We start from the raw sequence: 69,844 nt of genomic DNA on the forward strand, positions 1-69,844 counted from the left end.
TTAATTTGCTTTTTTGTATGGTTTATATTCTTATTAGAATAGTTATTTATAGAATTCTTAAGGCTTGGCACCTTAAAAAAAAATTTTTATAAAGGTTGCGCTAGCTAAAACAAAAGTCACAAGATACTTGGTTGTGGACCAAGATGAAAGAGAATTTAGCAATCTTTATTATATTTATTTTTCTTCAATCCTTAATTAGGGTTTTATGGCCCTTTAGAGGATCTATTCACTCTATATTCTTTACTTTACAAGATTGACTAAATAGCTTCAAAGAGGACTGGATAAATTTATTGATAGTCCTTAAATATAAATATATACGTATGAAAAGATATTATATTTTAGGGAAGGGTAAGTTGCCTGACTTTGTGCTGTAAGTATACTTATTTATTAAACAATATTAATTATGCATGGAATAGGGCGTTAATATAAAGGCAATACTGACTACACTTTAGGGTTAACTTAATACCTATTTTTTTCCCTCTGAAAACTGTGTAAACAAAAAGAAAATCTTAAGTAACGGCATGGTTTCCCTAACCGCTAAAGATTTGCGTATGTACTAAAGAGTACATACAGATATACAAACTAAAAAATTTAGCTATCATGTGGAGCATTTAGAACATTTTTTTTTGTGTTTTAAACTGTTTCTCCTATGCCATTCTCTAGAATATTAGCTTTTTCGATCACATATACTTATAAAGTAATGAAGCTGTTTTCCCATGCAAACATCCTCTATTCGCCAAAGACTTGCAATAACTTTCAGAGCATGTAAACACGACTTTATACAGAGTCATCACTACAACTTAATAACATCTAGGCCAGTCGAAATTTGTTAAAGTTAAAATCTTAATCAACAAAGATAATAGCCCGTGCTTCCCCCTAAGCAAAGCCGAATTTGTGAATTTAAGCTGTCATAAAAACTTATTGAACCAATTTTTTTTTAAATTAAATTCATGCATTGCTTTTAAACAGAAGAGATAAATACAGCGCTTATAATAATGTAGGATCACACTTAACGAAATGGTGTACTTAAACGACTATGCATTTTTGTCATGCTATTGGTAACCTTGAAAGATATTGTATAGGTAAATAGAGTCACAGAAAAAAAAGGTAAACAATCTACTTACCCACATATTGAGTAATAGAAATTACTTAAGATTTACATCTGAACCTAACTAGACATATACAATAAGCAATATCGAGTTTACCTGTACGGTACTCTAAAATTCAAAATAATGTAATGCATTGTATAGTTGCACTTTTATACATAATACATCACCAAAGGCTAATTTAGTTGAAAATTCGTTTATAGCCTTATTAAAGAAATTTTTTTTACGTCAGAGATAAAGAGAAGGAAGGAGATTTAAAAAGCTAATAACTATATGCGCCATAAATACAATAGGGTATCAAGCCCCTTACCGAGTGGAAAGAATATTGCTGATACGTCCATTTACACTGAAACAATGCGAACTATGTAGAGTGCAAAATGAGCATAAAAAATGAGTAGTAGAATTCACATTAGCACAAATCAGGAATACTAATATATGATTTACTTGAATGGAATACTACGTTTTCGAAAAGGAGTAAATACGTTGTTGTTGGAACGATTGAAAATGCTTAACATGTAATTATTCATTAGCAAAAACAAAAAAATGACATAATGTACAAATTTACTGAGCGGACTAGAATTCATTTTAAACGAATCAAATCTTAACGCTCCCAAACTGTACAAGCCATCCGAACGAATAAACTCAATTTATTAAAAGACATTTAAAGATGGTTTACACCAAGTGTATCCTAAAAATACACATCAACACGTAATAATTGTAAGGAGTGTATTAATCTTATGCCAAACAACAAGTTGTAAACTAGAGCGCTGTAACTCTTCAACAACAATTTTGGAGCTAAGCAAATAGGTACACAGCTTTTATTACGCTAACGCCTTATTAAATTGATGAAACAGAACGTCCAGATATTATGTAATATATATAAGTCTTAAGCTGCAAAGAACTTATACATGATGGCAACATAGTAAAAAACAGAGGCCCGCGAAGTTAAAATAATATTATAGTAGAGCTCTACAGGCTCAACAGATTATAATAGTTTTTTTTTGAAAATCAAGTATGACCCTTTTTTTGAAAAATATATTTTCGTAGTAATGAGATGGTTTGAAATATTAGTGGTCTTACATTTAACAAAAACCATAAAAATAAATTTCAAAATCTACAATTACAGCCACTCCAGCAAAGAAAACGACATTTTTGTAGAGTCCAATCAAATAGGTAACATGCCTAACGATATTCAAAAAGAAATACTTAACAGATTGTTGAAGACAAACCCTTAACATATAATGAAGAATACATTTTAAGACTAAAGGTACAACTGGAACATATATATATTTACAAATATGTAAAAAAAACGTAAAAAGAAGAGCCAATAATTAATAGCAGACAAAACACACATATGATACTATGGAAATGCGTGAAAACTTGGGAAAAATGAAAAAACTATAGTCGTAGAAATGGAGCCCAACCGCGAGGAACAAAACGATTTTTTATTTTTCTATTGAGATGACAGAAGAAGAAGAAACCATACCAATATAAAGGAGGTAAAATTTTCAGCTATTACTCAACATACGTCGTCACCGCAATCATGTTACGTTAAAATACATCTTCCGCTTCTTAAGATGGTCCTACGCAATTAGCTTTAGAAAATTCTATAATAGTGCGCAGTACACATGCCAGCGGTAACTTGTTCTCCGAGATGGCTTACCCTGGTTGAATTGGGACCGCGGAAAACTACAACATATGGCTCTCTCGCATTTATTTTGTATTATATGCAGGTGGTTTTTAAATAACATCTAATTTTTTAACGAGTCATTATAATTAGCTTTTTTTAAAGCTTAAAAGCATTAACTATTCTAGAGCTACACCTAAATACAAAGATAGAGTTTTTTCTTATAACCTGGTATTCTTCTGAAATAATCTTCACACTAAAGGATTAGTAATTAGCATCTAAAAATCCCATACTCTGTATTTATGGTCTTCGAACACCTACTAAGTTTTTAATATTTAAAGAGTAAAAGGCTTTTGTATATTGCTGCAACCACTTCAAAATAAACTATTTTTAAGCTGGCAGACACATTAAATTTATAAACTTAACAAAAGATATTAATGTTTATATCATTAATTGGATGAAGTGCGATATTTTAAATTGCATAAGCAGCCCCTAAAATATTAGAATTATTATTGGCCAATTTAAATACACTATATATATTTATTTCGTTAGTTCAAATAAACTTACATAAGCGTACAGCTTAGGTCTACATCTTGCACCTTAAAATAAAGTCATAATGTTAACGCAAGTAATTCAACACTGGTCTAAACTATTTAAATCATAATTATTTTATTCTAAAAGAAAATCTTGATAACTGAGATATTAAGAAATTACTTTTTTTGTATTTTACGTTGGGCTTAAAACACATCTTTACTTTTGCTTTATTAGTAATAAAGGCAGCAAAAACATTAAACCCCAAAGTGCTTATTCTAGTCCTGTTACTTTTTTCTACAAGCAAGCTTAAAGTGAGCAATTTTTTTAACTAACTCTTTAAAAGGATTTGTTAATAATCCTATTGCAGCTTATGTCGCAAACACGAGATGAAATTCCCTCCAGAAAAAATGAAAACTAAAGAAGAAATAAATCGATCACATACCTAGTAAAAAAAACAGGGTTCTAATACCTCTAATAAAATTTGACTTAAGTGAATATCGAGAGGTTAATTAATTCACAACAATCAGCCGTAGTTATAAACCTTCTTATTTTACTTTTCGCTTTAAAAAACTTTGGTTGCATTTATGATAAATTTTTAAAAAAAAGTATATATGGAAGCGAGAGACAGAATTGACTGCTGGATGTACGCTTTTACATCTCATTGTCAGCCGTCAAAACTATAAACTTAATTCGTAAAACTACGAAATTTTACCTACTAGCTACCTGTGAGAGCGAATATTCTAAGAGTTTTACCATGTTCACCATTTAAACTTGTTAAATAATTATAAAATACATAGGTTAATGGCCTTATAATAAAATATAAAAAAACGTGAGTAAGAGGAAGAAACAAACCGAGATAGATAAAATTATTGAGCTTTACGATAGAATTCTATATTAGCATTGCGCCCAATTCAGGACACAACATTAATAATCACTACGAAAGTATATTATAGCAATCACTGTTCTATAATAGTTACAACCTAACAAAATTAAATGAAGAGGCTATTATACCATTAGAATTTAAGGTTTTACTTCTCTAATTTTTACAGCTATTGGTCCAAATGTCAACGATGTCATGTTTTAGGCCATGTACGATATAACTGTACCAGCTCTCCCAAATGCGTTAAAAGGGGGAGAGACCACAAATCCACATCAGGAGAACATATTTATTAGGATATTGATCCTATTATAACTTAACATAATTAAATTTTCAAGGTATGTCGAGAGTAAATAAACCTAACTGAAATTAGATACAAATATGAACTAATGAATTACACCTATGTTCCATTAATATTCACAATATTGTCTTAGATATTATTACAGCTATATTACTAATACTTCATTAATTTTTTATACTACTCTTCCAGTTATTTATTAATGGTATTTCTTGGATCCCCGATTAGGTCAACAAACGCCGAGGTACCAAAGTCTAGAAAAGGTAAATAGCGTGCAATTTAAGAAAATTAGTTTTTTTACCCTCCCTACTACACTAACTCTTTTATGACTATTAGCAAAACTAAAAATTCATCAAGTTGATGTTTTGAAGCGCTCTATCCCATGGAGATTGCATAGCACTGATAAATGGTATTTACCATCTCTAACTTGAGATCATAAAGCATATCACTATTGTCCAGAACCTCCTACCAGAAACGGGTGCACTATTGCCTGCAGGACGTAAACTCTTTTTGTTAGTGTAAAAGAGTATATTTGGGGAGAAAATATTTATTAAGTTTTGAAAAAAATAGTATGAATCTTCTATAGATTCTAAGTGGCATAAGAAAAATGATCTTTAGTTAAATCCAAGAACGCTTTAGGAAATTCCTATAAATAAATAATAAGGATCTGCTATATATTATTAGTATTCGAACAATTATAACTTTAGATTGAAATGCATTAACGCAATGAGTAGTCTAAAAATCTTCTAAAATCCTGCTTTTTGTGAGACTATTCTCACTTAAGACATACAAGCTAAGCAAGAAAGTTAGAAACATATACTTACGTGTGTCGTACAACTAATAAAGTTAAAAGTCAAAGTTAAAAAAGAACAAAGATATTTTTCTTCAGCTTTTTGTTTCTTTTATTTACATGGTGGGCAAAGACCTTTAGCTGTGTGAGCCAGTGTTGTTTTGTATTTAGCCCAAGGGGTCTTAAAGCTAACTAATAGATTAATCAGATATTTTAACAAATCTTATTATCTCTCCTTGGTGTTGGTGACTGTAATTAACTTGAAGAAATGAGAGAGAACAAAAAAAAATCAAACCTTATATTAAAAATATCATTTTATTTTTTACTTTTTTTGCTTATAATATTTAAACATTTAGAGCCTTTTTTTTTTATTTCTAGCCCTTTTTTACATAAACTTATATAGCGTATTAAAATTTTTTTTAGTTACTAATAAGATGTAACCGCATTAGTTTACATGTAATTTCTTTAGAATCATATAATGTTTACTTTACTTTTATCTGCATTGTTTGATACATCTAAAAAATTTAGTTTGAGTTTGTTTTAACTTCACGCTCTTTACTCCCTCGCAGAGTGAAGATTCTAATTAGTCGTTATATTCAGCAAGGCTAATTTTACTTTCTTATTTACATAAAGAAAAGTCACTTGTTACCAATGAAAAATTATTCTTATTGCGGTAAAATATAACTTGTCTATCAGTCTTTCAACCTTTTCTTAAAGGATGAATTCGGGCCCTGGGAGTATATATGGTTTTTAATTTTGAAAACAAAAGCCCTCCTCTTTTAGACACCCCTATAATTGAGTTACTATCCCCAACCCTTCATCTATACTCCATAGATTTTACCGCTCAACATATAATATGGCAATGCGTTAACCTTAGAAAGTTCGAAGAATCCGTTTTATTTTGTTTAACGTGACCAGCAACTGCGGACTTTCCAAAAATAATTACAGTCAAGTAAAAAGATTACTGTGCATTTATTTAACTATTAAAAATATTCTTTATTCGTAAGCTTCAAACAATTATGAAAAGTATGCACTAAGAGGGCTAGAGATTTTAGCATTTTCTTGTAATCAGTTGGCTGGAAATGATTCTGGTTCACCAGAAGATATTATTCAGTTTGAAAGAATCGAAAATATAACTTTCCCTTTTATGGCAAAAATTGTTTATGGACGGGACCGAAAGTCCTCTACGGAAATATTGTAAGGTATGTTTGTAAAATTTAGTGGCATTTACCAGGTTTTAATTAAAGGGATATATTTATCTTCTATATAGAAAAAACTTCATGGACTTCTAGGTAACAAAGCCATAAAATGGAATTTTACTATGTTTCTTGTTGATAAACAGGTTTAGCTATTTTTTCGTATTTTTTTCTTTCGTAGATATTAATATACATTGCTACTAGTTTTCTTTTTGATTGTTAAGAAGAGATATTACTTCCATCAAAAAGTTTTTACTGTATATATTCTGCAAATATGCCAAATATCTGCTTAACAGTTTTATTTAATTACCGGGAATACCTTTTAAACGCACACACGTAAACCCATGGTACCAGATATTGGAAAACTATAAAACGAATTAAATCATCTGAATATTATTTAAACTACATGATTTTTTACTATATTTTTATTATTATAAGTATCTAAACTAATGCATAAGTTATATTTTTTTCCTCCTTAAAATTAAAACGGACAGTTACTATAAACCAAACTTATTTCCAGGTTCTTCAAAACATTATCATTTGCTCCTCAATAGGTCTTGGTAATGAAGAACTGCATTATTAATTAATATCATATTAAAAACTTTCTGAAAAGTACTTTGACCAAGTAGATAAAGTTTACATGAAAATACGTAAATATATAAATCTATTACACTGATTCTATGTAAAAGAAGGTACATCTTATAGAAAATTTTCCACAATAATACAATTTTTAAAGCAAAGTTATTAAGTGGCTTGATAATCGGGGTATATCTTAAAACTATAAAAATGTAAACAACAAAATTTTATTGCGTATATAACCATTAGGACTAAATACCTTGACTAAGTAAGTCACCCTAAGTGTAAGTGACCTAAGTTTTAACAAATGAATATAATTTTTTGCACAACTGCTATCTATAATAGCTTGCAGATGCACAGGTTGAAAAATTTTAGTAAATAGTCTAAAAATTACCTGGAAATAACTACTAGGAAAATAATGCTTCTAATTGGCTCCATTAGTAATTATTCCGGTCCCTGTGCTCCCGTAACTTAAGAGCCAAAAGAAAAGTCAACAGGACAACTTTATAAGGCTTTAAAAAATTAATTCTCCTACAACTTTACGTATAAACCATGGAGAAGAGTGAGTTGTTAAGAGATTTATAAGTTATACTAATAACTGGTGTACTATATTATAAGCCAGAAAGGTAAAAATGCTGAGTTGTGCTCTTCGAAAAGCCGTATGAAATAGCAAGAATAAGGAGTAAACTTTATATCACTCTATGCTCGACTTTAGCGAAGAAAATATAAACCTCTTAAAAATCATTAGTATCGTCTTTTATTTTAAAACTGTCTTGCATAAATGAACAAAAAACAGTTCGACACTTGTATAAGGTCTACATTGACGAATGACGAGGTGTTAATATGGTCCGAAAGGCGAAAGTGCAAAACTGGACCTCAATACTAATTTTGCTATATAAAAAACTATATTATTTAAACTTTGAGGAATAGTTAAAATATTACTAATAGTTCAACTTTGTGGATTTCGATGTTTTATTTTCTTTAAATTTTTTTTATGGGCTCCAAACATAAAAATATATATTTACGTATATATTAGTCATTATCATTTGTCGCAGCGCAACTTTATTCAAAGAAAAGAGTAGTTAAACAAAAAATTTTTTAATTAAATGAAATTTGTCGGCTAATCATTTTATTGTACTCTAACAGGGAGATATTTATTTAAACCCTTACTTAGATCTCGCTTCTCTTTAAAAATAGCTTAATTTCGTTGCCACTAGCTGCATCTATCTCCTTTTAACAAAGTTTGTACTACAGAGTTTATAATAGTAGTAACTTAATTCCTAAACACTAAATTATTTAAACATGTAAAGAGCTAACTTCGTTATATTAATTGAAAACAATTTTAACTTTACCCTTTTGTTTTTCGACCGTTCAATAATTCTCTAATAGCTAAATGTAAGGATTATTGAAAAACTATAATAGGTATTGTGTTGGTAGTAAAAAATATTTATATAACAAAGTAACAAGACGAAGAGTCTAAAAGGTAAGGGGGGGTTATGAAAACTATATAAATTAATAAAATAATAATAAGAGAAGGGGATTGACCCCTTTATTTTTAGTATATATTTATTAAGATTTTAAGTTTCAAAATAACTTCTTTTTACTGCTTGAATGAAATTCTGCTTTGTAGTTTGAAGCCTACTTATCAGGTGTAAAGCCCGTTGTCTATTGTAAAGAAAGATTAAAAGCAGTTATTCGTGTTTAATTAAAACTTACTGTTAAATTATACTTATTTATAAATTATATTATTATTATTAGGACTATTATAATTACTTTTTCATTATAGTTATTATATCACTATTATTAAGGTTAATACTATATGTGTCGCTAGTTGTCGAGTTGTCTTCTACATTTAAAGTACTAATGAGGGTTAATGGTTGTTATCGTCGACGGTAGATCGTTAAGGACCACTCGACACACATTATTAATCGTTTATAGTTAACTCGACAATAAATTCAATATCCCAGTCACAGTTTTAGTGAGCGTGCCAAGTAAACTCGTCGTTGGTAATTATTACAAAAAATAGTTAGTTTGCAAGACTTAGGAAAGATTGTTATTATATAACCTTAAGTTGCTTACTAGTCAATAAATTCTTTTTTGCGTGATCAGAGGAGTCTTTAATTCTTCCGTAAATAATAATGTTATTTAAAATAAATCCTATTTCAAAGCTTTTTCAGTATTCTTAAATTATATTTCACCCCCACAATTTTACACATTTAAACTGTACCAAATATATTCAAAATTATTGATGTAGTCTTGGTTTTCAACTGTTGGATGAAGCTTCAACGTAAAAATTTTTTGTTGTTATAAGTATGCATGCAATATACCTCTTTAGGATAAAAACTTTTTTCTTTCGACTATTAAAACAACCTGAATTATACTTTAATGTCTTTCATCTTTACAAAGCTATATATAGTATTCAATTCGTCTCTATTTAGTAGAGGTCAAATCGTTCCATCTTCCTTTAAATGAAACCTTTCTTTATTAAAATAATTAATAATAGTAGTAGTAAAAACTGATTTACTTTAGAATATTAACCTGACTTTTTATTAATAAAGTTAACCGATAAATTATTGCCAAACTGGACTTTTTGGTGGTTTTTTTCACTCTATAGTTTTTACCAAGATATAGCACTCTTGAGTTAGTGCAACGTGCTTAGTTGTTTATATAGTAGGGAGGTACTTCCACCTATAAACACAGAACTAAAACTTGAATAAGTCCTGCACAAAAGTCTTATTTCGCATTACTTATAACAAGATCGAATAAGCAAGTTCTAAAAATCAGCTGGACCAGAAAAACTCTTAGGTCAAAAACATTCAACAAAGCTAGAGTATTTACAAAGATATCGGCAGACAAATTGCAATAGTAAACAAGGCTTAAATGCATACTGGTCAGCCTACCATATAATTACTGCTTAAAACCACTAAAAAAACAACGCGCCCTGCACAGTTCACAAGTGCAGGTTTGATAACCTTTCGTAGGTAGCACTATTAACAGGAAGTTATAGCAAGTTTCAAAGCAGTCGTTTCCGGTCCGGCACATAACAAAGATGAAGCACCGCCCAAAAATTGACTTTTATCTCCGGCTTTCCTTTTTTAAATGTCTCTACGGGCCATAGTTTTGGGTAGGTTACACAATTCTTGAGCTGCGTCTCTGAAATTAATTTAAGAGTCTCACCAAATTATATGCTATTACTAACTACATCTCCCTAATCTGTATTTACTCATTAATAAAAAAGTAACCACAGCACTCTCTTAGCTTTCCTTTCAAAGTTAGCTAGATTCTACATATTCAAAAAGTGTACAGGCTGTGCTTGTGGCCCTAGAGTTTTGTTTTTGTAGTCTTTTAAAAAGGCTCTTAGCCAGTAAAAAAGAGTTATCTTTTTTATTGGTTACGTTGATACCATTGGCACAAATTATAAGGTTATTAGGCGTCTTGCCCTCCTAAGGTTGATGAGGCTTTAAGGGTATTATTTTCTCTTAGGTGGTTGCTTATTTTTTTTTTTTTGTGGCATCTTTGGCATCTATTCTTGAAAAAGAAAACGAAACTGAAAGGAAAATCATCGTCACCGTCTCAAGGACGAGGAGCTTAGTACAAAGTATCGCCTCAAACAAGATAGTAATAAATAAGTAAAGTATTATATACCCTTAGGGCCACTCTTATTTTACTATTAATTTATCATAATGATCTTTTTCAACGCCAAAAAATTGCTTAAATATTAAGGTATCAACTTTTGGGTTTAGACTCGTTAAATAACCCTCTTATTGCCAATTAACAGCGCAGTAGAGTGTGACGGAAGTCAAAGCAGTTTTTGAACGTTCCTGAATGTTCGTAATGAACCTTAGCGTCTGCCTCAATTTTAGGGTATAAATAGCTTCTACGAAGGACCCGCAAGAGATTTTTCTGGTGTGCGTTGTAGCTTGCGCGAGGTTTGATTCTAGTGTGGTAGTTGATCTAGTGCGTGTTCTTTTGTATATTTAAAGAGCAACACAATAAATCTGTCAACAAATAATTCTTGTTATTTTTGCTAATTTTTATAGGCGCTACAGATAGACATTACGCGAGAAGGATGTGAGTTTTTAAAAAGCAACTGAGTTTAAAAATTCTTTTTTTTACTCAGCACTAAATTACTCAATTAAAGAAAGAAGTTAGGTTCTGGTTTTAACTGAGAAAACGTTGCGCCGCCTAAAAAGGATGACGGAATTATGCGCAGGGATAGAGAAGAATTAATCCAGAGTTTTACTAAAAATTTGAGTGCTTTAAGATCCGAGATAAGTATCAAGCAGGAGGGTATTATCAACACCTTGCAGGACGTAAGGGAATATATTAAACCAATGTTTGCTGGTAGAAACTAAGCTCGGTTTTCAAAGCTCAGCGAGATAGTAAATGAACATTACAAGGATATTACAGTGGCGAAACTTAATGGAAAGCCGTGGGCCCTCACTAAAGAGCTGGTGGACTCGGTGAAGTTGATGACCCCCAGTGTTGGACGAGCTCGTCCTGAAAACTTTGCGGGTTGCTATTTCTTCAACAGTAGTACTTTTCAACTGGTTCCCGCGTCTAGTCAAGGTTTTTCCTTCATGTTCTGCCAGTAGGGTCAATAATTCTTCCTTTTCCGCAATTTAAAAGAGTTAATAGATCTATGAGTTATCATCATCGAAGTCGTCCGCCCTGTTGTGCTAGCATTTGCAACGCTATCTTGACGCGCTTCTCGACTGAGGCCCTAAATGGAAAGATGTTATAAATGTGTCGAGGAACTAAACGCTATAATTAACAAAGAAACGCGTCCCCTTTGTTGACGTCCTTAACCTTTGGATGGCGTGAAGATCTCATGGTGCTCTCGAAAGAAAAAATACTGTTTTTATTGACAAGAATTCTCGCGGAGGTCGCGCATGAACTACATATCAAGGCAGCGACCGAGGGGCTTTACCCTATACTATGCTCCAAGAGCACGCTGCGCAAATGACGGCGGCCATATGTGCCTTGCATGCAACGAATAATTAATTTACTTGTTTATTATGTTTTTATAAATTTATTAATTTTAACTTTTATTTTTTGCTTCGTCCACCCGGCAAGGAACTGCGCAAGCCAAAAAAAAATCCTTTTTTTCTCGTTATTTACTGTTATTATTCAAAATATACGGTCCGCCACCGCAATAATCATAAGTTGTATATATTGATTGCTGTGTCATAGCCGTTAATGACCTTTTAATTTAAAAAATGCATCATAACAATTTACTTGCATTTTGGGGCCTTTTATATCTGTCTACTAAGGATTCCTCTAAACACGTATCATATAGTTTTTAACAATCCATATATGTTTTTTATATCCAACAATATTCTAGTTTACCTTATTAAGAATAAAGAATTTTTTAGAGGCTAGTGCTCCCACTCGTTAATTATTAGTTGTATCTAATTACTTCATAATGATTATTTAGATATATAAAAAGGAAAATGAAAAATGAAAATTTTCAATATAATAAATAAGAATCGAGAAGCTAATGATAAGGCTCCTGTTCGCCCTAAAACTAGCAATATTTTATATTCTAAGGCGATCGCCAATTGGAAACAGGGATTTCAAAAAACTAAAGCACCGTTTATTAACGGTCCTTTACCCTCATGTTCTTCTACTAATGTAAATACCATCTTAAATAAGCATAATGAACCTTTGGGCTATTTCAAGGTAACTATTCATCAGGTAGCTGATTTCTTAAAAATTGAAGACTTCCTTGTTAATGTATGCATTACGGAGCAAGGGCAAAATTTTTCAGAAACTGGTTCCTTAATTTTCCCTTGCAGTAAGAACCCTATATATGTCGACGAGTTCAAAAAGGAGGTCTCGAATTTACCCGAAAATTATGCTGCCAATAATCTATCGACAACCCTTTACAGCTGTAGCTTAAGTTTAACTGAAGTTTCTGGCTATTTGAACATTGCTATATTTTCTCATCGCTCTCTAAAAAGTGTTAATTTCTTAGGTAGATGCAGCCTTTCAGTAACTGAAATCCTGCAACTACTCCTTTCCCTTATTTCAAATGTTGATTATTTAAAAATTATGTTTATGAAACAAACTCTCCCGTATAATTTTCCTTGCATTGTTTGCTGGTTAAGTCTTCTACCTTCTAAAGACAATGTTTCTAAATTTTCTTCTGGTATACCTTACTACCCAGAGAGCGCTATGTTGCGCCCCAAAAAAAGTCTTGGTAAAATTAAAGTTTCAATATCTTTCACGCTTTTTAAGCCTATATTAAAAGGTTTTGTACCGAAATTTTCTTATGCTCAAAATAAAACACATTTTTTAAGTTCTGAAATACCTCAGGTGACAGAAAAAGCTGACCTGTCTTTTAAACACTCTGAAGACTACACACAATCAAACTACCAGATGTCATACAATGATATGCATAAATCAAGACAAAATGAGCTAGCTTATGCCACAGTAACGTCGTCAAATAATCTTAGTGAGTACGAAGAGTCCCTAAGTATATTTGACAAAAAAGTATGGATGGGACTTAGAAGAAACATAAGAAGGTTTAAACTAATAATTAGCAATAAGAATTTGGAAAGAATGTCGGAAAAAATAACTAATTTCCCCTGGTGCCTTGGGGTTATAGTATACTTCTGGTACCTATGCTTAAAAGCCGAAACTTGGGAATTTCCCCTACTTTTAGGAGTTTTACCGCTTTCTATTTTAAAGTTCATGAGTTTCAATAATGTTCATAGGGGGAGCGATATTATTATTAGAAAAAAGGTTGAAGGCGGAAAGGGTGACTTTATAGAGTTTTCCATGTATCCTAAACCACCGGGGTATGATATAATAGTGTGGAAAGAGGATGCGGGTTCCGAGTATACCATAAGAGAAAGATATAAAAGGATCAAAAAGAAAATGTTTATTCTTAATGAGCTATCTCAAAAATTAGGTATCTTTTGTTCTTTTCTGGAAAGGTTATTGAGCTTGTGTTTTTATGAAGACCCCTTAATTTCAAACGTTTATTTTTTCTTTTTCTTTCTCTTATGTCTATTTTCTTCTCTTCTTATAATTATTATTTCTTTTCGACTAATCTTATTTATCATTCTTAGTTCGTTGTGGATTTTTATTCTTTATAAAAAAAGAGGAGTAATAAAAACTAAGTTTAGTAACACTCGTAATTTGTCTTTTCCTAATATTTTAAACCATTCCTTTTCTCAGCTTATTAGTTTCAAAAAAGCAGAACAGGACGACAACTTTAATTTTATCAAAAAATATTTTGAAGAGGAAAAGAAGAATCGCGGAGTTATTAAAAAGATCGCAACTTACGGGAAGGATAATCCTAGTTTAAACGAGTTTGAAATGAAAGGCAAGACAGATTTTGACAAAGGGGAAACAAGTTCTCTTCCAGGAGAGATTTCAACAAATCTAAATGAGGAGAAAATATCGTTCATAGAACATCAAGTATCAACTTTTCATGTTAGCTCCCTATATGAGAAGATACCAGATCTTCCAGAACGAGAGCATAGATTTATTTCAAAATTATCCTTTTACGACAACTTATTTAACAGAAAATAAGATGCTTAAATAATTTTTAAAAGTGTCTTTAAAATGGTATAATATTGTACTGGACGGACAAAGTTTTGTTGTTACAGATATATACAAATTTTTTTACAAAATAGGGACATTGGAGTCATGCAATCGTCAGTACTGTATAGCATTTCTTTAAAATTAAATATGTCCCTTTGCTACCTCTGTTAGTTCATTACTTAATAGTATTTACGTATTGCTTTTATCTAAATTTTTTTTTATATCTCTTGTTTTTTACGTTTTACTCCTAATTCATATTAAGTAAAACGTTAGAGGAATTATTGTTTATACAATAAAACTATTGAGAACTGAAAATTGCAATATGTCTTTTACTCTATGTTTTGCACCAAATTTACACAATTTTGAGAATTTTTTAATAACATTTTGTGTTCTTAGTTTATATTATAGCTCCCCTAATTTTTTATTTATTTTCTACTCTATATAAAAGAAGTATAAAGTTAAAGAGGTAAGAATGGAAAGTCTAGTCCCATATAATGCTTATCCACCATGACGCTACCACCTGTTTAATATTGTCATATCGATCGAGGGCCCTTTTTCTATATAATTTACATTTAAAGATTATTTTATTGTTTAAGTCGGTTATCATTTTAGCTATCCTTCCATAAGAAATTCATTAATATAAAGAGAATTGATCTTTTTCGCTTAAATTTTTAGTAAGTGTTTCTTTAAATTTGTCAAACTTAGAATAAAAAATTTTAAAACTCGATTTTTTATGCTCAATGTCAATTACAATAAATACAATATAACTTTTTTGGAATTTGATGTGTAACCGTCTAGGCCTTAAATTATTATGATATGACTATCACAAATTTATATATAATTAATAAAAAATATTTTAAATGTCCTCTATTTAAATGCAATAGTTTTTGGAAAGATGATGAGTGGTTTTAATAATGAGTGACATGTTAAACACTTTAAGCCCTTTATAATAGTTATTTATTATTACATAGAACTATTGATTAGGGTCTCTACATATAACTCTGTCAAACCAGTAGTCAGTCAGCCCCCAGAATAGAGGTCAACAGCGTCTTTTTACTTTCACTCATTACTAAATCGATATTACTTTAGCTTTCTGTAGCACCTATTCACTTATGCAACGGGTATTATAGTAATTGCAAAATCAGATATCACCCATCCACGTTGTCGCCGGAAGCCTTACAAAATCCCTACGCAGATAGTAGTTACTATACAACCTACAAATGTTTACCTATGTTTTTACAATTTTTAAAAGCAGTTGTTTATAACCCTAATATTAAAGGCTCTCTTAAACTCTCTAAGGTTTTGATCGTTAGAGAAGTGAGTACGGTAACCAAATCTATAACCAAATATCGTAAGCACTTTATTGTATTAGGTCTTAATTGATTGTATTAGCTAAAGTTTTCGGAAGCATTAAGTCGGAGCGGGCTACTAAACAACAACCAAGCAAGTAGCCACGACAGCTGCTTTTTAATCCATCCACGGACGGACATCCTACATATGCTCATATTAGGGATACCGTGCAGTTGGTTGGAAAATAATACAAGTAGAACCACTGAATGTTACTATAAGCTTTTCTCTTACAAGCATTTGTACGATAGTAGCGGGACACAAAGCGCACTTCTAGCTCTTTTAAAGCGTAAACAATGTTAGCAGAAAGCCCATAAACTAACAGGAATCTTATATATGCCAAGGACACACATATCGCTGACCAAATAATTCCTAAAATGGGCGCGATGTTAAGGTTACAAAACTTAAAAAACTACGAACAAAACTAAGAGGACAAGAAGCTCAAAATAAAGACCGAAATTATTAACAGAAAGACGTAGAAGCTCTTCACTGTACAGAATCTAAGACTGGAAGGAGCTTTTCACCGGACACTAAGGCTTCACCGGGGGGGTAGGCGAAAATTTAGGTGCTCGAGGTGATAACATGTGCCCAAACGTAGCAAAGGTTTAACAGCGCCATAAAGTATACTCAAACACCGATCCACACAACCCACTTCATTAATTTCATTATAAGTTAAAATTGGAAGACTGATACTCGGATCTCTCCGACAACGTGCGCCGGTAACCTTAGATGACCGGTACATAACTTCTGACAAGGAAGGTGAGGCAGTACACCTCGTGGTTTGAGTTGGGATGTCTAATAGTAATAAAAATTAACTCTTAAACTTACTGTTGTGACACCATTATATGATCTTTTTAATAAAGCGTTATATACTTATGTTATTGATTATTATATTGATCGCCTAAAAGCTAGAACGCAATAACTTTAATTGGATAAAGCTGGATCCGCCAACCAGCCTTTAAGTAAAAAAAATATTTTCTCTAAGATGGTAACTTTTATATAAAAGTGCTTTAGGTAAACATGCAAAATAGACGTATCTCTTGCTCGTCCATAAAGTAAAAGAGGTTATTCGAACTTTGTTTTCGCCTCCTACCCGTATTAAAATTAAGCCCTATAATAAGACCTCTTTATACACAGTTGACGTCAACTGACTTCTATAGGAGCAACCCGTTTGAAATCTTAAATAATAGAGAAATTATCTTACACTAACGTGAGGGATATAACAAAAATTATAAAAATATAACTCATTCAATTTATAATAATAAAAGTGAAAAAATATTTCTTAAACACCTATTAATAAAAGCGATGTTTTATTTGTTTTTGATTGTTTTTACATCTGATGACTTTTTGTCAGGAAAAACCTTTATGGACCGTATCTATTCTTCCTTACAAAACAGCTACATACCACAAAAATACATGTTTTATTTTGTCCTTTTCTGTGGAAACAAAAGCTCATTTGGTGTTGTACTTGTATCGAGGACAGTTCTATTGCAACAGGCACTACAAAGTCTTTAATACATAATACACAACTTTCCCCATGCAAAGATGGGCGTCCACGTAAGGAGGCTCTAAGAACATTTATTAAGGTATTTAGTCCTAAAAAACCATGAATGCTACAGTGAAAGTTGAAAGAGAAGGGAGGATAGACAGAATGCTAATTATACTGTAAAAAGAGAAGCTAAGTAGCATAAGTGAAAATTTATTTATTACTCACTTTATATATAAACTTTTCTTCTTTGTAAAAAAAAGTTTTCTTCATTATTCCATAATTATTGTTTTGTCTTTCCACTCATTAAGTTATAAGAGAATCACCTTGTCCAACTTAAAAAAACCAAGTCAAAAGAATTGCACAGTTCGCAAATAACTATTGTTTCCTTTATCTTAAGAATCTAACACGTTTTTAAGACCTAAAAGACCTCTAAAAGACCTTGTCATTCGCTTAAAACAACACAGAGGTTAATGTAGAATGTGAATAGCGAATTAGTTGCACCCTACTGTGAGACTGGAGTTGCGGTTAATTTCGACAAGACTCCAATGCTCTGTAGGGCACGAGTTCGATTTCCAGAAGCAGACAAGTTAGTGGAGTTACTAGGATCTAGAGGGCCCAAGAAGAGAAATAAACTCCTGGAACTCTGAGCTCGCTTCGGAGCCAAGCAAGTCCAAGAGGATCCTAGGGTGGATCTGGATCTAGAGGATCTCCGAGAAAGAGATAGGGCCCGACCCTTGAACCTCTGAGCTACCCTAGTTTAGTGATCAAAAAGGGCCCTGAACAACTTACTTATCATAGGATAAGTGTGTAACGTGTACCTTTACAACGGGTTAATCGCACCATCTTTGGGATATCCTCTTTTGGAGTTGCAGTTAATTTCGACAGTTAATTCATTTTAATTTTGTACATATTTTAAGTTAAAATCTAGAATAAATATTAAGTTAAAGTTTGTTAAACCTTTTCAAAGGTATCCTTTTTCTTTTAATAGATAAGATGTTTAAAATCCCCATCAAAGCTTCAAATTTTTTAATATAAAATTGTAGAAGGCTTAATTTGTATTGTAAACATGTTTAAACATCAAGCAAAGCATTAAAGATTAGTGTCCTATACCTAAAGCTATTTAGAGCTACGAAGGCATTTATGAGATAAATAACTGCTTTTTTTGGTGATTAAAGGCCAAGCCGATTGAACGCAATATCTAAGGGGTATATTAATATCCTTGGTTTTTTGTATATCCCTACACATGTAATTTCTAACAAAATTTTGATTAAAAAACTTTTGGGTTGTGGTACCTACCCTACCAAAAAACTTGAAATTTTTGAAGGCTTTTAATTAATCAGGGTCAGAAGAGGTGGCGTAAAAAACTTCTAAAATCTCTTCTACTGCGGAATATTTAACTACACCGCGCTTTTCCTTTTCCTTTCTCACTACAAACATTTTATGATTGAAAAAAAAAAAATAAATAACTTAACTTAAATTGTAAAAACAATACACTGTGCTCTTGCCACTGCTGCAAATTACACTTGACTGCATGTAAGTTAATGTATCACTTTTTAGGTATTGTGAGGAGATTTATTACCTTATGCTCTATCGGTGTCAGCTTTTTCCCGTCTCCGAATTCACATGATCGTTTATCTAAGCATAGGTTTCAACGGTCTTTATTATTGAAAATCGTTATATCTTATAATATTTATAAATTTCATTATTGCAAGTTGACGGGTCTAAGTATAAAAGTCTCGATTTTCAAATAAACCAATAAATGAGGTTTGCTTATTGGTATTTGGTTTCCGTGAGGTCTTCTAATTGCTAACTCTTGCCAATTGCCTGCTCTTTCTGTTAATGTCTTTTCACTTGTCTTCAATGGCTGGCTACTAACTCAACAATTTTGGGACTCATAAAATTTAATTTATATTTTAATCAGTTGACTATAGCTAATGTCATATGCCCACCTTGTTTACCCTAATACTATATTTCAATTACAGGATTATAAGAATTTTTCACAAATTCGGCAGCATTCGTACCTTAATAGCTTCCCTTCATCTTTCAAAGTTACCAAGTCGATTAAACTAATGAAAAAAAGTTGCTTGTTTAAAGAAACGCGTTTTAACGTTACTCCTGTTTCACATGAATCCTCATCGGGGTCGCAAATTTTTAAGACTAATAATTTAACAATTGCTGGTGTTGAACCTTACAGTAATGTCATGGATGACGATAATAGTGACTTGAAATTAACTGATAATTACATCACTATTGGCAGTTACCAAAATAGTAAAAATAATAATGAAAACATAAATAATAGTTATATCGTTGATATTGACTGCTTAAGTAACAAAGATTGTTTTGTTTGCAAGCAAAATCACGTAAGGTCTAAGGTTTTTAGTCCTTTCGTTAGGTTAAAAATAGCTTCAGCTGTTAAAGATTGCGCACCAGCCTATAGCTTACCCAACAAAGTGCCCACTTTTATTAACTCGGTGTCACTGCCTCTGAAAAGAACGAAATCTTTCTCGCCTGGGCAACTTCGGCCGTTTACAAAACTTGAAGCGCAATTCCTTACCCTTCAGGAAAGCCGATGTGTTTCATTACCAACTTCTTCCCCCTCTTTAGGCTGCCGTCATCTTTTTCGTAGAGGAATAGACAAACCTTTTTTAAAACCTCTTTTATTTAGATCCTATCAGCAAGGTCGCTTCTTTGTTAACGAGTTTATACTAACAAGAGGAAAAATAAAAAACACTTTTGACGCTGCTCTCTTATTTCCTGAAATAAGCTTCAAGGAGGGTAATATTGGTTCTGCCAAGAATAAAAGGGTAATATCATCACCAGATATAGTTATTTTTAAACCGAATGTATATTCCTCACGCGAGAAGTTTTATTTGAGTTTGACTCAACCCTTTTCTAAAGTTTTTAGCTGCAAAAAACTTTTTAAAAAACCTTTTATTCCAAAAAAAAACATGAAAAGATCAAATAGTGCGGACTACCAAATGCTTTATTCAACGAATATGGACAATTTGCAGTTTTATTCTAAACCTAAAAGTCCTACCAAACTTAAAAACTATCTAAGTCCTCTTTGTTTCTCTTGGAACTATTGTCTTTCTTCTGAGAAAAAAGGTCTTTCTAAGGCACTCAACTCTTGTAATTTCTGCTCTTTACCGCGTAGTCGCAAAGTTCAAATGAGCTTGACCCGCACGAAAGGTACATAGCATTCAGCTCACTGATTATTTTATACATTTTTTTATGGTTAAAATTTGGTGATATATACAGGTAGATCACAATATAAAGAGTCGTTATCAAATAAAAATTCTATAAATGGGCTCATGCATGAAGTATTGATACTTAAAGACATGATAACTCACTCACAAGAGTCTCTAGAACTTCTTCTCTGTGATCGCCAAAGGTCCCCCCCCACTTTCTCACTCACCGTGGACCCTATAGTAATTTTTTGAAAGTCGCAACTGGTCCAACAGCGCATTTTAACCAAACTGCTTTTATAAATTAATAGGCTGACCTCAAAAATCAAGTTTTAGAGTTAAGTCGGGATGTGAAAAGATTGCAACGTAGAGTCAGTAAAATTTATAAAATATTATGTAAAAGGAGCATAGAACACGTTCCTCTCGGGTGTACAGGCCGGTGGCCTTCGTCAAATAAGGAGACTAATTCTCTCTTCTTGGCATCGAATACCGTTTTTCATCCAGGTATGTGGTTTAAGACAAGAGTATATGCGATATTATAATTCTGCCTTTAATTAGGGGCCCTTCAGGAAACCGGTCAAAAAAATATTCACCGAAGTGACAATTTTGAGTCCGCTAATCAAGATAAGAGGACAACAGCTTCATTTTCGCAGAACAATGCAGCAGGCTCCGGTGAGTATATAGAGCCCTCCTTGCTGGAGTCACCTCCGTTAGCACAGTATTACCTACCGTCGGTCACGGAAAACCCAATTACATATCTGTCCTCACCGTTGTCTCATACTCCCAATCCTTTGTCACCCCTTCATGTACTGTCTCAGCCTGCTCCTTCCCTTACAGCTTCTGGAGGTCAAACTTTACTTCAGGGAGCCGAGCAAGTTGACGGCTTTGGGCAGGATGTGAACCAGAATCTCGGAGTTTCTAGCGACGTACACTCTCTTAATGCGCCCGTTGAACCTCCTTGGCGTTTGCAACCCCCACACTATTATTCAAATAGACCATATTTTCTTTCTACAGGCAGCAGTCAACCCCCCCCCCCCGCTCTATATTTCCCCAATAATACGCATGTCACGTTGCCTTTGCAGTACCAATACGTTTATCTACCGAATGGTCAAGTTATTATACAGGCCTTACCAATTTACGGCCCACAGGCTCCGTACTTAGCTCCCCTATACCCGTCTGCTGACTCTCAACCTCTTGTATACTTTTACAAGCCTCCCCCACCAACGCAAGTAGGTGACTTTGGTGCCACTAGTCAGCACGCACAGTTTCAAAGCGAGCCGTACCCCTCACATTTAAGTAAAAGCGAAACATCGGTGTCTCTGCAGTCTCTCTCTACAAATCAGTTTAATAACGCTTCTGAAGGTATTCAATTAACGCAGCAGCTTTCTTCCGCCCAACCTACTGATCTTCAGGCAGATGATAAGCATTTCTTTAAGGAAGCTTCACAGGAGCCAGGCAAGCATCAAACCGACCCTCATCACAAGCCACTACAGCAACCTCCTGAGCAGTCTTCGCCTCATCGATCTTGTGAAGAATCTTCTCTTCCTGAAATAGATTTATTACTACCAAAAAAACAAGAGCAAGCGACACAAGAACAAGGACTAACCCCCGTGCAACCATCACATTCGGATATTTCTCTTTTAACTAGTGAACAAGAACAGCCTCAGTCTCCAGATTATATTGAAGGATCACCCCTTCCTGCACCACTAGTTAAGGTACAGTTTAACCTAGAAAAGCAGCAAGAAATCCTGCAAGGTTCTCGTTCACAAAGACAACAGCCTCATATCATTAATCAGCAACCCTGCTCTCTGTCTCAAGAATCTTCTCTTCAATTGTTTTCTTCAATGCAGGGAGCTACGGATCCTGTTCAGCACTCACAAAATTTATTATCCCATCCACCTCCTTTACACCAATCCCAAACGCAGCAATCCTTCCCCCACCCTCATAGACAACCTGCTCATTCTCAGCCGCAGTCATCCAGAGAGTCTAATGCAGCGACCCTGCAACAACCCCACCCAGCTCTCGTACCCCCACAACTGAAGGCTCAGCAGCCACCCGTAAAGGGTTCCACTCCAGCGTTACAGACACAAAGTTCTGTACTATTTCAGCAGGAACAAACCCCAGCACAAATGCCATTGCACTCAACTGCGCAACAACAAATGCCCACGTCAGCTGCCTCCCAACTGCCACAGGGACATTTAGATAAACAGCTCAAAGTTCAAAAGTCGGCTGCGCGCCCACACCCTTTAGCACAGCAGCAGCCAATTCCATCTCCTTTGCCTGCGCAAGTCTGTTTTAATACCACCTTACAAGTTCAGCCACCGCAGCAAGCAGCAGCTCAGCCACTACCTCGTCAACAGCAAACTTCCAGTCAACTGTTGCTTCCCTCTCACCAGTTGCAAGCACAAACTCAGTTTGCAGTATCCACTCAGCTGACACCGTCTTTAGAATTAGAAACAACTCATTTAGAGCAGTCTTCCAAGGCTTCTTCGCCTTCTCCGCAAGTCCAAACTCCTTTGACCCCCTATTCTCAGACAACTTTAAACCATTTAATACTTCAACCTCCACCATTTGCGACGCCTCTCCCTTCTCAATTGTCACAGCCGTCTGCGGAAATAACCTCGAAGCCACAACAACTTTATAATTTTTCGCAGTCGCAGCAACAGTTAAATCCTTCTCACTTACCAACAGCACCGACTCAAGCTGTTTCTCAGGTTCAACGCGTTTCTGCTCAGCCACCTCAAAGCCCCCATCAGAAAGTTCAACATTCTTCCCAACCCGAACAAACCACTTCACCATTTTCTATGAATCTTCCTTATCAAACTCAGTGGAATTATCAGCCTTCACTCTCGCAAACTCAGCCGCCGCCGGCCTCTCAAGCATCAAATCTCAGACCAGTTCTAGCGCCGAGCTCTGAGATCCCGCGATCTCACCTCGTTTTACAGCCTCAGCTACTGTGTCCCCCGCAGCAGCCATCACCTCTACAGCACAATCGCACGAGTCGAGAGCCTCTAACATCGATGCCTCTAACTTCCATACACGGGGAAGCCTCTCAAGTGCCACAGAATTCTCAACTATTAACGTCTCAGCTTCTTCTTAAGCAGCATGTGCGTTCATCTACCACTCCTTCACAACAGCCGTTTGATTCCTCTCAGCCCCAAGTGCCACCAACTTTTCCCTTGTTGCCTCAGCAAGACGCACATTCAAGTCAGCAACAACCCTCTGTCCTTCCTTCGCGGGAATCCTTTATAACTTCTCCGTTGGACGAGTGTGCATCGGCGCCTTCTCACATGCTAAGGATAGAAAGCCAAGAGCAAGAATTTCAAACCTCAAATCCTCCTATACCACCGCTTTTGCCTTTATTTACTGGGACTTCACAGGGGCAACAACAGCCATTCAAACCACCAAATTCTTCTATAATTAATACAATGTATGCCAATAACTTTCAACCGCAGTCCTCTATACTTCCTTCTCTAGATCAAGGTTATACCCAATACTCTTACCCTCAACTACAACCTCCTTTGAGGTCACCTGTTCAAGCCCCTTCAGAGTATCACCTTCAGTCTACGTTACCAACACCTTCCTCTGCTTTTTTTAATCAAAACCAGCAGCGAGATGTCCACCAAGTTCCCCACAGTGAGTCACAGTGGCAACTTACAAAAGAGGGCCTACCAAATATTTCGAAACTATTGCCGCAGACAGCTAAAAAACCTTATTTTGAGGACACGAAGTCTGATGTGTCTTCAACCTATTGTATCGAGAAAGTGACTGATCCCTTATCAAAAGATTTTTCTAAATTATCCTCTGCAGTTACGACATATAAGCTAAGTATGCCATGTGGTTCGGACCAGACTCCCCAACCACAAGTGCCATCTTGCACCTTAAGCGAATCAACTTCACAACATGACCCACACTTTTCAAGTTTTATATCCGCTAACAGCAATGTCCAAGCACAAGGAAACTTAAAAACTGAGTCAAAAGAAGAAATTTCTTCTATGGACCCTTTGTATTATCCCAAAGTACGAGAAAAGAGTTTTCCTTTACTGGAGTGCGATAATAAACAGAAGCTTAGGACCTTTTCCTCTGTAGCCCAGCCATTTTTTGTCAACTATTTAAAAGCTTTTTTTGATCGGGATTTCTTTATACAACAAAAAGAAACAAGCCTGCAACAATTGTCTTTAGTTTCAGCGTTACGGTCAACTATTACTAGCACTTTAAAGAAGGTTTCCCCTTCTGAAGTCTTAACGGGTATGTCAGGTAAAACTAATGGATTGCTTACGGATCCATCACCTTTACATATCTCCTCATTTTTATCTCCCTCGTTTATCGATAAGAACCAAGTGCCCCATGCTAACCGTTTTTTACCTCTTGCAAGAAGCTACTCTTTTGCTACAATACCATCATGGTATGAAAAACTTACTTATGCTCGGGCCTGTACATCAATGCCCCCTGACTTGAATTTACCCTCAAAAATTAAATCTTCTAATACAAATATATTACAAGTTGACAACGAAGTAGATGGCGGTAGGACTCTTCCCGCGGAAGACATTATTGTAAGTACGTTATCTTCTGAATCATCTCTCCCTACATTGCCCTTATCCGACCTCCCACCGGCTTTAGCGCCAGACGGTCCGTTGATTGTGACAAATGTAGGCCACTCACCTGAAACAAAACTCCCCTCTAGCTCTGGTTCACTTGTCTAGGATGAAATTAGCAAATTAAAGATGGTACTCCAAAAGTTGTACATCGAATAAGAAAATAAGTATTTTTCATGGTAAATCATTCTTTCCACAGTAAATCACGGATTAGTAGCATAATTTAAGCGGCCAAATCCTTTAGGAGTATACTCAAACACAGCAGGAGGCGTTTTAGCAAAACATTTTTGTATAAAACAAGTTTTGCTAGCTTTAATTGGGGATTACATTAAATCGAGATAGACCATGAGTTAGCAAGTAAAGTGAGTAAAAGTCGTAGAGTTCTCTGGAAGCTTAACTTAAAGTACAAATACCGTTAATAAAACCGATACAATTAAACTTTAATTAGAAATTGCTAAATGTTTTGAGTCCTTTTTAACTGCTGCACAAGCACAGCACCTTTTTTGCGCACAGTCACTTCAGTTTATGCACCTTACATCTACTATTGACAAGCTCTGGTGACTTTATTTATTTAACAATTGGGCTCTAGAACTTATATTAGGAAGCTTCTGTGACGTTTTTGATCTTTCACAACTGTCCTACAAAATTTAAGGGAAATTAAACTTACTTTGAAACCACCGATTAAGGAATCCTTTTCTTCTACGTTTTATAGATGGTACTTAATACTTTTCTATTATTATTACTAATAATTTTTTTGGATTCTCGGTAAGTCGAGCGCAGACAGCTTAGTTTTGATTCGGACGCAAGTAGGCGCCCGTACATCTCCAGGAGAAGTATCCATGAAATTTCTGATTCTCTGGGGGGAGTGGGGGCGCAGTACGTGGTTAGCCGCTGGTCGCCCACCGCATGCCATCCAAGGTCCTGGAGATTTGACTTCTCATGTCGGACGGGTTCAAGTGCTTTTCGACAGCGCACTTCCTCATTTAATACTTCAAGGTAGCTTTAGACTATTTATACCAACAACTCACCGTCGATAGGGTTACTAATCCCTTTAACAATATTTACATTTGGTCGTCACCTTTAAAACAGCTTTTGCGCTTTATCATTGGTATCTATGCCCTTGTTAGGACAAAATGTCTCCCTAGTCTTTCTTTTAAGGGTTGTCCTAATTAATTCTAACATCTTTTTAAATCTAATAACTATTAGTAAGAAACTTTAAAAAGATAATTATAATGAACTAATATTTAAACTTTTATTATAGTATGTTTATAGTTTAATTACACAAATTTTTTTTAAAAAGGGTTAGGGTTATTATATACTACTGTTAATCAGTTGGCAAAATTTAAGCCATTAAAGATATAATAAAGTAAGTTAACCTATAAGAAAGTAGTTTAATAATCAAGGCTAGCCCCAGCCTGGTTTTTATGGTTTAATTATAAAAGTCAAACCATCCTCCTTTTATGTTCTTTAAAATAATTTTTAAGGTCGAAGAATTCTGTTGGTAGTAAGTTAAAAGGCCCAACATTCAAGTCAGCTTATGAAGCCCTAAGTTGACTTGCTGAATTCCTATAAAACTCTTGATAATAAAAAGCTTCCGTTTTCCTGATATTAAAAGAGCAGCCCTTCTGAACCATCTGTCAATTCTAACTTGTAGCTATTTCGGGTTTATGCAACCGAAAGGTCCCATTAGGCGGGCGACTAGTAACAATGTATATGTAGGTCAAAACCGATTTCGTTCAGTTAAAAGATAAAATGTTTATAGTGTAACGCAGTGTTGCGAATCTGCAGTAAGAGGCCTTAATAAATGATAACGCAATCACACTACCAACCGGAACTTGCTTGCAATGCTACGTGACGAAAGCAAAGAAAATTAAATATTTTATGATATCTCATGTTGATAAAATAAATCGCTATATATAAGTTAAATTTAGTGTCCTATAGAGAAATGTACATACGATATTATAATGCCTGTAATTTTCATTAAAATGAACTGTATTATTTTATAAACAGCACCAGTAGGCAAAAGTACGGGAAGAACAACCCGTTCTATCATTTTAGCGAAATTATTAAGACTTTGCCACATAATTTTTAAGAGTTTTCACCGCTCTTTTCCAGCGACAACACTAAATTATATCACTACTTAATAAGATATTTACCCATGCAGCTATGATTGTGTAATAAGTTGTTAAACAAAGTTTAAGGGCAGGGGGTTCGCTAAGTTTGTTAAACCAAGTACAATATCACGCTTTGCAGCATATAAGTCTTATGTCACATAAATAACAAGATATAAAGTATAGTTGTCACACTTGCGACTATTATATTTTTTTAGTGTTAAAAAGTTGGCGGGGAATAAGACTTGCAATTTAGATCTAGTAGACCAAGCTATGTTCTGCTCTATTTTTACAGAGGTAAGTACCTAAACTCTTAACTGTACTTTAAAAAACCGTTATACAAACTTTTGATAAGTTAAATACTATAGTATAACTAATGTTGAGAACTTAAAAATTAACCACAAAAAATTATTATCAGGACTTGCTAAGTTTAGATAACTAACAGCAAGCGACGCTATTGATTGAGAAACAGTTAATTTGTAATTTAAGGTAGTATTACTAAAACAAGGAATTTCATTTACTGGCAAAATCTAGGATACTAAGTAATATAACACCTGAGTTAACTAACTAAACTACTACCTTTTTAAGCAACCTGTTTTTATTTATTATCAGAGGATAAGGTGGTATGTTGAAGTGACATTATAGAGCAATTTTTAAGCAACACTCATAAGTTAGTTTATTGGTAACTACGCTTGCGCGTGCTATCTAAACTGCTAACTTGCGAATTATTCCTCATTTGGCTACTAAAATAGTGCTTACTTCTCATCCAGGATACAATTATAATACAGCTAGAGTACAATTCTTGCACAACTAGTGCACGGTTTTATCAAATAGCATTACAACTATTTACTAAATTTACCTTGGACAGCCTTAAAGTAAAATAAACAATAAATTAATATAGTTGCTAATCTTGAAATCATTTAACAAATAGGTTAGAAATCTGTGTCTTGCCTTTGATATTAACATGCGATGTTATGGTTACATTGTGCCTTGGGCTTTCTCAAATAAGAAAGAATCTTGTGGCTATCGGTTAGCCTTGACAAGACTTGATAAGTTACTAATTTAGGTGAGTTACCTCTGTCATTGGACAGGAAGTGGCCCTCTGACAGTGAAATTGAAAACACCTCAGTTCCTGATTACCTTGTTAGGGATTAGGGGGATCAGAGTTAATAGCGCTCTCTTATTAGCTGTCTTATAAATGGCTCATATGAAATGAAATGAAATAAGATAAAATCAAATAAAATTTCAAAATAAATAAAATTCAAGAAAATGAAAAGTAGCTATTTTAGCTTTTTCTATTTAAATTTAGCCTTTACAGCTCACTTAGCAATCAGTTACATTGACTGAGATCACTGCTAACTGGGCTATTAAGTCATGATTAAACTTTTAGGCTGCAGCTGTGTAGGTAGTTCTATGAATGGTGGCATTAGTCTCTTAATAGGACACTTGAGCCACCCCTTTATAAAGTATCAAATGAATTTGAGTGCTTTACCTTGGAAAATGGAAAAACTATAAATTTAATAAGGTGATGTTACCTAGTACAAATGAATAAACTTCATTGGCATTGATCACAAATGACGTCTCACTAGCTTTAAACTGATTTAGATTAAGTATTGTCTACTAGTATTATGCTAGAGTTTCTTACAAAAAAGTATCATCAGGGAAAGGTTACTATGAGTACTGCACTGACTAGCTGTAAGGACTAAAGAGTGCTTGATTTTCATAAATGATGCAGTAGTGGTAAACTAGTTTTGAATCTATTACTGGATAATAGCTCTAATGAATAATTAACAACTCTAGTTATAGACTCTGTTTAGGCCTCGAAAGGGTTATTTTAGATAATCCATATAACTTTTTATATTTTTGTTTATTTATTAAAACAGCGCTCGTACCCATAATAATTAAGCTTGGCAAAAGACCTTAATAAAGCAATGGAATTTCCGGTGCTTGTTTTTACACTCCCTGCGTTCTTGCATTTTGTGCGGAGACGCGGACTAATCCTTAACTTTCGCTGCGATCGTAGCAAATTTGTTGGAATCGATTAGCAACTGCGCAGGTGCTACCTATAGTGTGTGGCTGTGCTAATGGTTCATATCTTGAGAGTCTCGCGGTAGTTTTGTACACTTTTAAAAGAGGCGTGAATATGTTATACTTCTTGACAGGTTAGGTTATTAGTACCGTTTTAGTCAGAAAAGAGGTATTTTTGCATAATTAAGCTTCTGAAAACCTCGTATAAGAGAGAAAAAAGCTCAGTAACGCTTTCTCGATGCGCACTTTCTCTCCTGCTCAGCTAAATTATGACGCATCCTACCTGTCGCTTTGATCATCGCGAGGTACCGTTAGCGATCTTTTATAGATACATTCGAATGTCAGCGGCTCAGATTGGGTTATTAATTGGTAACACCAGGCGCTTTTTGATGCCTCAGACTGTTGGTTCAAAGCTTTCGAGACTTCGTGATAGGTAGTACATTCTTCAAGTTCGTAAGGATTCTTGCTCCGTCCCCAGGGGACATTGTCGTAAAGAGACCTAAAAAGATAGGCCCTATATAAAAAATTAGGTTTACAGGCGCATTAGTTTTTGTGGTTACATGCGTTTTCGATCTAAAGTAGCTAGTTGGGTTCCACCAGTAGACGAAAGGACATACGCAAGCAGGCATAACTCGTATCGGGTCGTGTCACCCTCTACTATTCCTTGGGGGTTGAGATGAAAATCCATTATGCTCTCTGGCTTGCAAAAATCTTGGCTAGCTTACGATTTGAAGCGTGGACTCATTAAAAACACTAGTAACATACTAAATTGATAGCCTAAATAGCCTTGACTTTGCTATGCTATAAGCTGACGAAACGTGATTTTGGTACCTACCTGATATGAGCTCTGAGTCGAAAAATCTGTGTCGAGAGTTTTTTTTTCTTGGTTCGTGTGCATATTTTATATTTATATATATATTCCTCTATATTTTTTAAGAGGTTAACAGCCACGCATGTGGAGAGTCCATCTTCTGTATGGTTCATGTAATTTTTTTCTCCTAACTTCCAGAATATATGTTCGTAACAAACACTGCATGGTTAAGAGCTTCAGCCCAAAAAGCGTCCGATAATTTAGCTCTGTGAATCATGGCTTAGCCCTTCCTTTAAAATTCCATTTTACCGTTGTACAATTGAGTTATTTGAAGGTGTCCCTAGAGACTTAAATGATTGTTTTATGCTACTTTGAAAATTTTTTCTCGAAAAGCCTTATTAGTAAAATCGGTTCGTTATCTGAATGTACATTCTTAACAACCGAGCCGTAATTAAAGTTTTCAATTAGAAATTTGCTAAACGCCAGGGCCACAGAAGATTTTGATACAGCCGGTATAACCCAGATAAATTTAGTACCTTTGCATACTACGGAAGGCTGTGCACTGCCCCGCCTAGTGACTTTAGCCACCGGCCATATACATCGATGTTCATATGAAACCCGGCTGGGAGCCCGTCATAAAGTATGATTATTATTCTTTGCATAGGCTTACGATGCAGGTCCAATTCTGCACACGAGATAAAGGAGAGTTTCTCCATTTTTATATTGATGCCTTATTTATTAAAGGATTCCCTTAGTTTGTCTTCTTATATCATGCTATTCATGTATAGATCGTAATGCTCTGGCCTCGTCCAGGTAGAAACAAACCATTTGTATTTCTAGTGGCAGTCAAGACTGGAGATGCTTCAAATAAAAGATGGTTCTTGCCATCTTTATAAGGTCATTCCACCAAGGCGGTAGGTTTCCCCACTATAATATCGGAAGTACTTGGGTTAAGTTGACAATAAGAATCCAGAGATCTATCGGGAGCAGGGTGGTTAGCCGCAGAGCTGTTTTCAGTTATTTTAAAGCTTCTAAATTTTTATAACCCTTTTGGTCGAAAAGTCATATATACGTGCACATCCCCTACAACTATTTACAGTAGGACTCAGCAGTATTCTCCTTCTAGAGTTGGATGTCATTTTTCCATAGCTCTCATGCCTGTAAAACAAAACACAGTACGCCAAACATGCAGTTGGTGGTAAATAAGTTATCACAGCGCCTTAGTTCATTTGGAAAAGAACATCGGGAGTCATCTAAATGCGTTTAAGGTGTCTTAAAGACACCAGCCACCATCATTTAAGCTCTTCAAGGAAGGGCAAACTTGATATTATTCGTTTACTCGGACTCAAATTATGACTCTGAGGAAGATTGCAAGTCCCGTTTTGCTACACTGATAACTGTGAACGCCTTTCCAACTGTTTGGGAACAAAGAAGCTGGCAGTGGTTGCACTTTCCTCCACAGAGGCCGAATAAACTGCCTGGCTAAAACTCTCCACTCTTTTTCTTCGTTTTTTCCTTCTTCGTTTTTTTTTATCTTATTTGTGTTCGTGTGCGTATTTTATATTTATATATACTCCTCTACACTTGCTAATTATAGATAATACTTTAATGGTAAGCTTTATGCACACTTAACTCTTTACTCTTATATCCCTTTACACATTTTATCGACTTGTGTGGACTTCTCCAAAAAAGCAAGTCAGCCACTATTAGTAATAGATTTACTAATCACTATATATTAAAGCGTTTTAGCATTGATCCATTAACTTACACCTAACAAAAATCATAAATTGTAATCACGGTAGTAATAAAAAGACAGCGAAAATGTAAAAACAGTTTGAAAAAAAAAATTGAACTTTAGTTTTTTAGTGTTGTGATATCAAATATTCATAGTTTTATTAAACAGTTCAATCCTCCAGAGCTTATTATTAATTAATTTATGTAAGAAATACCAAAAAAATTAGCTTTATATGTACAAAATACTATTATAGTATGTGCAACCGTTTAGGCTAATATTTCGTGTGGCCTTAAGTTAAATAGAAGTTTCGAGGTGAGTAGAAAGTATCATTACTCCGCGTTATGGAAGCGACTGCACAGAATATTTATTATTCTTAGTTAATGACAAAACTTTGCTGTTTAGAAAAAAAAAATTTTTTTTAACTGCATACAACCTTTATGTTTTAATCCTTTAAGAAAGCTCTGCACGAAGTGGCGAGTTTTACGTTTTGCAGCCCTTGTAGCAAGTTTAAAAAGTTGTTGATGTCTGATAAGTGCTTACTGAGTGCTTTAGGGGAGAGTTAAACACTAGTCACTTCTTAGTATAAGGGGTCACTTGTAGCGATAAACTTATTTCTTTACCTACGGGATAGATTACAGCTAAGAATACATTGACGTGAAGGTTTAGTTTTGCTTTTTGTTCATTCTTTTTTTAGCGACTGGAACCCAATTTTCAAAAAATCTTTTACCAATTAGTGGCAATAATGCATTTTAAACAAAGACACTGTTAATTAGAAAATTTTTCGTTATCTAGAATATTTGTCGGTATGTATTTTTTAAAATTAGTAAAGTATATTAGTTTTACCTCCCGACCAATAGTTAAGGTATAACTATAAATTGTTAATGATTGCAGCTAGGTTTAACACTCGGTAGACAATAAATTTATTCGCTTATTTAAAAAACTCTGGGCAAGATAAATAATTCATATATTACCTTAAAGTTTTCGTACTTTTTATGTAAAACTATAATTTCTGATATCTTAAAATTATCTAAAATGTAATTATACTCTTAGTAAGCGTGCGTGGGTGATGCGAAAATTAGGGTGAAAATTTAACTTCCAGTAACCCTATCGTGACTAGGTGTGCTTTTTTGGCAATTTTTTTTACATTTTTTACCCTTCCTTGTAGCTTTAACCGTTTTCTCTGAATTAATAACTATTGTAAGAGTTAAAAACTGGCTAGCCTGAAGCTTTAGAGACAGTTTAAAAATAAATTGTTACATATTTACTATTCTTAAAGCTCTAATAGATTTTGGTGCATTTTATTAAGCCTAGTATACTTTTAATTTTAATTACAAAACTAAGTTACATAAGTTTTAAATATAAGCTCCTTAAATAAAAATAATATAACTTTTATCTTTTTTAGTGCATAATTACATACTAAAAAAAATAATTGCTATTTAACTTAATAATTTAGCAGCTGATATTTACCTTTCTGCGCTTATTAAAGAAAATTAAAAAAAAGTAAATTAAATGTAATTGTGTTCACTTAGTTTTCATATAATAACCTAAATTACTTATTATCCCTTCTGATAGTAAGTTTTTTATATATCTACATTAGCAGGTTTTTTAGAGGTACAGTTACACAAATGTGGGAAACGGACTCTTTTTTGGTAGAGACGGAAATTTTGTTACCCCAATGAATAGCTCCAACGTATCCCTCAAAGTTTTTAGGTGAGAGCCTCCTGGGCTGTACTATAAAATTAACTTAGTATATACTTACTTCTAATACTTAACTTTTTTTGACTTATGGTTTATAGTAACGCTAACTCGCTTAATATAAAATAATTAAATGGTAACATTCATATTTCAATAGTTGTACATAGATATTAATTTGAGACTCTCTTGTAAGCCTTAAACACGTGCGACCTCAGTGTCTCATTATGTCTGGCCTTAACTTTCGAGCAAGGCAACTTGAACACTCGAAGCCATTACCTATTCTTCTGGCAGAAGATGTAAGTAAATATAATACTTGAATAGCTTTAAAAAAATTTATAAATGTTTGTTACGTTTATTGTTTGCCTCTCTAATAAAGGGGTAAAACTCCTAGTTTGGAGCCCCTACTCTTTTTTTTTGCCATATGTTACCGTTAAATACCTTTTGTTACTTTCCTAACACGTGTTTCACCTGTTTTTGGGGTGGGAAAGATCCCTGGAATTGACATGAATACGTATGTACAAAGGGCTTTGCCACGAATGGCAACAGGTCTACTACGCTAGATTGTGCTCCAACACATGTAAAATTCAATTACCATTAGGAATGGAGAAGGAAGAGGAGGAGGAACATCATTTGAAAATTATACTCCGCCAAGATGGGGGGCTCGCTTCTACGACTTCAGGTAGATCACGATGTATGTTTCTTTCCTTGCAGGCATATATATTAAAACGTTTTAGTCATTCCCACGCCTACTGCCGGCGAGAAAGTCGATTACTACGATGAAATTTACCAGAAAGACTTTATGCTTCCGGGCCCTTATATCCGTATTAAGGGTTATAAAACATCATGTTATCACTGCTTTCCGGTTTGTAGATAATTCTTATCCCCAAGATCTTCCGCAGTCAGTCGAATTCGTCGACTACGACGCTGATTCTGAAGATGATGCGTGGCTAGCTCGAAGGGATTACAGGCACAGCCTACTTGCTTGTGTCTTCTATGCAAACGTATCTTATTGGTTTTATATTAGGATCCACGGGGATCGCATATCTTGCCACTCCTTCGAAACAATGATCGACCGCTTAGAATGTGCGGCGCCTGGCCAGGTTTATCTCTGGTTGGGTTATGTGTTAATAGAAAAAGTAATGCCGTTTAAAGAAAGCGCTACCGTCCTTCCATCAAGTGCGTGACCTTTTAAAAATGGATGACTCCGCCGCCATGGAAGTTTATGAGTATTGGAAAAGTACTTTTATAAAGTAAATATTTTCCATTTTCCAAATTTCTTGCTGTCAGGCAAACGAGCAAGGAACCAGGGGCTGCCTCTGCGACCCGTTGTGAAGACGGACAAGAGCAATGATCCGGCAAGCGTCTCCAATCCATACGTTGCCTTCAGACGGCGTGCTGATAAAATCCTGACAAGAAAAGTGAGTGGTCGCTGTATTTTACTCGCTAGAAAATGTCCGTTATTCTCCACTAGCACCGGAAAGTTGAAGAGCATTCCTACGAACGCATGGTGAAGCTGAAAAGAGATTTTGAAAAACTGCGCACTCTCCTGGAAATGGTGAAGAAACGCGAAAAGTTAAAAAGAGAAAGAATCCACTTGGCTCTGGAGGTTTTTTAATATACGTTTCTTTTGGAAAACGTATTGTAACTCTTCGTTTCATTGAGATCTTTGAGGCGCGCCTGTCAGCTAATGACTGGACCTTTAGGGAATTTATAAAAGAAAAAGATGAACCGAAGAAAAAAAGTGAGTACGACGAAGAGCAGGTTTTTTCGTCTTGTCTTTATTATTTGAAGAAAACCAATTTTCTTTGTAAAAGGCCTCTAAAAAAATTAATAAGTTTTTCAGTTCCCACAGGTTTATTCTTTTTCCCCGATTATATATGAATTTAACATATTCAAGTGTACAGGAGCCGGTCTCTGAAAAAAAATTCTGAAAAGTATAAAAAGAAACCTAGTCAGCCCAGAAGTGGCCCTTCTGAAGGTAGTTGTTCGCTTATTGGGTTGGTTTGCTTTTTCTTGTCATTGCTTTTTATCACAAGTAGCCTTAAAAGAAGCAGAAGACAGAGGACCAGTAGAAAAGCAGGAAAAAGAAGGGGCAGAGCCTGGCGCTAGCCGTTTGACTTCTTTTACAAAACTTTTCACGCTTTTTTATGTTTATTTGAACAGCTAAAGCAAACGATGGCCTAGCGTCCACAACAGTCACCACTATTGGCGGAGCTCAGCTTGACCTTGCACGTGTCTACAGCAAGGGGGTTACTCAAGGATATAACCCGTTCCCTTTTAGCTCGAAGAAGAAGCATATTGGCTACTGTGGCGTATGTTTATTCTTATTTTTACGTTGTTATTGTTATAATAGTTATTATTATTCATTTCCCTGCAGGGCCGCGGCTTGGGTAAACCCCTTACCGAAGATCCACATGCTGCCAAGTTTACTTTTTTGAGCGTTCCCGCCTTCTACGGCGTAAATATTATTGCAGGACATAAATTTTGTTATTAATATTAATATTATAAAGGAGACCACCACTTTTGTCTGTGGCGGAAGGCGGAGGGTCGGCCGAGGAGGTCGTCTTTGGATTGATCCAACACCGATGAAAAAGGAAAAAGAACAGGACGAGTTAATGCCGTTGTGTAAGAATTGCATAAACACAGGCTTATAACATTTATAAAATTTGGTATAAGAATTTTAGAACTATTGCGTATCTTCATATAAGCAAAGAATATTGCTTGAGCCCTAAAAGATATCCAGTGGAATACCAATGCTTGAAAAGGGCAGGACCCTTTACACCGCGCTGTGCTACGGATCTGGCAGTGCGGATATATAACAACTGTTTTTGAAGAGATAATTTAGTAAAATATAATAAAGGATTGAATGTTAAATTAAAGTTGTTAATGTAGATTTTTCTAATAAAATTAAAAAATGACATTGCGGATTACTTCTCGCTGCGGTATCATGTTTGATAACTTTGATAACTATAAAAATTTTATAAAGAAATATCTAAGATAACTTTATATGTACTTTGAAACGTTTATAAAAATGAAAACTGGTATGTATAGAGCTTATATTTACTCGCGCAGTCTAAAAATGCAAACTTTTTTAACACTCTATTTATGACGCAGCCTTGGGAAGTCTGTTGATTACTATTTTTCTATGGTGTCTAAATTTTTGCCATATGATAGTATATATATATATAACTTAGTGGCATTATATAAAAAGTAGTCATTTTACCAATATATTTGAAATAAAATTCTTAAAAAAAGTCAAACCCGGGTCTAGCCTCTATTACACGCGTGTAACTTATAGTAGACAGTAGCAGTAACCCTTCATTTATTATATATAATACCTAAAAATGTAATGGGAAGCTAAAAAGCAAACTTCCTCTAGTTTATCACTTAACTTGCTAATCCTCATTAAGGCATCCACGGGCTTCGTTTCCTGCAAGTATAAATTAATAGACCTCAAGCAAAAAATTTTTATGCCCAAGAGGCCTGTAGGAGGGGGTGTATATTTTTAAAGTTCCTTTTTAAACCAAAATTAGTGGTAATGTTCAACACTTTTGAAGATCATTTTGCAGCATTAAGTGAAGCTTTTGAACAGTTTGAAAAAAATTATAAGCTGCTTATTTCTATCAATAATGACATAGTTAATTTTAATGCCTCTTTTGGTGATTTTATGACCGCCTTTAAATTGACAGCAGCTTCCTTAAACTTTAAGAATTTACCAAAGGTATTTAACCATATACTTGCATTTTTTGTAAGATAAAAACGCTCAAATATTTTGCTTAAAGCAAATCTTAAGAACACTTACTGAATTTATAAAATCTAGACTTATTAACTTTTCTTGTTCATCTCTATCTAATAAAAAGTTTTTTCTTTAGTTAAAAGAAACTTTATAAGCTTTAAAATACTTTCAAATTACTTTTTTTCGTTTTCTCATGAGGTCTTTAACAATCGTTATGCTTTTTAATTACGCTTATGTTTGATCAACTTTTTTATTTATTTTTATTTAAAAAGAAAGGAAGTGAAATTGTCGCTTCAGCGGAGTTAGAGCAAAGGCTTCAATCTTCTGTTAATACCGTAGCTGAGACAGTCATTTCAGCGGATTGTAATTTAACCTAAAAACTTTAGATTTGATTGGTTTAACAAAACTTTACCCCTTGATCAAAAGTATTAAAGTACTTTAAAATATTTAACAGATGACAACAACCAAAATAGTAAGAAATCGCTTAAAAAACCGTCTAAAAAAAAAGTTGGCTGTTTTTTTATTTCGTGCTGCAGTTGGTGATGTAATAATTTCCACAGTGTACTTTTGATGCTAAAAAGATATTGCAAAAGTGTCCCGCCAGTTTTCAGAAGGATCCAACCTTTACGGATCTCTCAAACATACTAACAATACTTAACGACTCTCCTACAGGATTGTAAATAGTTGTTTCCACCAATATATGTATATCGCTCTAAAATTTCTTAACAATGTTACCCATTTTATGGCACTACTAGCTTGCTTAACTCAATTTAAATATAAGCAATAAAAATTCGCTTCAAAATTTTTATACACTTCCGTCACTAATAGATACCAACACGAAATTGCGCAGCAAGCAAACTTACAGAGATCTCTGTGCATAAAATATTTAAATATGCTCCTCAAGGCAGACGAAATTACAAGAGAAAGTAAAAAGGTAAAGTTTCTTAGCTAACATTTCTAATAAAATTTTTATTTATGCAAAATAATAGGGTTTTTTATATAAAATCCGCACCGGAAGACATTATAACTAAACGATAACCAAAGATGTTAGCAAGAATTTCTAAGCTAAGAAATGAATACTTTTTTACTGAAAAGTGGAATAAACGGGTTTACTCAACAAATAAACTTTACTAACTCTCGAAAATTTTAAGGGATTTTTTTATAACTAATCTATGGTCAATCTTTCGAATCGGCAATCCCCTCCGCGCCGATAGAAAAGATGGCTTCAGCTTCTGGTAGGCAAGGCGAGTCGTATATCTTGCAAATTCTGTTTTCGCCTTTCCCTTTTCGGAGGTACAGCCGCGTCGTGGAAGAATGGGCCATTATGTTTCCGCCCACTGGCTTTTTGGGATCCAAAGAAAAGGGATTACCGTCAACTTGCGCAACAACTTGATTGGTTATAACTACAGCGACGCCAAACTTGGTAGTTTACAAATAAATGTTAGCGCGAGTAAAGAATCCGCCTTGAACTACACTTGCAAGATTTCACCTCGTCTGCTAGTCTCAGAAGAAAACGAAGAAAACGAGCCATATGCATTTGTCGTGCAGAGAGCTCTCCGCGGCCAGAGTAATCTGTTCTGTACAGGGCCGTGGCGCTGTCAATTATTAATAGTGCGTACCTAGTGAAGGGTTAAGCTACTTGAAAGTTTATATTGTTGTTAGTCTGTGTATAAAATCACCTCGACTCTGCCATCATGGCTGACGCGGATAGGAGTAACGCCATTTGGTGGTCAGTATTATAAGCCCTAGCGTAGGCGACGTTGTCTAGAACGTCCTGCCCAGATAATTTGTATCTAACAATCGTTAGTTTTCATTCATAAAAGTGGATCAGTGTCAAAATGCAACTACCTTTCAGCCACGGCAAGCAAACGCTCAGGACGAAAAGTGCCTTCTGTGTCGATATAGATACATTTCCCTTCACCACCTCCGTTATCAATGGGCAGCTATAAAGATACGAATCGAAAATAGACAAGGCTGTGAAACACTGAAAACAGAATTTATAATACCTGGCAGGTAACAGCCAAAGTGTGACAAAGTTGAGTCTTTCCCGTCCGAAATTCTCCAAATACTTCAGTGATGGAACCTGTTTCAATCCCACCTTTTAACAAACTATCGAGTTCCTTGGAACCAGTACTTATTTGAATGAGCTCTGAACGCCGCTGATGGAACTCAGTGGCCGTAGTAAAGCCCATAGGCACAAGTTTACTGCTCTCTAATAAGATTTTTTCTGCTTTGGTCTCGCTTATTCCTTTCACCATACAAAGCGTCTTTTTCGGACAGTAAGCAACGGATTCGACAGTATGGTAGCCTGCATCGGTCAGTTTCTTAATGTCAGACGTGGATATACCATGACTCTTGAAAAAATTGTTAGATAAACTAACAGAAATAAGCTCATTTATGATAGTAACTATTATATAATTTACCTCTAGCTTACTGATAGAAATTGGTCCTAAGTCCTCTTCCTCAACTTCTACTTCTTCGCCTTGTGCCATAGCCATGTTGATAAGTTTCAGTAGTAAGCCACAGCTGTATAGGTGCAGATAAATGGTACAGCCCTCATGGTCATTTATAACAACAGCATTGCCCAGTTACACTTTTGTAAAAGTTTTTAAATATCAAAACTGTTAAAAACAGTAAAGCTTTTTAAAAATCCATGTTAAATTTAAGTTTAACAGGCCTTAAAATCCCACCTATAACTTGATATAATTAATTTTATATAATTATCTTGTAGGGTTATGCCATATTAAAATCGTTATTATACCGTATACTTAACTGTTATACCAGAATTTCCAAATGCTATGTACAAAAATCAGTTCTATGGTTTATAAGGAGTAGTTACCTTTTTAGGAGCAGGGCGTTTTGGCTTTATTTCCTCTTCTTTTTTTACCTTTATAACAATTGAATCTGCGTTACTAAGAATTTTATATTAATTATATTTTATTAAGGTAAAAATAGTAAAAAAGCTTTATATAATATATAATAAAAATAGATTTTTTCAAGTTAATAAAAGAATACCAACTTAAACTTTTTTAACTACTCCCACTTAGTTTAGGTCGTATAAATAAAACTTTCGGACCGCATGAGATTTGTCTTGTTAGTTGAAGGTTAAACTGCTGTTTGCCTTTATCTTTAAGTCATCATAGAATCTGCAGACTAATTTTACACTAATAACTATAAAGTAAAAGCCCTGCTTAAAATATGTTTGGTGTTTATAGGAAGCGTTGTAATTTTTGTAACTAAAGTAGAGCGAGCACTATGGCTTTTAAATTATATGTTTTACAGTGTTTTTGGGGATTAACAATAGCAGTAACTTAATCATATCTTGAAAACTTATGGTTTTCTAATATTTTTTTTATCTTTTATTGCAGCACATCTTTATATCTCAAATAATTCATTCTCGGCAAGGACACTTTTGAACGCTAATTTAGCGAAAACTTATTATCCGCAAGTTAAGCAAAACTAATGTTTCCTACTCGAGCCAAGTCCTAGTGAACTACTTCGTGTTAACTAGGACCGTAAAAGAGGGAAAACATAAATTTACTCGCTTTTTTTCCGTTCTACTTTGGTAGGACAAGTTAATTAGCATTTTTAACATGTTAGTTAATTTTGTTCTACTAAAGTAGAACTTTATTAGTAAATTGCTTAAGTAGTTAAGTAGTATAACCTTACTTCTTTACAGTAAGGTCAATGGTTCCATTCCATTCTTAAGCATAGCTCTCTAGGGGACAAGCACTTCAATTCTGAACTTTCCTACTCCCTTAGGTGGCTAATAGACTTTGTAGCTAAGGTCTTTAAGTAAAGCTTTCTATCTCGTTATGAGCAAGAACACCGAAGCTCTAAGTTTCAAATAAGCCTCATACATTAGTAAGCAATATTTCTAAACATCTCTGCAATAGCTTTTAGCCCCCTGGGTTAGGATTGAAAAACCAAAGTGAAACATACAAACCTGTAGAACTAAGTCATGATCTTTTGAACTAGGAAGTAATCTTAGTATACTAAATTTTTACCAACGTTGTAACCTAAACTCTGGTACCACTTTTAGTAATCAAATGCCTAACTTCTTTAGGTCATCGCGTAGTAATCTAATGCTTATTTGGAAGCATTCACAATTGGTTAATAGGTCTGAGCAGTGATCTCTAACCTCATTTAAGTTCATTGAGGCAGCCTTCTCTTTGTATAGAAAGTGCCTAAATTTATAGCTACTTCTAAGAGATTTATATTTTATTTTTAATATATTTTATTATTTTAATTTTATATTTTAGTGTTTTACCCATAGTCACTTTTGAATCTTGTCTACTTTATTTTCATGGGTAAAGGCACTATTTCGACCTTTTACGGATCTTTTTTTATAATTAAGAGATTGAAAACCTCGTATAAGAGATAAGAGACTCGTTCTCTTGTCCAGTTGCTTTCGCGTGTTCTGTGCTCGCATTATCTCTATTTTAACATCTTTGATTTTTGTGCGGTATACGCGTAGGCAACGTTTCTAGTGCTTTGATCACAGAAGGTAAGTCCTTGATTTATTATAGCTGGATCATCTTGGTATCTGTGTAGGGCGACTACTTAATGAGTAGGCTTTATCGAGCGATTTGTCTTGGCTCTGACTGTTTGACCTAACCTTTTGATCCTTCGTACTAGACTGTACATTCTTCATGGAGTTAAGGAGATTACTGTTCTGTCACCAGGTTCATCGTCGTAAAAGCGCACGAAAAAGATTGTGCCTATATATAACACACGCGTCCAGGCTTTGCGTTATTCCTCGCGGGAAACTGTGGTTTCGATCTAGGGTGCTCAAAAGTTGCCATCTGGAGGTGGAATGCACGCGCATGCATTAATACCTGTCTCGGGTCATGTTACCCTGATCTAAGGCTATGGTAGCTGCATGGACGTATACACCTTTGTGTACATGATCATGTAATTACTTACCCAATCAATACATGGTCAGTATGGTACCTTCCTGAGTTCAGCTCTGTTTTGAGGGGTGCGTTGTGCTGCGGAGAGTCGCAGGAGGTGTTGAAATATTACTCGATAAACCTCAGTTGAAAACCACTACTCTTAAAATTGGTAGGAACCTAAGATTGGACAAAGTCTTGAATAATTGAGCTTATAAAAAGCGATGCTTCTTAAACATATAATTTATCTGTTTTTCGAATTACTCAAGTTCACCGCCCATCGTTATAGTAAATGGTCACCGAGAACCTCACACTTAAGTTGGTTTTTTTACAGAATTTTAGAAGCCATGCGCAACGTTTCCTTTAGATTAATTTCACAACTACCCTATTTATAAGGGAATAATTTTCTGTTTTTACGTTAACATTCTTTCTAACAGCTCACATAAAGCAAGATCGGGAATAAAGTTGCCTTTAATATATGTATCTTTATTATATATTCCTGCATCAGTATGCATATTAAAGTCATCTTGGAAATTAAACCCACTTTAATTTTAAATCAGGATTTAATATGGCACTACGGCTATTATTTCTTAATTCCGCTCGCCTTAGTGCTTTTTACTTTCTTTGGTAGTCTAGTATATATTGATCCTAAAAGAATGTAATATATTATTTTATTCATTTAGGTTGGCAATTCGGATCCGCTTAAGTTAATGCTTTTTGCTTAAATTACAAATTATAATAATAAAAAACGACCATCATAAAAGGTCTTAAATGAAAGGCGTTCTGCGAAATTGCAAAGCATTTTTTATTTTTACTTTTCCTACAACCCTGAAAAAAGTTAAGCGTTTGTACGTATCTTTCAAGCAAGTTCACAATTATTACCGCGGCTTCTATTATAATATTAATTTTTTTGTATAACAAAATTTAAATTTATCTTTTATAGCATTGCTTATTCCGCGGTTTTTTAGGCTTTAGATTGCTCTCTCTATGACGTTTTACACTTTTAGTTGTCCGCTCTTTTCTTACATATAGTTAAGAAAAACAGAAATTAAATTGATATTTAATCCCAAATCTAAAAGACCAGCAATTATATTTCCACACACCATTTCAAAATGTTCACACAATCAAAATCTAACAAACTTATTACAAATATAAGGAAATCTTAAAAAAAAATTTCTTAATATAGGTAAAATTAGCATTTAACAGAGTTAAATCTGTAAATCAGAAAAAAGATTTAACATAAATTTATTTTAGTCTACATATTAAAAGCAAAACAAAACAGTGTACTTGTAATAAAAGAGTTTCAGACTGTAACAATAGTAAAGTTGACTAAGCGCTAAAACAATTATGGAAGAACAATTATAAATTGATGAGCCTCCAGGCGTGAGTGCCTCTATGGCTCAGTTGGCAGAGCGTTGGTCTAGTAAACCAAAGGTCCGGAGTTCGACTCTCCGTGGAGGCAGGGAGGAGTTTTGGACTTCCTTTTTGTGGGCTTCAAAATTGCTGAGCTTACTTCTCAGTTTCAACCATAGGCTAGTCCCTCCAGGTGATTAGCTTTACTTTTTGTTTTCAGGGTTGTTTTGATTATTTTTACAAAATTTCTTAGCACTGCTCGCTTATTAACAATTTATATAAAAGGGAGGATCATATATTTATATCGTAATCTTTTTTAATTTACTTATTCCTGTCTAAATAGTTATACGCCTTTTGATTCCGTAAAGCTTAAGAGGTAGTGAAGTTAGTAATGAAATGCTATCTCTATAAAAATTTATTTATACTAATTGAAATACCTTTTTACCTTCTTAATATCAAATCTTCATATCTATTGCTAGCAAAGGGTATTTTTTGCATCCCTAAAAAAGCTTCAATAGTTTACTTATATTCGTTTATTCGAGGAAAAAACTAATCGGTGAACAGACTTTACTGAGAAAAGAGGAAATCTCACATTTTAAGTTACAAACTTCCGAAAATCGTTGTTACAATCGAATGGAATAGTTGTAAAGGATAAAAAATTTTATAGCCTAGCAATGAGGAAGAGTTTTAAAAAAAAATATAAAGTAACTAATTAATGAATAGAGCACTGTAAACTTATAAGTTTAAAGGTAGTAAAGGCCTTCTACAAGATCTCCACAGTTATTTCGTTTGGTATAAAATTTATCTCTTTTATAGTAGGGCACTTTAAAACTAACTTAATTGTTAAATATTTCAGTTAACAGAGGACTGTTTATAGTCTTTTGACTTAGGCTTCATGTTAGCGGAGGATACTTAGCTCTTCTTGTTAACTGGTTGAATTACTTTCTGGGAGAGCTTTCTTTATTTTGAGTGTTCTTGGAAAAGGTGCACTCAGTTGGTCTGGGGGTAATTCTGTATTGTGCGATTTGTTGGGTCAAATGTTAGCGTATGAAAGTATTTCTTGGGTGACAAAGGCAATCTTGACAGTGGCGGCACCGGCCAATTTTTTTTACATTTGAATTCTTGAGCCCTTCCACCGAAAAATTGAAAGATGACAAACCGAAGTAATTTTGCATATCGAGACCTCGGATCTCGGCAAATGCAAAACACTAAAGGAAGGGCTTTTCGTTCTTTTCGAACGACGTAAAAAAAAATGAGCCATACGAGAGCTATTTTATTATAGGCAATCAATTCGTTTATTTACCTTTACTAAAGGTTAAAAAAGAATTTCTTATGTATTTTTGTTTAGATTAATTTTACTGTTTAATTTGGTTCCGTTGAAAAGAAACGACTGCACAATAAATACCATAATTGTATGTATACATTGAATATTGCTGAACATATCACATAACAAACTGTTTAACTTACGATTACTTTAAAAATATTAGTTATAACATTTTTAATTAATTTATCTTTTAATTACTATTTCTGTGTGGTTTATTTTTATAAAAGTGTGTTAATTTTCGGTACACAACATTACTATTTTACTGCCATATTTGACCGCCGGCTTGTTGGCATCTGGCATCTTCCACAAAAAAATAAGCAATTGTTCATCCACGGTAATGTATAATAGTTGGTACAAGTTATGACAAATTTCAAAAAGTATTTTGAATTAGAGCGAAATTTTTTTTTTCCTTTTTTTAGGCCGAGCACCTTTGTTATGAAAAAGTAGGCAGTTGCCCTAAAATTGGGAATTCCTAACCGCTTATACCAGAGTTCATTAGTGTTCAAAGTAGATGTGCTTAGAACTCTCTTTTCTCTCTTTTTCTCAACTTTCTTCTGTTCAAAAATAAGATTTTGTCCATAATGACCTCTGAGAACAGCGTACCTGAATAATGTTAATATGGGCCATTCCTAAACTGCTTAAGTAAGTTTTTATTTTTACTATAGCATTTTTTATATGGGATAGGCTTCTTGACTCTTGGCAAAAAATAAATTAGAGTTATGACGTATACTTGCGTAAGAAAAAGTCTTTATCAATAAAAAAATACTTTGTCTTTGACTTCAAAAATGTCGATAGAAGCATCCAATCTTGGACGTCCAAGAGAAATTCCACTTAGCTTATAAGTTCCGACTCAACTGTAGTGCTTAAACAATTATCTATCACAGATTTGAAGGGACAAACTATTTCCTATTTAGAAAAGTTACTAAAATGCTCTAACAACTCTTTATTTTCCCCTTATTTCTTTAGTATCCAACATCAATAACCATGCCTTCAGCTGTTAATATGTGAAAGGCTCAATAACTTAGGCACAGTTTTTTAATTTCAACAAAAAAGTGGAACAAATCTACAAAATCATTACCAGGGAGCGGGCTCAATTTCTTGCTTGCATAAAATGTTTCAAACAACCCACCTTGTAAAATTATCGCCACCAAAATGAAGCAAAATATAGCATTATATCTATTATCTACTTCTAGTATTTCGAAGCAGTTTTGGATGCTCCTCTAGCCTTTTTAAATTTAACACTCCAATAACGGCGTCAACATTTAAAATAAAGCTGACCTTTAAAGTTATAATATTCTTTGTTTAATATAACGCTACATGGCACTGCTTCCTCCGAGACTTTATCTAATTTCGATAAACATGTTTTTTAAAGAACATAAATTTCTAAAGTGACTCCTAAAATGAAAAGGATTTGTATAAAAAAACTAACCCAAGCACGTTTAAGACTTGAAAAAGGTTTACAACACATTTAGACAAAAACTGTTATTACCTTTAAAGCGCGGCGTTATGACATGGTAATAAAGGCTATACTATCAGTTTGAATAGCGTAAATATTAAAATAATTAGCTCACCTTGGTAAATAAACTTAACGTCTCCGATAGCAAAAAATAAAAGTAAATTAATTAAACCATTATTTTAAAAAAACTTCTGTTGCATAAGTTAGAAAACTATTAATTTGAGAAAATGCACAACTTACTGGAGTTCACACCCTCTCCTCATCTATAACGACTTCCAAGCTTAACTCCTTAAAAATTAAACAAAAATGTTTTCGAACAACATCCCACTCAATATCCAGTTAAGTAATTTAGAAAATCTCAGCTCTTGGCCATGTGTAGCGGCCTACAAGTGAAAATTGTTTTTTTTTTGAATAGATGACCTTACCCCTCGAGGGCTAATTATTATATATTCATGAAATACCCGAGCACGACATTTTTGTTTCTTTATTTTCTGGTTTTGGTTGTATTTGGTCCTCCGCGGCAGTCATTAAATTTATTAAATAAATTATAACCGTGTTGATTCTTTAATAACTATATATTATAATATTTTATGGTCTATGATATACAATTTACTATTTATATTACTAATAGTTCGTAAATATACCAGTTTCAGAAACCTAATACCGGGATATCAACATTTTAAAAAAAAGAGCTAAGCTTTGCTCACCTTAACTGGGAACACTATACAACGTTGTATCTTACCATTTGGAAAGGGTGAAAGATTTTTGTATACAAAGAAATTTTAATAACGTTTTCAAATATTAGAGAGGTACACAGCGAAGGAATCTTGTAAGCTTTTCAAAAATAATATTTTTACTGCTTTTTGAAAGGTTAACGGGACAAACAGACTTTTCTATTAATTGGACTCAAAGACTAGTAGAACGTTTTTATTGTGATGGGTTTTATTCTAGACATTGGCGCAGCCCTAAAAAAGGTGAGAGTTATGAAGGGGAAAACTTTAGGGCGACAATTATAGAAAAAGTAATAATCTAGTTTAAGGTGGATTCATTGAATTTAATTGTAGACCTGAGTTAGGTCAGCATCTGTTGAAATTTATACTACGTTGAATCGGGTGAGAAAGCAGAACATATCTATGGTTAATTGTAAAGCGTCTTATGTATTTTTTGGCAGTGAAAGTCACGAGTATGTAATAATTATTTGGGAGCTGCTTAAGTTATGTGACGTGACAAAGCGGTTAAGGATCTACGTAGTGATGCATAGACAAATAAGAGTTGTTCAGTTACTACTTGGCGAAGAAGACCTTCAGTACTTTAACTTTTGGTTAGTTAACATCAAAGAATCCGTGTGTTTCCTCTTATTTACCAAAAAAGTGAGAATATTGCTGAGAAAGAATCGGTTATCTGTGATAGAAAGGTTTGAAGAAGGCTTATATGAGGGTGAGAGTGAAGCGACTCGCGAAAAGATATTGCGGCCGATAACGACTGGTGTGCTAGAATATATTTGGATCTCTGGTTAGCAGTTTAGCTAGGATATAATTTGGTAGAAAAGCGTACATTGGAATTACGCTTCTTAGTTGGATCTAAGTATGAGCCCAGGATCTTTCAGAAAAAGTAATTATTGAAGGGTGTGAGAAGTTGCTGGCATTTTTACATCTATAAATAATTGTCTAAAGTGTTGTCGATAAGCTGAACTAAAAGTTTTCCAGTAAACAAGCTCTTTTAAGAAAGCCCGAAAGAATCGAAAATGTGCGAAGTAATACAAAGCCTTAAGAAACAGGGTGTTACTGAACAGTATGGACCACCTAAAGAGAACTTTTTAAACATGAAGTTTGAGGACATTTTTATTTAGACAAAGCTAAAGTTTTCTATCAGCGGTTTATTTATAAGGGCTTAAGAAGTTATTTTGGGTGTGCTGGACTGAACTATTGGGAGGGGGGAGTGATTTGTAGGAGTGAAGATTCGTCTAGAAAAATATAAATTTAGCAAAAGCTCAATGCCAAAATTAGGTAGAGATTTATCGGATCCAAGCGTTAGAATGTCAAAGATTGAATATAAGCTTTTATAATCATGATGAGGCCTGAAGTAAAGGAGGAACATAAAAGTTTTCGCAAACACTTACTGGAGCGCAATATCAGGCAACTCTCATCAGGTTCCGAAGAAAGAGTTTACTTTTTATAAAAGTGTGAACAAGAGGAGTCATAACGTAGACTATTAAGTGTTATTACAAAGAATATTTCGCGTTGAATATGTTAATTTAGATTTTCTCTAACACTCCAAACTGATTCAAGTACTGCAGATATAAAGGAATATTTTTTTGATAAGGGAAAGGTCGCTGTGTAGCATTTGTTAGCCCATATAAAAAATGTTAAAATTCCTTAAGTTTATTTAAAAATATTACTTACACTACAAAAATATAAAACACATGCACACGAGCTTAAGCTTAGAAAGTATAGCATTATCGATATGGAAGCATTAGCTGTTCCTTGCTGCTCAAACAAACAGGTGAGTTTAACAGAATTGAGTAGCCAAAAACTATTATTGAAGGCAGACCATAAGACTTTATTAGTGTTAACGATGTGTTTGCTAAACTGTTAAAGGAAAAGGAGTGTACAGGATATGGTAAGTTATAACAACTGCAATAGATTCCTTGAAATAGCTCGCTTTACTTTTAACTTTTCAGGAAGTTACCATAATCACGATAGACTTATAGAAATAACTTAACATCATAACAGGATCTGTCAAACTAACTAACTACTTAGAAGGCTTAAATATTGTGTAAACAGTTTTACAAGTACTTGGAATTAAACCTTAAGCAACTAGTCTAGGTTTCACCTGATATTTACTTGACCTGACCGCTCGAGCACGTTGTCCTATAGTTTTCGACTTGAGCGTACTGGCTTTATAATTTACTTAGTTTAACAACATGAGAAGGTGTCTAAACTATCTATTTGCTTGTATCTAAATTAAACTATAAAGTTGACGCCAAATCAAAATGCTTGCTTGAGTATTCATTAGCAAATAAAGTAGCATAAGAATTTATACTCAGCTTAGATTGAATTGAGATTTAAATAGCTTATCGGTAAAAACATTTAGTTGGAAACTCAAGCACGGTCCTCTCTGACAGATTGGGCTGCTCATGGCAGCGCTATGCAATCTTCTCGTATTCTGCAATAGACCTTTGACTTGAACCTAAACGATGAGACTTCGTAATAGTTTGTAAACTCTTTGACGGAGCGAGATTTGCTTTTTGACCCTAGGCTGTCAACGTAATGCGTCGAAAAAGATCGGGACTATAGATAAAAATAGCGCCAGCTGACGTTATAATCCCGGCTGGTTCCAGATGAATTTAATATTCAGGTTAACTAGGGGCGAAGAATGATAAGAGCGGAGAGTAAAGCTCTAACGTGCGAGAAGTTAAAGTTTTCAGCAGTGCAAAAGTCGAAAAGATATACAGAGCTATTCATTATTGGGGGTATTGTAATGGCGAAGATCTATAGGACCAATATAGCTAGGAGATTTGGCAAAAAAAAAAAAGGCAGAGAATGTAACACAAGAATCCCCAGATTTAGAAACTATTTTAAAAAAATATGCCTAAAGAATCTCTAAACCATTTGAAGTGATATTTTATTTAAATTGTGAAGAAATTTGTTGAGCACGAGTTTTTACATGTTAACTGCGGAGATTGTGCCCATTAAGTTATAAGACAGGGAAGATATAAAACAAATATTGGAGTATAATACGTAAGTGTATTAAGCTACTATTAGCCAAAAGAATAATAATTACAACTAGCAAAGCTTGATGAAGAATAGTTATAGAATCATAATAATAGAAAAAGGGGACTATATTTTAAAAAAGAAACCAAATGTTTCCAATGTTACTCCGTGCTGTATGCTGTTTTAAGAAAATGCTAAGTATAATTTGGATGAAAACTTGAAAAGAATAAGGCTGTGGATCTTACTGACGATAAAATTAATTCTATTTCAAATGCTGAACTAAATAAGGAAAAAGTAAAAGCTATAAAAAGGAAGTATTTAAAGAAGTGAAGAGGAACTTCAGGTAGGAGGCCAGTGCATCTTACTTTAAAAGGAGATAATAAAATAGATTTTGAACTTCGGGCTTGCTTTGCCATTATACTAGAAGTATAACGAGTCGATTATATTAAAAAGATACGATATACATTCTCTCAATTAGCTTTAAGTAAGTGGATTTTACGACGATGAGATGTAAACAGTAGAGACGAGAAGATTTTTGCGGAAGCCTGCCGCCAGTGATCGTGGAGGGACACTGCGGTGTCCACCCGCATGCTGAAGACGCGACCGTTTAAATATGGCTTCATTACGGTATATAAGCCACGAGGGACGGTTAAGGTGCGCGGCTTGTGCAGGAGATTATCATACGAAACCCGGTGAAGGACTTCTTAAAATAAAAAAAAAATCGGCGCCTGTTGCCTTTCTAAGTTAATGGCATGGGTAGTTTATTAGGTTAAGGGGAGGAATGCCCTTGCCAAAATCAAATTGGAGCTCTGGCAAGGGTCACGAGCACCAACGACCACCTGGAAACGGCGCCGTAAAAAAGACCTCGCCCACTTTGCTGACCGCTGACAGGAGGCTAATGAATCGATATTTGCTGGGCGTAGATTTCGGTCTTTAAGTCTTCAGCAGCATTAGAGCAGTCGCCATCTTTCATCGCGTTGGAAAGGTGCTAAGGCCATTACTGAATTAATCCGGAAGCATAGATGATGCATCAATGCTATCGGTATTTTCTTCAGCATTTCGTTAGTGATGCCATCGGAGCCAGGCACTTTTCGTTTAAGTATCACTTTGGACAATCGTTTTAAATCTCGTCTACATCCACTAAACCAAGTAGTTCTTTGACATCGTTTTTTTCAGGGATAAAAAAAAACTCAGCCAAGGGTGCAGTTGGGAGAGCATATTGAGCAGCAAATTATAGCCTCATGTTCGCCATTTTCAAACACAAATAATGCTTTCGCCAAAAAGCAGTAGTGCCGCATGTCCCCGATTTTTGACCCGTTTAACAAACTTCTAAAGGAGGAGCGGCCGCTATTTCCTGCCTCCAATATAGAACTTGCCTTAGTTTCCCAACTACAATTTGAAGGCGCCATCAACTTCTTTTGAAAAGCATGGTGCAATTGGGCCAGCGCTAGTTTGTCCTCGGTGCTCTCTGGCAGCAAGAACACTCCGATAAGACGTCCTCGTTGAAAGGTGACCGCCTATGGTTCGTCAGGTAGTCGATCAAAGCAGTATGTTACTTCACGTGTTGTCGTGACGATATTGTGAGTCATGGTCAATGCGCTTTTAAGCCAAACAACGCATTCTCTTGCAGGGCGGGCGTGGTCAGCAATGACGAGCACGGCGGGATCGTGGTTTTATAAAAATCATATTTTAATTATTTTAATATCTAATACTATATAGTACGTAGTTTCATATATTATTTTATGGGAGCGGCGCCGATAGTATATATAGTACTAGTACTCTATATACATACATACATATAAAAGCTAACGACGACAAAGCGCCGAGACAAGTATATGTATATATACATAGATAATACTATAACTAGTACATACACGGCTCCAAGATTTCACTAAGCATGTATCCTTCGGAACAAAGAATCTATAATATATATCACTCATTGCTAAACAAGTCCTTTCGTGTGCGTTCGTCTTTGTACTAACAGGCACACAAGCTTAATCTAGCAACTTAGCTATTTTCAACTAAGAATTTTATTTATTTATTTGTTTATTTGTATTTCTTAGTATCAATAGATTCCCTAGGCAAATTAGATTGAAAACTTGCTTCGAAAGGCGATGCTAGTACTCATCGTTAAGCCTTACGGATCAAGTTAATTAGCCTGAATCATAACACAATCAAGTCATTCAAATAGCTACCAGTTACCGGGACAATACAGTCAGCTAAACTAAGCGCCATTGAATACAGGTAGAATAGAACCTGCTTCAAGACTTAGACCTAATCAGAGTTATCGTCATTTTTAAGAGTAGTTCTTTCGAACCGCGCGTCTCTAACCAAGTTTAAATTAATTAGCTCTTGCGACCTGCGACTCTCCTCAGTCACGCTGCATTGAGTTTCGCAGTTAATTAGCTGCTATCGCTACTAAATATGTTCAAGTATCAAATCGGATACTAGCCATATTTGTTCTGGGTCCAATGAAACTTCGATCCACCAGGGGGCTTGCTAAACACCAAGTGAAGCCTCGTTGCAGAGTAGAGGGTGACATGACCCGACCGAAGATAAGTTTACTTCCAAACGTCATTCTACCAAAGGATGACAACCTTCCGAGACTTAGATCGAAACCCACAGTAACCCTCGAGAACTAACGTTCGAGTAGGAACGAAATTGAATATATAGGACCAATCTTTTTTGACCACTTTTACTAGCATGTCCCTGGGGAAGGAACAGGAATCCTTACGAACAAACCACAACAAACCACTAAAAGCTCGACCTTCACCACTGAGGTCTAACCCAAAGTACCTAACTTTAAATAATGGCGGAATAATAGCCTAATCGCGGTGACCACATGAGCAAAGTAGGATACTCGCGCCAGGCAAGCGTCAAACTAAGGATCTAAGATACTAGCGCTGGCACAGGCGCTAAAGTACTTCGAGAAGAGATTTCTCTTCTCTTATACGGTGTTTTTAAGTACCTAAAAGAGTAAAAAACGACCCTAAAGGTCGCAAAAAGTGCTTCCACCGAGTGAAAATAAATATACATAATATCAAGAAAAGTAGTTTAGTTGAGTTTAGGTAGAAGCACTAATAAAAAGATAAAAATTATTTTAAGATATAATTTATTAGATATAAATTATTTAAACTTAAGAGATATGAATTATTTAAATGTAAGATACTATAAATGAGTTAATCCTCATTTAGCTGAATTAACATTAAATTATTAACTTTAGCTAATATGAAAATTACTACTTTGAGCTTCGGTGACATTATCGAAAGCTAATGATTGTATCAATGGGTGCTGGTCTCCGGTGTGATCAAACCCATCGCCTAGTTCGAGATAAACTGGAAGGTGGCTAGACAGCAGTTCTTTGAGCACATCAATAAACGTCAAGAGACGAAAATCTTTTAGTATGGCGACTTGGAGTACTTCCCTTGTGTCTGTCGTCGCCAGATGCCCTCAGCGCTGTGGGCTGAGGATGCACAGCCCGCCCATATCAGCGTGGGCCCTAATGAGCAACCATCTGGGTATCAGTCTGACTGTTCGATAAAAGATGCTTGCTAACTGAGGTCCTCACACAGAACAGCTGGTGAGCTGTACACAAGGATGGCGCTCAAACCGGAGAACGGTAGTAGCTTGTAGACAAAGATCACAGACATTGGTCTATGAACGGCCAAGAATTGGAAGTTCTTCTTAAAATTTATGAGAGCGAAGTACGCAATCATCAAAGACCAAAAAAAGTGTAGTGTAGGTGTGAAACGAGCTTTTAAACATTAAAGTATTATTAGTTGGTCAAATATTAATTTGTAATTTTTTTATTACATTCTCACGACTTCTAATTCTGGTATGGACTCTGATACGAGCCCATGGTTCAAATTACAATCTCTGGAAAACTCTAAATATCCCATGTACTAATAACGACTGCATAAATACCTGGGCATTCTTTAGCAGCATAGTATTCTAAGAAATTTTTTTTTTAAAATGAGTTAAACGTAAATGTCGGACACGAAAGTTCCTTTAATAAAAAATCTTTTCTTTAATAAGAAATCTTTTATTCTTAATCTAAAAATAAAAGCTGCTGCTGTTAAAAAGTTTGCGAGGATTCTGCTCCATAAAAAGTGGTAAGACACTTACCATATAACAGCCCCATTAAACGTTTTTCATTTGGTAAAAAACCTATTACTAATTTATAATAGTAACAGAGCTAAAAAGTTAAGTAAACAACATGTCCCAATCTTGCTAATCTAGAGGTTTGATAAAAGAATGCACCAAAATATAGATAAAAACAAATTAAATTATTTCATTTAATATAGGAGGATGAGAAGATATCTAAAAGTTAAAGAAAATGCGTTGATCTTAGAAATGAGAAATATTATACTTGTGGAAACAGTAGCATCGCTGGAAATGCTGCATTTTGGGCAAAAGATTAAAGCGCAATCCCTTACGAAGTGAAAGATTCACAGGTAAGTAAATTTTAAGCCATAAGTTTTAGTCTGGATTGCAGTTTCGTAAGCTGCTGTTTCAATTTCTCCTTTGCAAAACTGAAGCATTTTTTAAAAGATGATTTCATCGAGTTAATATTCTCTGGCCAGACTTAGCAAGTTCACGTTACGTCTATTATGTCACCACAATAATTAACAAAAAATAACGTACTTTTCGTCCCCAAAGAAATGAATCCTTTGGCTACACCTAATGCATGGTCTTATTTTTGGGCGATACATAGTAGAATTATTCATGAGAAGGGTTGCAGTGCAGAAAACGAGATTCAGTTAGCACATAATATTTAAAAAAGCTAAAGCAAATTAATTCAGATCATCCAAACTATAACTCACTAATTTCCATTTAAACTGAGAAAAATTGAAGAATGTACCTAACAATAATGTAAACAAAAATTCTAGTTTATAAATCAAACTTACGCTTTTTCGTTGTAACTTTTAATTAAAATATAAGATATGTAAAAAAGATGTCCAACTACTTTTGCATCATTGGTTACTCTTAGCATTAGTCTACCCTAAACAAAAAAAATTTAATTTTACTTCTGACCATCCTCTAAACTTTAACTTGAGCGCGGTTTCAACTTATCATTACTTAATTTCAGACGTTGAATTTACCTTGATTATATATCTAACTCAAGCTTTGATTAAATACTCACTCAGCTCACTATATATTAAACTTATAACTCCTTTTCTGGGTCATTAGCAGAGACCTCGCTCACCTTTCTGTAGATCATCAATTGCTTTTTTTCAGATTTGTAAACTCGTCCTCTTCTTTTTGGGACATCGCCCTACCATAACACCTTAAGTTCATACCATGAATCTCCTACCTTATTACTGAATATTTTTAATTTATTATCTTTTAACAAATAACTCCAACTTAAACTTCAATCCCATTCAGTAGGGGTTTTATGCAACATTGAAGTGACTGTATTGGTCACACCTAAATACGAATCTTTTTTTTTTTAAATACAACATAAAATAGATAAACTTTCGCTTTACTATAACTTTAGTAACTCTCACTAGATAATAAATCCAACCCCCAAAGAGTAGTATCCTGATTTAATTTATTCTGAAAGAATATACATAATCTTTATTACTCTCATTATCATTATTTACTAGCATACATTACCACTTCTCTGCAGGTTACAGAATTAATAAACCACTTACAATTATTATTACTTTATTTTAATTTATTTTCTAGCCTAAACTGTAACTCTTAAATTACTTTCGCTAATCTATTTATAATACGATTTCAAATTATTGGATCCATTTCACACCTTTTTCGCGTTAATTATACTCATTCTAGAACTAACTTTTCATCATAAAGTGTATCATGGGCAGATAAAAACAAGTCCATTCGTATTCCGCTTAAACGTTTTAGAGCTCTGTAATACTAATTAACAAATAACCCTCATCGATTTAGTAGCGGAATATGTAAGATCTCGACTTTAATCGTTTATATCACGTCAATATTATTATTATTGTTATTACCTACATAATGCTATTACCATTAACGTTATTATTACTAATGCCGATTGCCGGGCGTAGTGTTACGATAATTACTATTACTAACACTAATCCGATCTTGATCACTTTATCTATAAATGTGTTATTTTTCTAATAATCATTGTTTTTAGTACTATTTCAAGTTTAAGCTATTATTTTAATGTCACTTATATATACTTATAATGTCTCAGTACTTTTAAAATTGGTTGTATGAGGGTTTAAATTAGCAGAAAGTATATTTGTAGTTAATTTGAAAGCCCTAATATTTATCAGAATTTTTTATATAACTCCTATTGGAAAATTACCGTTTTATTAACTTCTAGCATCTAATCCCTTTTAAATCAAAGCTAGTAAAAAAAGGGCAAGGGAGATGCTAAAGGTAAAATTTAATTAAAAAAATAATGCAAATACATCTAAACAACGCAACAGTTAAAAAAATAAGAAACTACTTTGTATAACCTATTATACTTGTGTACTGACGCCTCTCTACTTTAGTGACCATATATAAAACTATTTAATACTAAATTTAATTGTCACTTGTCAGTGACACTACTATGCGAAAGAAGTAGGCCACCACACAACCACGTGACGAAGAAAACTTTGTTAGGCCACTGACTAGCATATACATACCTACTAAGGCGGGGTAAGGTAAAAACGTGCCCCGCAGGATTATTGATCTTCTTGCACCGGCTTTTTGCTTAGTTACTCAAATTATGTCGTTATGAAATCAGAAGTCAAGCTGGGTGTCTTTTTTGTAATTAATATATGTAAACAGTTTATTAATTTTTTTAAATTAAGGAAAGAGAGGAGGTTTTGGAGGCTATAATGCTCGCGATAAAAGTACTACAAACCGACTTAAAGTATATAAAAGTGGTGGAAAGGTCGTTTTCCGTAGCGATCAGTTTGTTTATATGGAAAATCTACTATTTTAATCAAGGTTAGTAGAGATAGAACTGGAAAAATAGTAAAAAATGCAGTTTTTCAAAATACGCTTGCAAGCGGAACCGTTGCCAGAGTGCAACCAGATAGGCGTTGGTTTGGAAATACCCGTGTTATAGGTCAGCGACAACTGGATTCTTTTCGTGATTCCCTTCAAAATTCTCTTATTGACCCATATAAGTATACATACTTTTAGTTGTCCTGCTATTATTTATATTCTTAGCGCATTCTTGTTGTTTTGAGGATCGTGTTGAGGCAAACAAGCTGCCCCTTTCTTTGTTAAATAGCAAAATTACTTCTAAACGCAGTCACATTTTAGAAGTTGAAAGCTTTGAGTCGACTTTTGGTAGAAATACATATCTATTTAATATTTTATTATAGTAAAACTTTTTATAAGGTAAAAAGGCCACTAGAAAAAGAGCAAAACTAAATAGCTCGACTTTAGAGGAATTAGTAAATCAAGTAGCTGAGAGTTCTGGTTTTTTTATTATTTTTATTATTATTATTACTTTTTCTATTCATAACACATAATTAGACAAGTATGACCCCTCAAAAGACCAGTTACTTGCTCCTGTAGTTGCTAAAGATAAATCGCCGGACGAAATCTTTAAAAAGGGGCAAAGTAAACGCATCTGGACGGAACTTTATAAGGTAACAATGACATCACATTAATGGTTTTCGAGCCCCTTTTACCATATTTTATTGACTGCGCGAGGTTATAGATTCGGCCGACGTGCTGATCCAAGTACTCGACTCTAGGGATCCTCTTGGGACACGAACAAAGTCTCGTAACATCTTTTCTTTATTGAGAGTTGTGCGATCTGCTGCTGGTAGGTACATCGAAAGGTTTCTGAAAAAAGAAAAGCCGCACAAGCAACTTGTGTTCGTCCTGAACAAGTGCGATCTGGTACCCACGTGGGTCACAGTGAGGATATTTTTTGCTCCGAACGCGCCACTCTTCTACTTGCACACTCTCTAGGCGAAATGGATAAGAGCTCTCTCTGCGGAGTACCCGACCCTGGCCTTCCACGCCTCCATCAACAACCCTTTTGGGAAGGGCTCGCTCATACAACTTTTGCGCCAGCTCAGCCGGCTTCACAGCGACAAAAAACAGATCAGGTAGGTCCTTTCGCACGCTCCTGTGGTATAGGAACTACGAGTCGTTCTTAGCGTGGGATTCTTTGGGTATCCAAATGTCGGGAAGTCCTCCATAATCAACACGCTGAGGAAGCAGAAGGTGTGCCGCGTCGCCCCAATTCCTGGGGAAACCAAATGCTGGCAGTTTGTATACTCACCGCCATCTCCTGCCTCCTCGCTCCTGAGCTTCTCTAATCTCGTGGCAGATACATAACCCTGTTCAAGAGAATCTTTCTAATCGACTGCCCGGGCGTCGTATATAACTCGGGAGACAGCGAGACGGACACTGTCTTGAAAGGAGTGGTATCCTTCTCCTCCCTTGTGCCTCGTTTCCTTCGATAAAAACGTTTGCCAGGTCCGCATCGAAAATCTGCCTGACCCTGCCGACCACGTGGAAGCCGTTCTTCAAAGGTGTAGGGCGGAGCACCTAGCCAAGCACTATGGCGTCAGGTATGCGTTTGTATGGCACGCTGCGGTTGTGATAACTCAGTTGTTCCCTAGTTCTTGGACCAGCCACGTTGACTTTCTAGAGCAATTGGCTACTAAAACGGGGAAGCTGCGGAAGGGCGGGGAACCCGATATCCACACTGCCGCCAAAATTGTTTTGCACGACTGGCAAAGGGGGAAAATCCCGTTCTATACGCTCCCCGCTGGAGAGGCCTGTGACAGGACGACAATGGAAGCTTCTCAGGGTAAAATGAAGATCGAAAACCAGTCGCTAAGCGCCCAGAAGGGGCTCTCCTGTAGTTTGGTGCCCGCCACGAGCGTCTCACCTCCGAAGATCGAGGAAGACAATACCGGTATAGACTGGGATGAGGTGTGCGCGAGCGTGGCAGAACCGGTAAGCTTGACTCAGGCCACCAAACGGGACGCAGACCAGCCCGAAGGAACGGAGAAGGTATGTCGACCCTTCATTGGTGTACTGCACGAGTGACATTAGCATTCGCAGAGGCCTCGGACAGATGGCGAATGGCACAGCAAAGAACACAAGTAGAATCAGAGACACGTGATAATAAACTATTTATTGCAGCTTCTTTCTATTTGTTTACTGAACCCTCGGATACGCGTTTCATTTTCGACCAATTAACCAGCGCGCTTCTGTCGTTGACCGCGTAAGTTAAGTTAACATTGGAAAAACAGCGATTATCTAGACACCTTCTGCCTTCTAGCTATGCGCCTCTGCCTTTTCGCCTCGACTCGGTTTCTTATGTTCTGCTCGCGTTTTTTGACTCTCCGCATCTTTTGCGCTGCCTCTTCCTCCCTCCGCGCGGCCCTGCCCGTGCATATGTGAGTTGCTAAGAAACGCAAAGGGTCACGTGGAAGGCAGACCACTCCCTTGCGCTTCTCCTCTTCTGGGTGTTTTTGCGTCGGATGCTTCGCTTCAAAAGTTTAATGTCGTCGCGTTGTTTAACTCCCTGCGCCATCTCGAGGGCTTTCCTTTTTTTTAACTTTTCCTGCGAGCAGAGAAGTCCAATCACTTCAAAAAATGGCCAGCGGCAGGTGTGTACGAACCTCAGCGTTGGCAAACTTCTTAAGGTCGGTCAAAGCGAGTTTCAAAAGATCATTCCTTTTCGCCTCAGCTTTGCTTAAATCCTGAATTAAATTTTTCCTCTTTTTTGTTGTGTTTTCATCTTCACCACCAAATTCAAACTTGTTAAAAGTAATATTTTCTAAACTACAACCCCCTTCGTTCGTTTCTTTTTTGTCCTTGTGATTTTTTCCCGCCTCTTCCCTAGCTTTAACTTAGGTAAACCCAATAAAAATAAGTTAAGTCACAAAATCGAAAAATTTTATAAATCTGTTTAAAGCAAACTTTTTATACACCATAAATATTCACATAATATTATCAATTCGTCCAACTAAACGACGTTTTTACTATAAATTTCAAACCTTTAAAAGACTTTTTGACCCTGTCAGCTTCTTCCCTGTTATCTAAAAATCATAGTTCTTAATGGAAGTATGAAAAAGTAACATAACGGTAACATAACACCCGCAAGCGCTAATTTTAGGTTTCCTAGCGCCGCAGTTTTTCTATTTCTTTTTTTTTCGGATCTCCCTTTTTGTGCGTCCTTTTTATAATCTACTTTAAACATAACATTACTATCACGCCAAAAAAATGTTTATTATAAGTGGTACTCTTTTTAGCCTTAACTTCTTGTAACTTTGCTAAAAACCGCTCACGTAATTCAGGTATTGAATTTGCTTTGCCTAAAGGATATGATTCGGGTTTTTTGTTGGAAGAAGTACAGGGGCCGTCACTTTCTAATTCAGCTCCAAGTTTTGACCCAGAAGTTTCTTTATTAACTGTCGAAGAATTTTTATTTTCTTTGACAAATTGCAACACTTTACGGGAAGGATCCAACTATATATAAATAAGAGCTAAAAAATTTATTTTTACGGTACGACAGTTGAACCTTCTCAAGCAATCTTCGCTTGAGAGCCTCCTTTTTGTTATTTAAAAATACTTTCTCTTCTTGAGTTAATAGAAATTTCTATAGACTTTAAAGTTAAAAACCAGGGGTTGTTAAAAGAAAACTTACGTTCAGTCCCCCTCCTAAACTTACACCTTCTTTTAAAAAACGTTCGGATACTGCCCTCAGCAGACTTTCGAAATAATGGCTGTGTTCTAAAAGTCTTTCCTACCAGGAATAAATGTAGAGAGTTACAAGATAAAACTATTATATAATATTTTCTACCTTCAGGGCACAGTCATCAAGCTCTTCACGTTTCTCAACCATCTTCTTTTGAGATTAGATATATGTTACCAACTCGCTTAGTTCAGTTTACCTCGCTTTGTTTAGGATCTCAAACCGTGTGACGCAACTATGCTGTGGGACATGTGCAAGCTGGCAAGTGATCGGTCATCAGCCAGTGCCACGCAAATAGTGGGTGCATCTAAATATTTAGGGGGAAGCGCCCTAGCGAAAAGCACTTGAATTGGAACCGCCCGATCTGAGAAGTCAAATCTCCAGGACCATGGATGGTATGCGATGGGTGACCAGGAGACTAAGCACGTACTGCGTCCCCTGCCCCCCAAGAAAATCAGAAAATTCATGTACTCCTCCAGGAGGTATACAGGCACCTACTTGCGCCCGAATCAAAACTAAGCGATCTGCGCTCGACTTACCGAGAACCGCGAAAAAATCATTAATGAACCAAAAAATAGTAAAGTACTTACTTTAAGATAAATGGTATACCCAAGCGCTGGCTACTAACTTACCGCAATAATGTTAATTATTTATGCTAGATATTTTAGGTGTATATCTTTATTATATTTAAGTTCTAGCGTCTAAAGATTGTATCGTACTTTGCGCGATGCTTAGAGGGTTATGACTTCAAAAAATATGGACTTAAATTTTTCAAATTATCTTGCTATTAATGGTCAATTTTTAATTTTCTGCTTACACTATAAAAGAGATTATAAGGGGTCAATAAGGAGATAATAAATAAATTTCTACCTTCAGTTACATGTAATTTTTGAAAATCTTTGTTTTTTTTAATCTTCGTATTATGTCTTATATTATAAATTTTGTATTTTTCCTTTAGCAAAATAAAGAAACTTCTTTTTTGCTGACAGGCTTATCATTTATCACGTAAGATAACACAACATTATTTCTTGTAGCCACCCACCCCACCAGTGATATCCTGAGCCCACCTGTATCAAATGAAAAGTGCGGGAGGAGTACTAATTGAGGTTTATGTCTCTCCTTTCCCTTTTGTTACTTCCAACCACCCTCCTCTTGAAAAGATAAAGTAACGGTCTTCAACCTTAAAAGCTTTATTATAACTTTGGTTGCACAGTCGTAGCGCTAATTCGTAGGGCCTAAGGCTATTAGTACACCTATTTACTGTACCTACCTCTACTGGTAAACTTACCTATTAAAGGCTTATTTACAAAGCTTTTACAATTGGTATAGGGCTTTCTTTACTATATTTATTGTAAAAGCTTTCTTTGATAGTTTAGTTTGTTAGTGCGAATTTCTCCACTTCTTCCAGAGAATACTTTCCCGGTGTCTCTGGGCTAACAAGTTTAAGTAGTTACAACCTTTTAGATATTGATAATTTTTCCCCCAATATAAAAATTTTGACAACCTAAAAGTATTTTAGTTCTAGCTTACTGTCCTTCTTTTAGCTCCATAAATCAGCAACGCAAACATAAGTATATATTACGTGTTCGTAATTTTATAAATTATAACCATTTAACGTAACTACTTGTGTATGTTTATTTCACATACTTATATATACATAACTTATATTTATGCGCCATTATCTTGAAATCTTTTAAGATCTTATAAGCGTTTGCTTTTAAACCTATTTACGTGTTTAAAGGGATACAGAGTAAGCGGGCTTTAGTTAAATTGTGGTGATTTGCCACTAAGGGAAAAGGCACGTTCAAAAACCAAGCTTTATTCTACAAAAGCTTCTTCTCTTATAAAAAGAGCACAATCGAGGAAGGGCACTTGAACTTAAACCATATTTTTTTGGAAGCATAACATTTCTTTTAAAGTTCTCTGCTTTACCTAAAGCTTTCTTAAATTATTAAGCAAACATATATAAATTTTACATAAGTTGCTGCGTAAAATTAGTTTTAAAAGTACTAACTGAGCTTAAACTAGTAAAAGATGGTTACGTAGAACCGCCAGTTTACTTATCCGCTTAATTCCTAGATATTATTGAGATTTATACTTGTAAGAGTTAAATCTCTAATATAAATAACTTAAGCTTGCAAAACTCGCACCCTACATTGTGCAAAATACTAGGGAACTAGACCCAGGTATCACTCTTGCTTCGGATTTTTGGTTAGAACGGGCGGCCTGCATTGAAATCCCCCAGCTGCATACTTACTGGTGGCTAAATAATGAAACATACGCGCAGCACAAAGTTGGTAAGCTCGTTAAGAGAGATATCTGGATTGAAATTTACTTGAAAATAAACAGGAAACGAAATACGAATAAAAAGAAGAAAGCATAAGAAGGTTAATTAGGAGAAGAGATATCTAATTTTTGCATAAAATAAATAAAAAAAAGTCTGGAGGGCATAAATAATTATAAATAGAAAGTAAGGTGCTCTTTGAACAGAAACTTAGTTAAATTTCTTTCATTTCTTGTTAGGTTCATTCCAAAAACTTGTTATGATGAATTACTCTTCTAACTTTATAAGTAAACTATGTTACTAACTGAACAAGCTGTTTTACACTCAACTCCGGAGGACTTTAGTAATAATACTGAGAACATAATTGGTGAAAGGACAAATTCTATAACAGAGGCAAGTAGTGTTCGTAACGTGCCAGGGGAGGAAATTATTAGTAAAACGACTTCAAGTCAAGAAAAAGGCAAAGGTAACTTTACTTTTGCGTTAAATACTTTACTTATTGTAATACTCTTCATAGAACCTTTTAACTTAACTTTTTTACCACCCTATAAAGCTCGATAGTTAATATTTAATAACTAGATTTTCAAAAAAATCTAAAGCGCACTTCTCGGGCTAAAGAATATATTAGCAAAGATGATATAGTAAAATCTTTTCTCTAAATAGTTTTTGTTGTTAACATTTCGTTAGAAGGATTCTTGTTCAATATGCTTACAAAACTTTACCAGTTCTGGAAATCATCGTCCCTTTGTTTCCCCTTGCGGGCACGTCTTTGGAGAGAAGTTTGTTTATTTATATTTGTGCATAAGTTATTAGAAGTCCTGTACGTTGTGGATGTTACTACTTTTGTAAAAATGTTCTGTGAATTGTCAGCTGTCTTAAGATGTGGGTAGTAGAAAGAAAACAGAGAACATGCCCGCTGTGCAAGTGTAAAGTAAATATTAAGCGCTGCATCACCATTAGAGGCATCTCCAAGGTTTTTATTATTCTCTGTCGAGATGATTCTTGTTTATAGTAAATTAAGGGGCTGCTTCTCTGCGATAAAAGTGAGCTGGAGGATCTAAAGAGAAAATACAAAGATTTAAAACTACAGAAGGTAGTGCTGTACTGCTTGACCTAACTTTTGCTTATCCTCTGCGCTCATGGTGAAGTTCGAGTCCGACTGCAAAGCTTTTGATCTACAGCAGAGGCTCGAGGGTCTAAGAACGCAGTCTGAGTTGCTTCAACGCGAAGTTGAGCGTCTTCAGAGGTGCATTGAACTTTTTTTTTTAAGAAAGGACTTCTTATTTTCCATAAGGTCGGCTATTAATTCTCTGAGCGTGAAGTGCGTCGGATCCGTAACTGTTTCTTTGGTTCGTATACTCTACTGCCGTCGGAGAGCAATTTCAGATCATCACGCCCCCTCCTCTTTTTGAGCAGAACAGGATGGCTCGCGTCATGACTCTCGCGCCGCACCGGCAGGACACCGTGGCCGTCTCTTCTGAGGTGTTTGGTGATAGAGAAAGATGGGGTGTGTCGCTTCTGGATCTGAGCGTAGGAGGAACCACCCGGACGACACTTTCTGTGGGTATTGCCTCGCATATGGCTGTGTCTGGCCGCCCATGACACTGATTGCCCCTGCCAGTGCACGAGGGCGTCATAAGAGATCTGAAATTCCAGCCCTCCTCGGCCCATCTTCTGACCGTTTCTCTGGACAAGACGGCTAAGATATTTGATGTTCGAGCCTCATCACAGCCCCTTCGGTGGCGCTTTCTTGACAGGCCTTCATTCTCTCTTTTACGCTTTCCCCTTTGGAAGGATCTGCTTTGGTCAGAAAGCGTGGTCCTGCGCCTGGAGCGCCTATAATCCTAACGTTTTCTACGCTGGGTTGTGTCCGCTTCTCTTACTGACCTTAGCTCTGCAGCTCATGGGCGCTTAACAGGCTTGCCGGAGGGCTGGTGGAGAGCTACGACATGCGGAACCTGGCGGATCCCCTACTCAAAGGTGGCATAATTATACCTCTTTTTCTATGGTGGGCTCTTGTGATGCCCGGTCCTTTTGTAGAGCAAACAAATAGATCGAGTGTTGTCGCTCTCTACTCGTTTGCAAATAGAAGTCTTGTCGCTGCTGGCATCCACGGCGTGCAGTACTACCGGCAGGAGTCGGGTTTGCTGAAAGCACAGTTGCTTAACCCTGCTAACAACGAAACTCTGAAAGGTTGCAACCTACAAGGCTACAGAATTTGGCCACTCGACTCTTGCTATCGGCAGGTTGCACGTGTGCCTCCGTTGGTGGAGACGAGTCCATCATCATCGTCACTTACAGAGGGGGCGCTAGTAGGCCCTCCCCTTACGTCTACCATGTGGCAAGTGCCTTACGTTCTATGTGGTTCTAAAGATCGCGCTGCTGACACTATCCTTCACACTTCGCAGGGATTCTCTATCGCCAGGCTTCAGCTTGCGCATCCCGTTTATCAACTCACGGCGTACGACACTAAGCGGGTACATTTACGTTGCTTTAAAAAAAGAGAATATTTATGAAAGTAATATTAACTAGACTGTTCTATCGAGGTCGACCTTATTCATAAAGGACTGTGCGCCCTACTTTTGTACGGGAAACGAATCTGCCGAATCGGTCTTTCACTCGCCCTTCTTTCTTTTCTTTGACATTGTAATAACTTTTCTCAGGTGGACATTTGGGACTTGGGCCGTAGAAGAGTAGTAAGCAGTCTTAAGATATCGGAAAATTCAGCGCCTTTTCTAGATCTTAAAGCTTGGGAGAGTCCCACTTATCACATACTGGCTTCGCTTACGGCGTCGACTCTTTACATAAGCAAGATTGAGAGACCTGAGCCAAAATCGCCGAACTACTAAGCTTTTTTTTGTGTTAAATCAGAAGTCATTGTATGACTGTAACGATCCGCTTGCCAATAAAAGTAGTAAAGACCTTTTTTACGTCCTCACAAGGTCCGTCTTACTCAGAAGGAAAGTTGCGGAAGTCTATAGTATGGCCAATCGATTTGACTAAAGGTTCCAGCGAGGACATCCACTCCTCGTTAACTTCCAAAATCTTAGGGCCATCTGCTGCTCTTGTCGTAGAGCGGAGTATGAATATTTTCCCGTTAAAATCGTCCTCGAGGATGTAGCAAAGAGTTAAGTCACTTCTCGCCTCTAAGATCCTCGTAATGTTATCAAGACTTATAACACTTAAAAGTTTGTAAGGTTGTTTTAGATCGCGTGTTTGGTCACCCACACTGAAGCTGACCAGCGACCCGCGGCACCCGGAAGTAAATAGACTACTAATGCCACCAGTTGTTAGAATTTCTTCCTTGTCATTTTTTTCAACTCTTTTCCTAGTGAGGAGCAACAAGTCATTAAATAAAAAAGCATATATATGTTCATTCTTATTACAAGCGAGACTCGTCAAAAAGGGTTTTTGTAAAATATTAACGAGTTCAAGATGGATGACACCCTCTCGTATAAGTCTTCTGCCTTCTTTGTAGAGCTTTACGTGTTTAAAAGGTTCCTCAAACTCCAAATTACGCTGGATGTAGTGAAATCTTTCTTCGCATCGATACTTCTGCATGACATGATTAATATTTAGGGATATATTTCGAATCCTATTTAAAGTATCCACGTAGACTTTTTGGTCTTGTTCGAAAGAGTGGAGGTCAACAATTGTCTCCAAAGCGTTATAAAGTTCAGAAGGATATTGTAGAGTGCAAAGTAACTTGGAATCTTCACCAAAAATGCTAATGGGGTGATCTTTGAGCCAACTATTAAACCAAGGGTCTTCAGCACGAGAGGTTACCAAGGCTTCCAAGAAAGGCCCCAAGTGCTTGGCATAGGAGACATATCGGGGCTCAATGCAGTGTATATGAGTGAAAAGGGCACTACCAAGTTCTACTATCATTTTGGAATTTGTTACTTCTTTGCTAGGTAACAAGCTGAGAGACTCAAAAGAATCTTGTGTGTTTCGAAAGAAGTCATAGGTGCCTTCAAGCAAAGACCTAGTCAAAGTAAAAATAGTGCAGAATCCGGCTTTCTTTGTATGAAGGAAGCTCTGCTTTGAACTAGGCAGGTAAAATTTTTGAATAAGGTCGTCCAAAATAAGGGCATGTCTTGCTGAAATCGTTAAAAAGGATGACATAATCTCCAGGATGTATTCTTCCTTCTGATCTTGGCTAAGATTTTTGGGCCTTTTCCCTTTAATGTAGTCAGCAGGTTTTTTTAATGAGTGAGTGGCATGCGAATTATTGGTACCAGAACCGTTAGAAGTAGCTTTTTGCTTAAAAAATAAATCGTCCCAAAAACTTGTTTTCTCTTTAACCAAAAATTCCATAATACTTTGATAGCTGGTAGATGTTAAACTTAAAAAATTTTTAAAATTTTCAATTTCGTATTTCGTTTTATTCAACAACAGAGCTGACCAACAAGCGTTTGTTTCAAAAGAGAAGTCTACATCTTCCACTGAGTTCATATTGGTTAACCTGATACGGCAAGTTTCCGTAAGAGAAGGTTTAAATTCTATAAAGCAGTGGGTGTCTAATAGATTCTCGAAACTTTCCAGCGATCCAGGGGCCCTTAGTTCAGAATTCAATTTTAAGGAACTCTCCAGATCAATGTGAGCACTTCGAACCCGCGTTACTCCCTCACACTGTTGAGCATCATATTCGCACAACCATTCCGATGATGGTAACGATGAATGACTACTGATTGTAAAGTCATTGTAAATACGAATTGTGCTGGTAAATAACCAAACTAGATAGATCACAGTAAACGGTTTGGCTTTGTAGGTATAGGCGTCTGTAGACGATCCTGAGTAAAACTGTTTTACTTTCAGCCGACGCCTTTTCGTTAGCAGTAGAATATCGCTAAACAAAAACGCATAGTAGCAGTCACATTTCGAATTTAAGCCTAAACTTTCGACGTAAAGTTCACCTTCTCTCAATAACAGACGATGACCGCTAAAAAGATCCACCTGAGGAACTAAATACCAATCTAGTTTTCTTCTCAGAACAAGAAACTTTTTATGGGAGTCTACTCTCCTTATAAAGTTTTCGATGCGACGGTACTCCTTAAGCAGAATTTTGTAAGATTTTATAATTCCTCTATAACTTGGGTGCTCTAAGGGTGTATGTAAGACTATTTCTTTAGTAAGGCTAATATAAAGAGACAACTGGTGAAGAGGTCGAGTCAGTTGAGCTAACAGTCCCTTTTCTTCAGGGTCAGTCGTAAGACGCAAAGATACTATTAGTTCCGAAAACTTCTTACTTACCTTCATAAGTGAAATAAGTTTATATTTCATGGATCTTAACTTTGAACACGGAACGTGATAAACATCATACAAACTTAAATAAAATTCTATTAAAACAGGGCTAATATCGCTAAGATAGGGCCAGTGCCGATTTCTAACTTCTTCCAAGCTTTTAAAAAACTTTCTAATAGAAATAATTATTTAATGTAGTGTTTAAGTGCGCAAGAAAAAAGCTACCTGTTTTTATTTAGAAGTAAATCTATATTTCCAAACATAGCATCTCTAAACAGATACGTCATGATTTTTTCGGCACACAATTGATTATAGAAGGATCGCTGAAGGTGTCCCATAGCTGCTATATATCGGTACTCACAATTAATGAGCTTATACATGGAGAGCTGCCTTCGAAGCTATAATTATGTCAAAAAAAGAAGTAAAAAACTTGAGCGCTGCTAACAATAAAATATATAGGAACCTCTGCTTCGGGTAATTTGTCTGTATGTGGTTTCAAAATTGAGTAAAATCTGCATGATGTGTAACTTATTTCCTTCCATAATACTTCAAAAATGTTGTCTTCAGCACTTAAAGAAAGCTATAAAAAAGACTCTTAAGAATGGATGCCGTAAAAACTTAGACAAATTATGGATAACTTGGGATAGGGAGTCGGACTTTTTTTTTAAAAAGGCATTTATATCGATCTTCCAAGTTGATAGAATCCAGCTTTTATTCTGCTCATAATCCAAAATGCTCGCACTCATACCTCGAAGAGTAAACCAAAACTAGCAAGTAATCAAGTAAATAGATGACTAAACAGCCGGGCAAAAGATAAACACGCAACTTTCACTTATTAGAAAGAATAAATGCTTTGCCACAGACTTTTGTATTTCGTTAACCATATTTTACCTATAAATGCAGTGTGTTGGCCTTACATTACCTTAAGTCAAACCATCAGTATAAGCTATTCAACAATTATATGCCTTAAGCGGTAGTGAACAGCCCTGTCAGCCAATATAACAACTACTTTCTTAAAAATTTTTAACGCCAAAAAGGGAAAGTCGACAAATCAAATATCCTTTAAAAAAAATAATTATCATTTGCATGGTGTAGTAGTTCTATATATTTAATCGCTGATTTCAACTTCTAAGGGAATCACGGCAGCGTTTTGATGATGCTTCGAGGCTACTAGTGAACATTTAATTTTAATACATGTATAGGAACTAACGTAGTAAATAAATTTTAATTAGCAAGTAAAGTACGATTTGGATGTCAAAACTAATTGCATTTTTTAGGAATGTAATTTATAAGTTCGGTAATGTCTATCACATCAGTGCCCCGGTCTTTAAGTATTTAAATTTCATCACTAATACCACATTTCTAAGGGCGTAATTGGAATCATAGTTTTTCATTGGTGGTTTACAACTGCGACGACTAATACATCTAACAAAATTAAAAAAATTTGATCGACTCAGAACACAAAAAACGCAAATAAAGTAAAATAACAGAAAACAAGAAAAGCTTATTGGCGAGATCTAATAGCTTATTGTGAAGCTGTCCCATCAAGCCCTAAAGATTGCTTGTATCAAAAACCGCGTGCTAAATGCTTTTTATTTTTTTTTTTGCTTCTGTGCGATCCCGTTTATTAA

At 35.3% G+C, this 69,844-nt stretch overlaps 6 protein-coding genes, 2 long non-coding RNA genes and 1 other non-coding gene across 10 annotated transcripts; 7 read left to right on the forward strand and 2 right to left on the reverse strand.

Moving 5' to 3' along the window:
- The first annotated feature begins 20,736 nt into the window (after positions 1-20,736).
- LOC135144181 (uncharacterized) lies at positions 20,737-21,385 on the forward strand. Its single transcript, XR_010283026.1, has 3 exons — positions 20,737-20,822; positions 20,891-21,083; positions 21,138-21,385. It is a non-coding gene; the product is annotated as an uncharacterized LOC135144181 (long non-coding RNA).
- An 8,605-nt stretch (positions 21,386-29,990) lies between these two features.
- LOC135144178 (uncharacterized) lies at positions 29,991-31,148 on the forward strand. Its single transcript, XR_010283023.1, has 4 exons — positions 29,991-30,069; positions 30,122-30,534; positions 30,593-30,764; positions 30,913-31,148. It is a non-coding gene; the product is annotated as an uncharacterized LOC135144178 (long non-coding RNA).
- Positions 31,149-33,514: 2,366 nt separating this feature from the next.
- On the forward strand, positions 33,515-35,948 carry LOC135144205 (enhancer of polycomb homolog 1-like). The gene is made up of 15 exons (XM_064076179.1): positions 33,515-33,569; positions 33,712-33,850; positions 34,043-34,100; positions 34,153-34,233; positions 34,289-34,384; positions 34,443-34,654; positions 34,707-34,791; positions 34,842-34,972; positions 35,026-35,160; positions 35,217-35,315; positions 35,369-35,406; positions 35,459-35,532; positions 35,594-35,665; positions 35,718-35,861; positions 35,932-35,948. Exons 2-15 carry the CDS (start codon positions 33,779-33,781, stop codon positions 35,946-35,948), a joined length of 1,314 nt encoding a protein of 437 aa, XP_063932249.1. The 5' UTR covers positions 33,515-33,569; positions 33,712-33,778.
- A 1,263-nt stretch (positions 35,949-37,211) lies between these two features.
- Positions 37,212-38,366, forward strand: LOC135144212 (uncharacterized). The gene is made up of 6 exons (XM_064076186.1): positions 37,212-37,275; positions 37,563-37,653; positions 37,745-37,797; positions 37,851-37,966; positions 38,119-38,224; positions 38,280-38,366. Exons 1-6 carry the CDS (start codon positions 37,222-37,224, stop codon positions 38,319-38,321), a joined length of 462 nt encoding a protein of 153 aa, XP_063932256.1. The 5' UTR covers positions 37,212-37,221; the 3' UTR covers positions 38,322-38,366.
- Positions 38,357-39,783, reverse strand: LOC135144211 (DNA repair protein RAD51 homolog A-like). The gene is made up of 6 exons (XM_064076185.1): positions 39,714-39,783; positions 39,297-39,644; positions 39,139-39,233; positions 38,970-39,083; positions 38,780-38,909; positions 38,357-38,709 (listed from the first exon to the last, which is right to left on the reverse strand). The coding sequence occupies exons 1-6, from the start codon at positions 39,780-39,782 to the stop codon at positions 38,467-38,469; spliced, it is 999 nt and encodes a 332-aa protein (XP_063932255.1). The 5' UTR covers position 39,783; the 3' UTR covers positions 38,357-38,466.
- A 3,788-nt stretch (positions 39,784-43,571) lies between these two features.
- Trnat-agu (transfer RNA threonine (anticodon AGU)) lies at positions 43,572-43,644 on the forward strand. The gene has a single exon. It is a non-coding gene; the product is annotated as a tRNA-Thr (tRNA).
- A 12,960-nt stretch (positions 43,645-56,604) lies between these two features.
- LOC135144184 (nucleolar GTP-binding protein 2-like) lies at positions 56,605-59,111 on the forward strand. Its single transcript, XM_064076162.1, is given in 15 exon segments — positions 56,605-56,764; positions 56,820-56,902; positions 56,959-57,140; positions 57,204-57,217; positions 57,220-57,306; positions 57,358-57,438; positions 57,496-57,611; positions 57,676-57,743; positions 57,795-57,885; positions 57,940-58,079; positions 58,131-58,241; positions 58,304-58,400; positions 58,453-58,547; positions 58,599-58,995; positions 59,047-59,111. Coding segments are annotated over 15 exon segments (1,629 nt in total). The 5' UTR covers positions 56,605-56,742; the 3' UTR covers positions 59,092-59,111.
- A 12-nt stretch (positions 59,112-59,123) lies between these two features.
- Positions 59,124-60,835, reverse strand: LOC135144206 (uncharacterized). The gene is made up of 10 exons (XM_064076180.1): positions 60,794-60,835; positions 60,638-60,736; positions 60,512-60,589; positions 60,234-60,459; positions 60,088-60,177; positions 59,988-60,029; positions 59,610-59,839; positions 59,427-59,551; positions 59,253-59,370; positions 59,124-59,195 (listed from the first exon to the last, which is right to left on the reverse strand). Exons 1-10 carry the CDS (start codon positions 60,833-60,835, stop codon positions 59,181-59,183), a joined length of 1,065 nt encoding a protein of 354 aa, XP_063932250.1. The 3' UTR covers positions 59,124-59,180.
- A 2,170-nt stretch (positions 60,836-63,005) lies between these two features.
- LOC135144192 (E3 ubiquitin-protein ligase RFWD3-like) lies at positions 63,006-65,818 on the forward strand. Of its 2 annotated transcripts, none has more exons than XM_064076166.1 (17): positions 63,006-63,072; positions 63,209-63,435; positions 63,549-63,610; positions 63,657-63,748; positions 63,840-63,942; positions 63,991-64,062; positions 64,118-64,215; positions 64,264-64,318; positions 64,386-64,533; positions 64,591-64,708; positions 64,764-64,832; positions 64,888-64,949; positions 65,010-65,162; positions 65,216-65,310; positions 65,378-65,446; positions 65,502-65,579; positions 65,633-65,818. In XM_064076166.1, exons 2-17 carry the CDS (start codon positions 63,264-63,266, stop codon positions 65,816-65,818), a joined length of 1,632 nt encoding a protein of 543 aa, XP_063932236.1. In that variant the 5' UTR covers positions 63,006-63,072; positions 63,209-63,263. The 2 variants fall into 2 exon arrangements, with proteins under 2 accessions (XP_063932236.1, XP_063932237.1); XM_064076167.1 differs by having other exon boundaries at positions 63,660-63,748.
- Positions 65,819-69,844: the final 4,026 nt, after the last annotated feature.

The sequence above is a fragment of the Zophobas morio genome, unplaced genomic scaffold (genome assembly GCF_036711695.1).
Source record: "Zophobas morio isolate AGI-343-1 ecotype UQ-CSIRO unplaced genomic scaffold, CSIRO_AGI_Zmor_V1 ptg000085l, whole genome shotgun sequence".
Lineage (NCBI taxonomy): Eukaryota > Metazoa > Arthropoda > Insecta > Coleoptera > Tenebrionidae > Zophobas > Zophobas morio.

What these genes read in the sequence shown, in the direction of transcription:
- LOC135144192 (XM_064076166.1), top strand. Translation starts at nt 63,264, where the DNA reads ATGTTACTAACTGAACAAGCTGTTTTACACTCAACTCCGGAGGACTTT. An exon ending in GGGCACGTCTTTGGAGAGAA is followed by an intron (nt 63,749 to 63,839) that starts GTTTGTTTATTT and finishes GTGAATTGTCAG; the next exon opens with CTGTCTTAAGATGTGGGTAG. An exon ending in TAACAACGAAACTCTGAAAG is followed by an intron (nt 65,163 to 65,215) that starts GTTGCAACCTAC and finishes TGCTATCGGCAG; the next exon opens with GTTGCACGTGTGCCTCCGTT.
- LOC135144205 (XM_064076179.1), top strand. Translation starts at nt 33,779, where the DNA reads ATGTCTGGCCTTAACTTTCGAGCAAGGCAACTTGAACACTCGAAGCCA. An exon ending in TTTGCCACGAATGGCAACAG is followed by an intron (nt 34,101 to 34,152) that starts GTCTACTACGCT and finishes AATTACCATTAG; the next exon opens with GAATGGAGAAGGAAGAGGAG. An exon ending in CCCTTATATCCGTATTAAGG is followed by an intron (nt 34,385 to 34,442) that starts GTTATAAAACAT and finishes CTTATCCCCAAG; the next exon opens with ATCTTCCGCAGTCAGTCGAA.
- LOC135144212 (XM_064076186.1), top strand. Translation starts at nt 37,222, where the DNA reads ATGACCGCCTTTAAATTGACAGCAGCTTCCTTAAACTTTAAGAATTTA. An exon ending in GACAGTCATTTCAGCGGATT is followed by an intron (nt 37,654 to 37,744) that starts GTAATTTAACCT and finishes AATATTTAACAG; the next exon opens with ATGACAACAACCAAAATAGT. An exon ending in AACGACTCTCCTACAGGATT is followed by an intron (nt 37,967 to 38,118) that starts GTAAATAGTTGT and finishes CGTCACTAATAG; the next exon opens with ATACCAACACGAAATTGCGC.
- LOC135144211 (XM_064076185.1), bottom strand. Translation starts at nt 39,782, where the DNA reads ATGGCACAAGGCGAAGAAGTAGAAGTTGAGGAAGAGGACTTAGGACCA. An exon ending in CTTTGGCTGTTACCTGCCAG is followed by an intron (nt 39,234 to 39,296) that starts GTATTATAAATT and finishes GTATCTTTATAG; the next exon opens with CTGCCCATTGATAACGGAGG. An exon ending in TTGCTTGCCGTGGCTGAAAG is followed by an intron (nt 39,084 to 39,138) that starts GTAGTTGCATTT and finishes AACGATTGTTAG; the next exon opens with ATACAAATTATCTGGGCAGG.
- LOC135144206 (XM_064076180.1), bottom strand. Translation starts at nt 60,835, where the DNA reads ATGGTTGAGAAACGTGAAGAGCTTGATGACTGTGCCCTGAAG. An exon ending in AGAAGTTAAGGCTAAAAAGA is followed by an intron (nt 60,178 to 60,233) that starts GTACCACTTATA and finishes TGTTTAAAGTAG; the next exon opens with ATTATAAAAAGGACGCACAA. An exon ending in AGAAGTTTGCCAACGCTGAG is followed by an intron (nt 59,552 to 59,609) that starts GTTCGTACACAC and finishes CTCTGCTCGCAG; the next exon opens with GAAAAGTTAAAAAAAAGGAA.